The following is a 72,089-nucleotide window of genomic DNA, read 5'->3' as shown; positions in this document are numbered from 1 at the left end:
ATCAGAGTATCACTGATCCAATATATGTAATACTAGTGAATTAGTGCTTTATACTGTTCCCTGCAAACATTGTGGCATAATTTAAAAATGACTCTTGAGGACTTTATGCAACTTTGGAACTCGTGCAGTGTTCTCAGGCACAACACAGAAATGCAGGAGGAGGCTTATTTGAGCTAATGGATTTGCACTATATGTCTTGATAGATCATTGCTGGATGGAGGGGAATCATAGAATCTCAGAACTGGAAGGGACCTCAGGAGGTCATCTAGTCCAACCCCCTGCTCAAAGCAGGACCAATCCTCAGACAGATTTTTACCCCAGTTCCCTAAATGGCCCCATCAAGGATTGAATTTGCAACCCCGGGTTTAGCAGGCCAATGCTCAAGCCACTGAGGCCAGGTCTACACTACGCGTGAAAATCGATTTTAGATATGCAATTTCAGCTACGAGAATAGCGTAGCTGAAATCGAATATCTAAAATTGATTTACTCACCCGTCTTCACCGCGCGGGAACGATGTCCGCGGCTCGCCATGTCGATTCCGGAATTCCGTTGGTTTTGGTGGAGTTCCGGAATCGATATAAGCGCGCTCAGGGATAGATATATCCAGTCTAGATCAGACGCGATATATCGATCCCCAAGCGATCAATTTCAATGCGCCGATACAGCGCGTAGTCTAGACGTGGCCTGAGCTATCCCTCCCCCCTGCAGTGCAGTGTAATTCTGGAAGGTCTGTTAGCTGTGGAAGAGAATGTCGTGCTCTGTGAAATGGATAAAAGTTTACTTCTATAGTGGGACAGCTGGTGTGAGTCAGCATAGCTCCATTGAAATCAATTTCAGGTGGCTTTCATGTTGATGTACACCAGCTGAGGAACTGGCCAGTGTAGATATTTACAAGAAAATGATACAAAACTTGTGATTAGGAAATTAGAGATTGGAGCACAAGTGTATTTTTGTATATCTTGGGCCTGTAGGTGTTCACCACTGATAAATGTTCAGGTTTGTGTTAGCCATCCTTTTGCGCTGTAGCTAGCTTTTCCTTCATTATAACTGGCTACATAACTAACAAGCACCTCATTAAAAATGAATACACCTGTTTGTTTTCTTAAACTGTGATTGACTGGGTGGCTATGCAGGAGATAATGATTTTACATTGAAAGACTAATCTACAACAAAGATCAGCTGTCCAGATTTGAATACTTCTAGCTACTCAGGCATCCATACATACAGTGAGTAGAAACAGGTTTTCTAGACATTGCTAGAACTTTTGAGAATATCTAAGCAAATGTGTCCTTTTCACTAAGGCTTAACTTTGATTACTGTGCATCAAAGCAAGTGTCACCCATTTTTAACATGTTAGATGTAATTAGTGTGGCTTCATTTTGACTAATAATTTCACTAGGCTGTGTGGGTTTCAAACAGACTAGGACAAGTTCAGACCTGGTGTAAGAAGGTGCGACTCCAGTGAAGTCAGTCGAATTACACCCGTTTACACAGACCTGCATTTGGCTCACTGCTCTTATATTTTTCAGACTTTTTTTTAGAGCTAACAGTAGCAAATGGGATTAATTTGTATAATAGATCAAACCTTAGCACCCTTCTTCTTTTATTTAGCGTCTCTCACGTAAGTATTTTACAGTAGGTAATAGTAAATATTTGTAATTTTTCTTTACTTTCATTCATTGCACTTTTATCACAGGACATCACAAAGCAGATAGAACTTTATAAGCATGAATTAATTAAGCCTCAGAGCCTCCCTCTCTTAAGACCAGACAGAAGAGTTATTAGTTTACTAAGAGAAAGAATCGTAGCCTCTTGAATAAAGAATGGTAAGTTTGTTTTATAGTTGTGTGGGTGTAACTGGGCTGTGAAACCCATAAGCATATTATTGCCTGGCTATGCAAAAGCTGCAGATGTAAGGTGGTGTGGAAGTTTTTTTAAGACTGTTTTCTCACTGGTGGTTAAAAGAAACTAGTATGCTAGTTAACCTCTAATGCTTACAGTCTGACTTTGACCACGTATGTTACTTTCTTCTCCAGCCATCTTGCTTCTGATTCAGGAGTCTGTTGGTCTGCTGCCTCTGAATTGTGGAAGTGGTTTCTGCCTGCAGTTTGTCTGAATGAATGCCTCCCCCTCCCTCAGTCACTCTGCATTCCTTCCTACTTCTCTCCCCGCACATTTCCAGTATGATCCTTGGCAAGGACAGCTCATCTTTCTTGCCCATTGATACTTTGCAATGTCATGTTGAATATTTTATTTTCTCACAGCTTTTTTTTTTTTTTTTTTAATATAAGCAGCAAAGAAGAAAGAGTATTTAAATACATTTTTTTAATACAGACTTAAAGAAATTTTAGAACAATTCACCATCCTAGCACAATTATATTGTGGTAATAGTGAGCAGAAAGCAACTATATTAGTTTAAATGATCCTTGTGAAAACTGCTGGTAAATGGTTCAACAAGTAGGACACTGAAATGAATGAACTATGTGGGGCCAGGTCCCCAGCTGTTATAAATCCATGTAGCATCACTGAAATCCACAGAGCTAGTTAGACATTGTTGATCATTTCACAAATGCACACAAGTAAATGAATCAAACCATCCTAATCCAGGAGAAAATATATATATGTGTAATATTTAAACTAAATGGAAAATGGACTTAATTGATGGATCCAAAACCTCACTTTCCAGCAGTTATGTTTTCCTCAAAATAATCATAAGTTTTTATAAAACTTTGTGTAGGTAACATAGCATAACTCTTTAACACAAACTTCCAGATTGCACTTTGTCATTACACTTTTGTGCTCGCTAGTTCTGATTCAGGGGGTTGCATGGCTTTATTGGGCAGGACAGATTTAAGACACACAGACAGGGAAGTGGCAAAATGACACACAACTAGGCGAGTCTGAAATCTTTTCTAGAGAAAAGATGTGGACAGATTCTCAGTAGAGCGAGGCACTGCTTTAGTTTTACACCAGCCAGCTATTTGGGAATTCTAGTTTCCCTTTGTTTGTTTCAAGCCCGACCGTGACAGAAGGAATGCATATGTTCATTGAAACAATTCTCTGCTAATGTAATCCTTGGGTTATTGTAATTACTTCTGACCGCCAGTGTCGGTCAGGGAGGCTGGGGTGTACTGCGTCTTGAAATCATCTGTATTCATCTTCAAACTGTGATTCTTATTTAATTTTTGCTGGATTCTCTTGGCTTTTCATAACAATAACTTGAATTTTAAGGGGGAGATGCTTGGGACCATTCATAATTGTAAATTAATAGCTGCTCTCTGGTTGCATATTACAATAGGAGTGCTGCTTCATGAACAGGGCTGGAGTAAGACATAGGAAGTGTTTGCCTGTGCCAAGGGCCCCAGCCCTTGGAGTCACGTGATTATATCAGAATCTCAGCTTTCATTTTAATAAAAGTAAGTAGCCGATGCAGTGATGCCTGCAGAGCGCCTGAGGCAATAGCACTGACAAGTGTGAGCTGCCGCAGGCAACTCGAAGACCCATTGCTCTGGGGGACCTGCGGACACCATCCCAGTAAAGAACTGTGTGGCAGGAGCAGTGTAGGCCTGGCCCACTCACCTAAGCAGCCTCAGCTTGGTTACTGAGGTAAGTGATGCCCCCCTTGTTTCATGGGCTGAGAGGGAAAGAGAACTGGAGGTCCTTGCTGGTCCCGCACAGGATGGGGGAGGGCCTGCTGTCACTCCTGGGGCACAGAAGGAAGCCCCATGCTTCTGCTCTGCCCCTAACGCCCCCAAGAAAGGAGTCAGATGTGGGGCAGGGCTGTAGGCTTGGGAAGCACTGTGTTGCAGTGTGTCTAGGGCACTGATAGATTCCATGCAGCTTGTGAAAGCAAAGGTGGGCAGTTCTGAGGGTCACACTCCAGTTCTGAATCCTAGAATTTAGCTGCAGCCATATCTCGTTGCCTTGGCTGGGCACCAGTATCCAGGCACCTATCTGGGCTTGCTAGCACGGTGTTCGTCGGAGGCGTCTAGGGATGCTCCTGGAGAAGTCAACAGCAGGGCAATACTGCTGGTGAACAAGCCATCGCTCCTGGAAAATCAGTGAGCAAATAAGCTCTAAGGTGTGTACAGCACAACTTGTACAAAGCCATGGGAGAACTTGACCTAGGCTTGAAAAGCATGGGAGCCTATGAAAGCTTATGCCAAATAAATGTTAGTCTCTGAGGTACCACAAGGACTCCTCATTTTTGCTGATACAGACTGACTAGCTTCTTGTGTCATTAGTGTTTAAACTGGATTCTGGTGTGGATAGGGCTTTAAAACATGACACCTTATTGACCTGTATTAGTGACAGCTCAGTCACTGTTAGTATTACCTGTCTAATAGACGTGTTAAGACAAGAATAACCTTGGGGAAGCTGATATAAGGGAGTTTCCCCAAAAGTCCCAAACTAAACTTTAAACTTTATTAGCCGGTACGAGACTTCACCACCCTACCACCCAGCACTCTGCAAGCTGTGTAAGGGGTCTGAGTATTTCAGGGGGAGCAGGTAATGTTTTATAGTAGGCACATTTCCCACAATTCTGGGATTGTGCAATTAGTTGCAGAATCTATTCCCACTGAAGAATATAAGCTTTAATTCAACTTCCCCCACCTTGCTTCTCCTCTCTGCCCCACCTCCACCCACATTTCTAGACCACATGGTTGCAAAGACAACCCTCAACACCAACTGATGCAATACTGTCAGCCTACGTTTGCAGGTCACCTAAACCAAGGGTTGGATCCACAAAGGAGACACTAAAGGGCCAATTTTAGGCCCCCTTTCACCTACTAGAATCCTCAGCCACAAGTGAGGCCCTCAGGCTCCCTCAGCTGTGAGGAGAGCCAGCTGCCTAAGGAGGGGATTCACAGAAGCCAGCATGCTGAGCAGGGAGCTGCCTAACTTTGGTCTTTCTATAGGCTAAGAGAGGGGCAGGAGCTGTGCCCCACGCTCAAAGGTGCCTAATTCTGGGCTGCGGAGGAGGCCTGTATTTCTGCTTGGGAGTCACAGGTGTGACCCTTTTCCTGGAGTTGAGCACCTAAGCCAGATCCTTCCTTTCTTCCAAAGAATGGAGGAAGAGGTGATACAGCTGGCATCCCCCTCCTATGAAAGACCCGATTTCAAACTTGTATATTCCACTTTGTAGGAAATATTTATTGGAGCAGGGAGTGGGACCTGACCCTTTCAACAGCAGAGAGAGAGAGAAACCCACCCCAGAATACCCTATAGTACAGTGATTAGGGCACTTCCCCAGGAGAGGGTGATACCTCTCTTCAGGTCCCTGCTCTACGTCAGGTAGACAAAGACTTTGAACCTGGTTCTCCCACATCCTAGGGGAGCGGTATAGGTGTAAGATGGCCCTGTCATAGCTTTTCTACTCAGATCTGAACCTTAGAGTTCAGAAAATGAGAAGCTAGCATGAAACCTCCAAGCTTAATTACCAGTTTAGATCTGATAGCGCTGCCACCAGCCAGGAATTCCAGTGCCTGGCTCACTCTGGTCTCCCCAAAGCCTTCCCTGGGGGACCCCAAGACTCAGATGCCCTGAATCTCACAACAAAGGGAAATAACCCCCGCCCCTTGTCTCCTCGTTACTTCCTCCCTGGATGACCCTGGAAGATCACCCTGTTTCAATTCCTCCCACCAATTCCCTGGTGAGCTGCAGACTCAATCTCCTTGAGCCCCAACTAGAAAAAAAATCAACAAGTTTTAAAAAGAAAGCTTTATATTAAAAGAAAGAAAAAGATATATAAAAGTGGTCTCTGTTCAGGTGAACTTACAGGTTTATTGGATTAAAGAAAAAAGGAGATACCAGCCTTATCCAAAGAAATACATATTTAAATACATTCCAGGTCAAACTACACCACTGTAAATACAAAAAAAAAATCCAATATAAGCCTATTGCTCCTTTCTACCTTTACTCAACAACTTGGAAACAGAAATTACAAAGCCTGAGTTAGACGTGCTCCCCTCAGAGGACTAGAGATCAACCAGAACGAGACAAAGAAACCACACACCAAAACTTCCCTCCTTGAGATTTTGAAAAATTTGTTTCCTGATTGTCCCCTGGTCAGGTGTTTGGTTCCCTTTGTTAACCCTTTACAGGTAAAAAAGAAACATTAACCTTAAACTATCTGTTTATGCCCAGGCCCTACCACACTTTTTCTACTAGGCAACCATGCGCAATACCTATCTGGACTGCGTCCTGCAGTCGAGCAGGCAGAGGGGTGAGGTTCACTCATAGACTCATAAGTCAGAAGCGGACCAATATTGTCATCTAGTCTGACCTTCTCTTTGCACATAGGCAGGGCCACAAAACCCTGCCATACACATTTTACAACCCCGAACCGATGAAGCTGAGCTTATTGAAAATTCGTCAAATTGAGATTTGAAGACCTCAAGCTGCAGAAATCCCCAGAAGCGACCAGCCCCCGCTGCGAGGAAGGTGGAAAAACCTCCAGTGGCCCTGCCAATCGCCCTGTGAGGAAAATTCCTTCCCGACCCAATTTATGCGACTATAGCTAAACCTGGAGCATGTGGGCAAATCCCAGCCAGCACCCAGAAGATTCTCTTGCAGTAATCATTCCATTCGCATCCACCATCCCTTACAGACCATGAGCTAGACTTATTGGCGATATCCAATCATTGCCCAAATTTAATACTATCCCATCATAAATTCCTCATTACTATCAAGCTAGTCTTAAAGCCGCGTACAGAGTCTTTTGCCCCCATATTGTCCCTCGGAGGCGCTTCCAAACTCTTCATCCCTAATGGTTAGACCTTCGTCTATTTCAAGTCTAACTTCCTTATATTCCAGTTTGTACCATTCGGGCCTCGTGCCTTACATTTAGGTACTACTAAAATCACATTTCCTCTCCCCTATATCAGTTAATCCCTGATAGTTTTTATTATAGCAGCAAGCTCATCCCCCCGGTGCCTCTTTTTGGCGCGCTTGAACAAGCCAAGCTTTTTGAGTCTCCTTTTCATAAGGCAGATTTTCCATTCTCGGTCATCCTAGTAGCCGTCTCTGAACCTGTTCCAGTTGAAATTCATCCTTCTTAAACATGGACACCAGAACTGCACACAATATTCCAGGTGGGGTCTCACCAGCGCCGTATATAACGGCACTAACACCTCCTTCTCCTTGCTGGAAATACCTCGCCTGATGCATCCTAACATCCTGCTGGAGCTTATGTGTGAATGAGGTGCCCAGCTTCTCAGGACGGGAGCAGTTTTGTAAGTGCATATCAGCAGAAATGGAGACACCTAGAGGACTTTACGGATGGAAACTCGGGTGCCTAGGGAGTTTAGGCACCTACAGGGTTGGGCAGCAGCTGAGCACAGCTATGAGCATCTAAATTTCGGGTTAGGGGCCTAAATCCCACTGTGGAAGTAGCCCTGGTGCTGAATTCTATCGGCTGACACATTGGAAATTGTGTGCACATTGGCTAAGGGCAACAGTGGATCTCAGAATGTTAACCTTGAAATCTGACAATTTACATGTCAAAATTTGAACACGTTGCTGAGGGGTGTGCAGAAAGCTCTAGAGGAGGTGCGTGTCTGTCACTGTGCACAGCAATGATAGATCTATAGCAGCAGATATTGCTGAGTGGCAGGTGTGTGGGGCGAGGAGAGGGAGAAGTGAAATGTTCAACCCCCCCCACACCATTTCAGATCATCTCCATTCCTGCCCACAAGGGAGAGGGAAGGATGCATCATCTCCCTGTTGCCACAAAAACTCAGTCCCCTGCTTTTTTCTAAGTGCCTACAGCCCCCCACTTTTTCCTTGACAGCTTCTCTAAAGCAGCTGTGCCTCATTGTCATCATGCACTGAAATCTGAACAGGTTGGCAGCAGGAGAAATGATGGAGAAACATTCTGAAATTAAAATTTCATTGAATTAAATATCCACATCAATAGCCCAAGAAACACTGAATTGATTGTACTATTCAGGGCACACCGAATGCAATGCAAGCCTCTCTTCTTGAATCGATCTGAAGCAGAACTATCAGTGAGTCAGGGTGTCTGCCATAACAGGCTGCCAGAATCAGGGCTGCTGGAGAAGGACCGAGAGGCAGGCATGCCAATGTGTGCTGCTGCATTTCGGCTCGACGTGCCAGGGAGGGCAAGGCGGCCTTTATCACAGGCACACACGGAAAATTAATAATCTGATCACTGCTAAATATAGGGTTGAACGGGTGTTTCCTTGTAAAATATTTTACAATCTGATTTGCTGTTCCCCCTTTGCTCGGGGGGCGGTGGGGGGGACATAATCTGCTCCAGCTCTATGCCTAGCACAGCTTGCTTCCTGGAGCGTGTTGATATAACTGCACTGGCCAGTGGCCACCATAGTGTCTGTGGTTGTGCAGGGGGAGGCTGGAACAGGGGCTTCACACACAATGCAGGTGTCAAGTATAGGAGAGTTTGGGGGCAGGACTTACATCCCCCTCGCCCTCCCCTGTATGGACCATAACCTGTTCCTAGTGCAGCAACTGTTGTTTCAAAGTCCTTACAACCGCTGTTCAAGTAATTGATCACCAGGTGTCTAGAGAAAGAGTTGCCCATAAAGCTCAGTAACCGCCACTCTGTGGGGGAGGCGTGATGCCTGGCTCTCTTCAGGTCCCAAAGCCTCTTTCATGTGTTCGGCGTAAAACAAAAAACTAGGCCCCTCGCTCATCCCCTTTATGTCGAGGAGCCATTCGGCTTGTTACAATGTGCACCGGAAACAGCAATTTCACAATTAGGAGAGGCTTTCCGTGTCTTTGAACCTGCGCCATTGGCTGGTTATCTGATCAGTGGCAACACGGCAGAGCCTTATAAATGATGTAATTACATTTCGGTGGTTTAAGCTCGGGCTTGTCATTCATAAATTGCTAACTATTAAGGAGGTCAGACCATTGTCTAGCTTCATTACGTTTGTCACCAAGTTTTTATTGCAGTAAGTGTTTTTCCTGGTGCCTGCCTTTGACAGGAACACCTGTCAGTAACAGGCCCTTCTCGCACGGCCAGGTGCAGAGCAGGAATGGTGTTCGTTTGACTGAAAAATCAAATTGGAGTTGTGGGACTGACATTGGCGCTTTCAGCTTCTCTGTAAAAGGAAATAGATGTTTCATTTCTGAATGGCAAGGTTTATTGCTGTCTGAAGATTCAGCACAGGGAAAGGATGTAATTGGTGGTTGCTCACCCGAAGACTTTTTTTTAATTGTAGGTACACACACTGCTGAAAGAATGGCTGGGTGGGTTTTGCAAGTCTGTATCCACAGTGATGTTAGATAAGTGCAGTCAGCCGCCCCATCACAGCATTTCTGTCCATTTCAAGATTTTTTTTTTTTTAATGGTTCGCTAGTTCAATTTTATGGGTCAGTAATTTCAGGTCACTCCATGTTGGTAAAACTAATATTATCCCTTCTGAAAGCGCATGTTTGATGCAAATTTTATTTAACATCTTTCAGTACTTGTGCTGCATCTTTGAAGTGGAAAGGCCCAGTTTTGGGAGAACATCACTTGCTTGCTCCATCCCCATTCCCAATCTAGAAGCATCTTAGGAAGCTATCTGTGTTTATAGCCTTGACCTAGCTAGATGCCAAGATAATGCATGTGCATTTGAAATCTGTAACAGGCGTTTGCCCGTGTTCAAGGTGGAAAAGCAGGATGACAGCTGAACTCAGATCTCTTCACTGCTGAGGGATGATAATAGTGAAACCCAAGTCAGAGATCCCAGCTAAGCGGAGCATGAACAGTTAATTTAGCTCAGGCAAGGGAGAAACTTGTCAAGTTGGGCATCAGTACCACCTTCTGGCCAACCAAGTCCTAACACAGGCAAAGTTGCCAAAGCAGTACATTTACCCTTGTCCGGGTCATCCCCCAGCTTCAAGGTGGCATTAAGTTTAAGATGGGGCAAAATGTGGGGCTTAGAGGGAGGACGTGGGGATTGCTACAAGCTCAGTACCTAAGAAGGAACTCAGCATTTGTTGGGCCACTCCATAAGATAGGAGGCAATTAATTTGCTTTAATTAGGCCACAACTTTAGTCACCTAAAATATCTGACGGTACCCAGCAATAAATTGTACAGTGCACCTCATCTTCATTCCTTAAGCAGTGCCACATAATCCCCAACCTTGTCCCAGCCAGTCCCTTGCTGGGCCCCTATCACCCTCCCCTCATATAAAGGGATATAAAAGGAATATGTTTTCCCTCACCACCAGCTTGGCCAAGGCCGGGGGGGGAGGGGAAGGGGAGGGGTTGGTTGGGGTTTTTTGGCCTTCCCCACCACAAGTCTGGGACCCAATGGACTGGGACAGGCATTTAGGTTATAACATATAATGTTGCGAATTAGTACTTAAAACTGGTGGTGGATGTCCAGTGCAGTCAACTCCCCCATACCAGACATCGGCACCTCAAACAGCCCTTCCTCAGCTCCCTTAAGGAATGCTAGCTTTCAAATCTTTTTCCAAGCCATTTTTATCCATTATCTGGATCCCTGCCACAACAAGTACCTGCACTGGCCAGTCACCACTAGTTTTAACATACTAAGTTGGAAAATTATAACCTCAATCACTACCCTAGCTCAGAAAACTGAAAAGGTTACATACCGGTATTTCAAAGAAGGTTTCACTGAAAAGGGTTACGATAAATTTTTCTTTAAAACTTTTCACTTATTTTAAGATAAAGGTTTTCAGTGTCCTCAGTTCATATTACAGACCATTTTTTCAGCTCTCTGAATTGATCTGTTTTTGTGTGGATCAAATAACTTCAGATATTTAGGAGTAATTAATGGTACCCAGTTACTCTACTTAGTGTCAAGTGATTTTATTTCTATCAATAAAATACGTGAAATGCATTGCTTTCAGTCCAATTGTAGAGGATACACAAGTTCTTGGTTTTCTTTAAAGAATAGGCTGCACGTAAATTCAAACATACATCCCTCTGAATATTTTATAATACAATAATAAAAAGTATATCGATACATAGCCATGAGTGGGAATGGGAATAGCATAGCTGAAATTGACGCATCTTATTTCAACTTACCTCCCATCCTCATGGCGTGAGATCAATGGCTGCGGCTCCCCCATCAACTCCGCTACCGCCACTCGCCCTGGTGGAGTTCCGGAGTCGATGGGAGTGTGTTTTGGTATCAATGTATTGTGTCTAGATGAGACGCGATATATAGATCCCCACTAGATCGATAGCTACCCGCCGATCCAGTGAGTAGTCTGGATGTACCCTTGGAAATGTCGCTTTTTTCCAAGATTTGCATTTATCCTGCAATTTTTTTTATAATTAAGATGTTTTTAGCAGTAGCTCCAGTTAACCGTATTTACATTTGATAGTACTTCTGTCTTGCTAGCTTTTTCAGCTGCATTCATCCAGGGTGGACTGATTTCTATCGATGCAATTTAAATCACCCCTTTTAATCATGATAGATATCAGGAAGCATTGAAATCAGTGGTTTTGTACTTTTCAGTTATTTTGATAAAGAAAGATTGATTCTGATTGCTTGGTAAACAAAACATGTTGATTAGCAAGTAAATACAGACTTCACACTAAAAATAGTGCTTTACTGCCTCCAGAGTTTGCTGAAGTGCTAAACCAGCTTTTGACAACAGTAGCCTCTTTTGCAGGTGCAGAGAGAATATTTTCTTCATATCAGTTTATTCAGCTAATTCAGTTCAGTCACTATTACAGAGGTCCCTGATCTATGGGATGCACCCCTCTGGGGGTGGGCATGAAGGAATGTTCGGGGGAGCACAGCTGTGGCCCAGGCCAGCCCCCACAGAGGGCAGGGAGTGAGAGACACCTGGGTCCCAGCCGCCAGCCCCCCACTGGGGGCTCTACTCCCAGCTGCAGCTGCTGGCCCCACATCCGGGGCCCCAGCTGCTGGCCTTGGCTCCCGGCCGAGGCTCTGCTCCAGCCCCTGCCTTCAGCTGTGGCCCCAGTCTTGGCCCCCTTACTCGTGTGTGTCCCCCCATCCTGAAGCCATGGCCCCACTCCTGGGGCGGGAAACAGAGGCAATGGGGAGCACAAGATAAAAAGTTTGGGAACCAGTGCACTACTATTAGTTGAATAAACTGAAATGAAGAAAATATTTTTTCTGTACCTGCAACAGAGGCTACTGCTGTCAAAAGCTGGTTTCGCACTTCAGCAAACTCTGGACCCAGATGCTTGGCCAATGACTTTCGCCAGTTCAGTGGTTTGACTTTCTTTACGATCTGACAGCAAATATGTATTTAATTTAAGCAATTTTAATAATTATACGTTTACAAGTTAATACAGATTGTCCTAAACTCAAATTGTAAATAGATTTAAAAAAAACCAGTGAATTTAATTAAAAGAAATCCAATTACAATTTTTAAAAATCCATTTTTAAAATTATTTTTTAAATCATTAATTTTTACACATACTGCATGACGCATGGTGGTATATAAAAGACTTTCTATAGAAATACTCAAGGGAAACCCTTTTGTAAAGTATATAACATTTCAAAGAAGTTAAATGTATTCAAGCCACAGATGACTATACCAGGAAGGTTAACTGGAGAACACACCAGTAAGCCCTTCAGAAAATAAGGAACAATTACCTACCTTTTGTAACTGTTGTTTTTCGAGATGTGTTGCTCATATCCATTCTGTTGTACAGCGTGTGCCCACATGCATGGTCATCGGAGACTGTTAGTTAGTGGTACTCGTAGGGCCACTTGTGGCGCCCTCTGGAGTGCCGTGTTCATGCCATGGTATATCAGACGCCACCAGCCCTATGCTCTCTCAGTTCCGTCTTGCCTACAACTCCGACGGGCAGGAGGGTGGGTAATGGAATGGCCATGAGCAACACATCTTGAAGAACAAGAGTTACAAAAAGGTGGGTAACCGTTTTTCTTCTTCGAGTGCTTGCTCATGTCGATTCCATTCTAGGTGACTCACAAGCAGTGCCCTCAGAGTTCAGAGTCTTGCAGACAGGAGCACAGCTCTGCTGAAACCAGTGTCATTTTGGGCTTACTGGATCAGCGCATAGTGTGAAGCGAATATGTAGACGGACAACCAGGTTGCAGCCCGACAAATTCTTGGATCAGCACCTGAGTGAGGAAGGATGCCAGGGATGCCTGCACCCTAGTTGAATGAGCCGTCACGACTGCTGGCGGGGGCACCTTCGCCAGCCCAGAACAGAAGCGGATGCAGGCAGTGATCCACAATGATATTCTCTGGGTAGACACTGGGCAACCCTTCAGTCTGTCTGTGATAGCAACAAACAACTGCACTGACTTACGGAACAGCTTCGTTCTATCTGTGTAGAAGGCCAATACCCACCTGACATCCAGGGTATGCAGCCTGCGTTCCTCATCTGATGCATGAGTCTTAGGGCAAAGGACCGGTAAATATATGTCTCAACCAGTATGGAACTGGGAGACGACCTTCGGCAGAAAGGCCGGGTGTGGCTGCAGCTGGACCTTGTCCTTATAGAAGATTGTATAAGGCGGTTCCGATGTGAACACCCTGAACACCTCCGGGCCGAAGTTATAGCGACTAGGAAGGAGACCTTCCAGGAGAGAAGCAGAAGGGAGCAGGAAGCCAAAGGCTCGAAGGGGAGACCCATGAGCCTTGTCAGCACCAGTTCAGGTCCCCAGAGGGAACCAGCTCCTTGGACATCAGGTAAAGGCGCTCCAGGCCTTTCAGGAACCATGCTGTCATGGGATGGGTGAAGACTGACCTGCCTTGAAACAGAGGGTGGAACACTGAAATGGCTGCCAGGTGTGCCTTGACTGAAGAAAGCGACAAGCCCTGGAGGTTAAGGTGCAGCAAAATAGTCCAGGATGTCCTACAGCAGGGCTTCCGTTGCACAAGTGTGATGATCTGTGGCCCAACACGTGAACTGCTTCCACTTTGCCACATAGGTAGCCCTGGTGGAGGATTTCCTGCTACTAGCAGGAGTTGCTGCACACCAGTGGAACACCACCGCTCATCCCCACTCAGTCACGCAGCAGCCAGGCTGTCAAGTGCAGCACTGCCAGGTTTGGATGCAACAGATTGCCGTGGTTCTGGGACAGGAGATCCGGCAGAAGCGGTAGCTGCAGCGGGGTGGCTGCCGACAGACTCTGCAGCATGCCGAACCAGTGTTGCCGAGGTCACGCAGGGGCTATGAGGATGACGGCCGCTTTGTCTTGCTTCACCTTGAGCAAGACCTTGTGGATCAATGGCACTGGTGGGAAGGCGTACATCAGCGCTCCCGACCACGGAATGAGGAAGGTGTGTGACGGGGAGCTCTTGTCCCTGTCCTGCAGAGAACAGAACACTTAACAGGCACTTTAACTAACTAACTAACAAACAATTAACTATTTACAGCTAGAAGCACCAGGCTAAGGTAGAAGGGAAACCGCTGGCCACTTGCAAGAAAGGGACAGACGCACTCCGACTGACCACCACAGGCAGTAAGAAGGAACTAAGAGGGCGCAGGGATGGGGGCACCTGATATATCGCAGCATGAGGGCGGCACTCCAGAAGGCACCACAGCCAACCCTATGGATACCTCTAAGGCAAAAGTCTCCGACGACTGTGCATGTCAGCGCATGCACACCTATAATGGAATGGACATGAGCGAGCACTCGAAGAACATTTAAGTTTTTATGCTCACTAGTTTTAAAAGATACACATACACGTGAACACAAAACAGTTATTTACCAATTTCAGAAAGTAAATTCCTCTTCACATTCAATATGATACAGTCACTACTACTATATCAATACATCACAGCTAGCGATAACTCATGCAGTGACTTCTGCTCCGTTTCATTATTCCCATTTAAGTATCCTTCCGGCAACGTTTAAAAAAATTACACTTAGCACAACTAAAGACCACAACGTATAAGGAATAATCCTAGTTCTTTCCTGTAGCATTTTGTGTTCGTATGTCCTACTGTCATCAATCCTTGGTTTTGTTTTCATAGTCTACTGTTTAAAACACGTTAACTAGTTATGGTAAACCCTGGTCAGGAGGCTAAGGTTCAGCTTAACCAGCTAACACACGTTAAGGCTACACTTTGCCTTGTCTACATTAGTATTTTAGCGCATATTAACTAACATGTTAAAACCACATTTTTTTTCCTAGGTTGAAATTACACTGGGGGAACAAAGTAGAAATTGGCTTGGCTGACCATTCAAAGTCATTTTTTTCTAAGCACCAGTGTTTGCGAAAGAGGCTCAACCAACAAAAAACAGCCGTGTGAGCATCCTTGCTTCAACCCTGGCATGCAGAGACCACCTCTAAGAAAAGTCAAGTCTCTGTCCATGCAACTCTTGGCTTCTCTGCTGAGTATAATATAAAGAAATCAAATCAAGATGAGGTTAGTCCTAAAAATAATTAGCATACGATGCTTTGGCAATTCAAAAATGTTTTGATTTCAGATTTTTTTCTGGGCCTGATCCAATCTCAGTGGAGCCAAATGAAGTCTACTGATTTCAAAAGAGATTTGGACCAGGAATTTTGGCAGGCATTTTTCTCACCATTGTTCAAAGATTTCCCCCATCACTGTGCATTCTAGTAATGCAATCCCATGGCAACAGATAGGAGGCTTTCATTGCTAGTCTTAACGCACATTTTTTGAAAAGTGTCTAACACATTTTTTGAGCAACAGAGTGGAGCAGCTCGCAGCATCTATTCAGTACATTTTAAAAAATTGTTCTTTATATCAGAATTACTCCATTTCGCTGTTGGCCGATTCCCCTCCCACAATCCACCCCCAGCCCAAGGGTGTTCCTTATACCCCACATTGCAGGAAGTGGTTTGTGATGCTCAGATGTAACAGCGCTATAGAAGAGCAAAATGTTAACCTGAGGTCAGAATGAATGTGAATGCACATTTGTAACTGACTTGGAAGAATACATTTTTGAGATATACAGGAAATGATAACAAAGGCATAAAACAACTCTATTTAAACAGTATTACTGTTGTAGAAGAGCCCAAGGAGAAACAATGTTCCTTATCTATGGGTTTTTAACGTTCACATCACCCTAGCAGTTAGGAACATATTATTCAAAGCTGTTCATATGTAGAAATAACTTACAGTAGGGAAAAGGTTTTTTTTATTTAAGAGATGGGGTCCCCTAAATCAGGGGTTCTCAAACTTTTTCTCTCTGAGGCCCCCCCCAACAGGCTATAAAAACTCCAGGGCCCTGCAGGGATGGCGGGGAGGAGTCTTGGGGCAGGGGCCTTGGGAATAGGTGTAGTCTGATGTCTATTTGGGGGGGGCAGAGGTCATCGGGGCTCAAGCCACCTCCACATGGTGGGGTCCAGGGAGGGAGGGAGTTTATATATTTAAATTATAACTCAAAGGTGGGGGGCTTAGCTCAAAAAGTTTGAAAACAGCTTAGGGTGCAGGGAGGGGGTAGCTAGGGGCTGTGTGCAGGCAGGGAGAGGGGCACTAGGGGCTCAGGGTGTAGGGAGTATTAAGGGCTGTGTGCTGGGAGGACTCCCCTGCTGTCCCTGTTGCCGGAAGGATCTGCCAACCATGGAGCCGGGTCTCCCCACCCAGGGGGCTCTTACCAGCTGCTCTGCAGGAGCAAAGAAGGGTGGGAGCTGATGAGCAGCTTCAACCTGGGACATGAGCAGGAGAGGAAGGAACGCTGCAGCTGCCTGCTCCATAGCACCAGCCAGAGCAGCAGCTGCCCCACAGTGCCTGGCTCTGGCTTCCCACCTCCAACCTGGCCAGGGGATGGGGAAAGGAGATGGTGAGGGGACTCAGGGGAGGTGTGGAGGTGCCCCTGGGACTGCCTTGATCTTGCACTGCAGTTTGGGTGAGAGGGGGCAATGCCCTCCATGTCTCCAACTCTGCCCACCATGGGCTCAGGGTTTCTGCTCCACAGGGAGCACTGGGGCTCTGGGGCTCAGACCCATACCTTCCAGCTTCAGCCTCACGCGGTGGGGGGGCACTGCAGACCCCTGGCTGAGAACCACTGCCCTAGATCCTCTTGGAGGAGACTCTTCACTTGGATCTCATTCCATCTTACAGAGGAAGGTTCATTAATGGGACCCTTTGAAGAGCTTCAGTAGGATTTGGTTCCACATTTGTGGAGGGGACTGATCAAGCAGGGGGAGGCCTGCTGGGCTTGGAATGGGGCAGGATGCACATTAGTCCTCCTGCAGCAAAGCACTTAAGCAGATGTCACACTTAAAGAATGTATTCAGTCAATGGGACTGCGAACACTTGCTGAACCAGGGCCACTGTCTCTACATCAACCCCTGGGATTACCAGGAGAAGGGAACAGCCTGAGGTTTATGTGCTGTTCATTTCCCACCTGTCTTCTATACTTTGGGTTAGCCTCTCTTTCTAGGGAATTGATATTAAACTAATCAAGAAAAGTAATATCCTCTGAACACATTCTACCCACTTTGGTTTCAGAATAATTCTAAGGACACACACACAGTCCTAAAGTTCTGCTCAGTATACAAAATGTTTAAACCCCACACTCACTAACTTCTACAATCTCATCTTGGGTAGCACAGGTCAATTAAGTTGTCATTTATGAAAGACGGATCTAAGTTAACTGGACACCGCCAACAAATAGTTCTCTAACCAACTTGGATTTTAAGGTTTAAATATCCAAGTAAAAGGGGGCACATAATTGTTACAGTCTCATCTCGCTGAAGACAGAGCTGTTAGGCAAAGAGAAAACTTCAGAAGAGTACCCAGAACATTCAGCAAAATGGAAGGACACAAACAAATTGAAGCATTCACGCTTTCAGTTCATCAGAGGCAACATACAAAGCTATTCTACGAGGATTGCATCAACATTTTCTGGAGCAAGATCAGACTCCACTGCACATGATGAATCTAGGTGATCTTGAGAGAGCCTGGAACTTTTTACTGTACAGTCAGACCAACTGTCACAATAAGGATGAAACCTGTGGGGTACTGGGTTACCAAACCTTTGGCATCGGTTGTATTTGAATTGTTTCCCTTTGTGTGTGTACATGTGTTCCAGCAACTGGCTCTTTCGGAGAAATTTGTGGCCACAGACTGTGCAACTGATTTTTCTCTTTCTTGAAAAAGAGAAGTTGCAGTTTAACTCCACAGGCTCAGTGTCTTTGGAGATTAGTGACAACTGTCCATACTGTAATGGCTCAGTGTTACTATGGCTTGGATGTTCTGATGGATGCTCATTCTCTTTCATTAAGAAGGCACCGAGCCGGTGACTTTCAATAGCTTCCCGCTTTTCAGTAATAGGCTGCACTTCACCAAGGTCATTGCTCTCCAGGATGGAGGCTGGGACGCCAAAGGGAAGTGAGCCAGAGACATGAGTGTGCAGGTGTTCCCGCAAATTGCCATGGGAATCAAAACACTCCCCACAGTAATGACATAAATGCACGTTGAGATTAGTTTTAGAAACATCTGGAGAGGGCGACGTGTGACTTTGGGACACCACTGGCTCGCGGTCACATTTCTCCTGCTTTATAGACACACATGATTTCTGAAGCTCCTCCACTGGTTTGACAGCCCCAGCTGCTTGGGTGGAAGGATGGGTGATCTGTTGTTCAAGGGTACCGTCATCTAGTCCAATGGCAAGTGAGAGCTGTAACTGTGGGTGATCGCCCTGGTTAGCAGACCTGTTGCTGGCATTTGTCAGATTTTCGTTTGCTCCAAGACTTTCCTTTGTTGCTTTGTGTGCAGTTGAGATCTGAATTCCATATAAGTTTGAAGACTGCATAGTCTCTGGGGAAACTATCTGGTTCATTTTAATTGCAAGATGGGAAAGGTAGTCTGCATGGAGAAATCGAATGCCCTCCTCCAGCCGGCTGGGATTGACTGTCTGCTTTGGACCTTTTCCAGTGTACATGATGTGCAACAGGTAGCTGAATACGTCTGGCTGGATATCTGTAGGCTGAATCTTTATGCATTCACTGTTTAAAACAAAACACATGATTAAATATACCTGTTTCTCCAAATGATAATCCTGGCCATTATTTAAGCATTCATGTGGCCCATCATTTACTTTGAGAGAACGCACATTAGCTACCTTTCCCAGATTCAGAATAAATCTGACACACACACCAAGAGAAGGACATGGGTATAATTTACATGTGCAATTATAGTGACTGCGTGCATCACTGCATTAACTGGGCACGAATGTGACCAGTGAGCCATGCACTCACTCATTTGTATATGCAGTGTAACTTTGCATGCCACTGCAGTAATTGTTTGCAAATTATGAATTCACATATTATGTGTGATTCTGAAAATCTGGACCGAAGTCTATTGCTATATATTTAAATAATAATCCATTATTAAATTCAATGATTAAATAATGAATTCAACGAGGTGGACTGATTTAAATCAAAGTGATTTAAACCACCAATCTTAATCATGATTTAAATTAACAAGGAGGAAACTTTGATGTAAATCATCAATTTTAAACATGTTTTGCATTTGTACTTTTTAGCTATTTTCCTAAAGAAAGGTTGATTCTCATTGCTTGGCAACCATTAAAACACGTTGATTTGCAACTAAATATAGCCTTTTCACTAAGTGTCATTATTCTTTTTGATAACCAGGAGGATACACTATATCTATCTATACACATTTATTTAAGCAATTAGATAGATGAACTTGCATTTATTCAGATTTTTGATTATTACATTTATTATGTTAGAAAATGGTGAACGACGCATTTCTTATTTACTAGATGATTACTTGTGATTTGTGTCAAGCTCTATGTGGATGATATTCAAATTCAATTAAAAATGCACATAAACAGCTTTTTAAACATTTAATTAAATAAAACTACTTTAAGTGTGCTGGATTCATAAGAAGAAAGTGCATTAAAATTAGCAAAACATATATTTTATTTTAAAAACTAGGTAATATATTAAAGGAAGAAATTTGGGTAGTTAGTGACTTGAACTGATTGTTTCTGGTCACCATGTCCTTCAAATTTTAGAACAAGTAGATCTCATCCTTAAACACCTAGTTTTTATTCATAGTTTAGAAAATGAAGATGGTTTTCCTGTTTTTCTTAACTTTGAATGAACTAGTCATTGAACTGACTGAGTTGAATAAACTGAAATTAAAAAAATATTCTCTCTGCACCTGCAGAAGAGGCTTCTGCTGTCAAAAGCTAGTTTAGCACTTCAGCAAACTCTGGATCCAGATGCTTAGAGCTGGTCTACACGGGGGGGTGGGGGTTGATCTAAAATACACAACTTCAGCTACGCTATTCGAGTAGCTGAAGTCGAAGTATCTTAGTTCGACTTTCCGGGCTGTCCTCACGGCAGCAAGTCGACTGCCGCGGCTCCCCCGTCAACGCTGCTTACTCCGCCTACTGAGGTGAAGTATGGGCGTCAATTCGCGAATCGATTTATCATGTCTAAATGAGATGTGATAAATCGATCCTCAATAGATCGATTACTGCCTGCCGATCTGGTGGGTAGTATAGACATACCCTTAGAGTGTGACTTCTACCAGTTCAGTGGTTTGACTTTAAAACATGGCAGCAAATATGTACTGCTTAGTATTTTTTACTGCATTTAATTGGCTTTAATAGAATACAGTAAGTTAAGCATTAAAATAGGTTGCCATAATTTCCAAACTAATGTTACATAAGTTTCTTTTAAAATAAACTTGTATTTAGTTTATACATATGATTAAAAGTCATTGAGTTTTATCCACTCTGCATTACAATAGGTATATATTTTATCAGCTTTATGTCCCAATGTCATTAAATGGTATAGATTATAATGAACACTCAGCACTAATCTCTCACTCTCAGCTATCAAAGTACTTTCCAAATTTTAAGCAAAGAGACTTCAACATCGCTGAAGGAGTAACTGCAGATAGGAAAGTGAGCACACAGACAGAGACCAAATCTGTAGACAGCATCTCCATGTCAGAGGCAGGATTAGAACTCGGGAGCTATCCCATGTAATTACAAAATCTGACACCTTCAAAACCACTTTGTACCCAACTGTGGTGCAGCATCTGAATGTCACCATGAGGTGACTGATATACAAGGCTCTATGACACTTGAAATGAATTGATGATCTCAGTGAAGTCTGTTAACTCTAAGGCTACGTCTTCACTACCCACCATATCGGCGGGTAGCAATCGATTGCTCGGGGATCTATATATCGTGTCTCATCTAGAGGCGATATATTGATCCCCGAATGCGCTTTATCGATTCCGGAACTCCACCAACCCGGAGTTGCGGAGTCGATATGGGGAGCCGCGGACATCGATCCCGCGCCGTGAGGACGGTGAGTAATTCGATCTTAGATACTTCGACTTCAGATACGTTATTCACGTAGTTGCGTATCTGAGATCGATTTTCCCCCGTAGTGTAGACCAGCCCTTAGTGTCTGCAGCACAATATTGCATTGTCACCCTTACTAATAATTGCAACAGCAAGGACATGAACTGAGTGAGTTTGGAAACTGAACTACATCAGTCTCCCCAGAGCCATTCTGTCATAGTTTCCTACTCAGATTTGAACCTTAGCGTTCATAAACTGAGAAGCTAGCATGAACCCTCTAAGCTTAATTACCAGCTTAGATCTGATATCGCTGCCACCAGCCAGGAATTTCCAGGGCCTGACTCCCTCTCTGGTCTCCCAAAACCTTCTCTGGGGGACCCCAAGACTCAGAAGCCTTGAGTCTCACACCAAAACGGGAAAAGCAACCTCCTCCCTTGTCTCCTCATTTATCTCATCCCCTAGCTCCCCCTCCCTGGGTATCCTGGTGATACGTACTATAAACTCCTTGAATGGCAAAACAGAGAGGGCAATTTCTTCCCCCCTCTCTTCTTCCCCTTGCACGCTCATGCAGATCTCAACCTAGTTCAAGCTAACCCAAAAGATTTCCCCTCCCTTCGCTCGCTTAGCCTCCTTAACCAGAGAAAAACTTAAACAGGTTTTAAAAAAGGAAGCTTTAGTATAAATAAGAGAGAAAAAAAGAAGCATAAAAAATATTCTCTGTTCCAGGGTTGAGCAATAATACAGGTGATCAATTGCTTAAAAGAAAAAATGGAATAACAGCTTATTCAAAAGAATCAATTTTAAACATTCCAGCAAACATACACACATGTAAATACAAAAAAAACAATAACAGACTATTGTTTTTCTACCTTGTACTTACAACTTTGAAACTGAAGATTAGAAGCTTGAAGATAGAAAGACCCTCTCATAGCTGAGAGCCAGACAAAGACACAGACCCAAACATTCCGTCCCTGAGCTTTTTAAAAATCCGGTTTCCTGATTGGTCCTCTGGTCAGGTGTTTGGTTCCCTTTGTTAACCCTTTACAGGTGAAAGAAACATTAACCCTTAGCTATCTATTTATGACAAGAGTGTTGGGGGAAGCTTGTTCTGCCACCAGGCATGCTCTGTGTACTCTGTAGATAAATACAAAGTTAGTTCCCAGGCCTTACAGGTCAACAGTAAACACGAACTCTAAACTCAATTTTTTTTTTAAACTTCAATGTTGGTCCAAATGTAAACCAAAGTATTGTATTTATTTCTATATACACACAACTTCAGTGAAAAATTCTAGGCATTTGCTGCTTAAGAAAGCTGTGATACTTCTTCAACTTCTGTTTCTGTGTTCATCCCTCTTTAAATGTGCAGCAATGTGGACCTGAACTTTGGCTTATGCTGATTAAACAAGTAAGATCAAAAGGGCTTTCTGATACTACATTGTAGGCTGGAAATGAACTGGTTTTAGAGGGTTACAACTCCATAATTGTTTTATGTAACCAACCCCAAGTCATCAAATCCCTTGCTAATGTTCCTTCAGAATTTAACTCCTTTTGAAGAATAAATTTTAAAAGTTGCCTTAAATGCAGAAAAAGATGTATGTTCTTACCTTGTCTGGTGAATAAATATCATCTTAAAGTAGTTTGAAAAAGCAGCTAGCACTGCTCTGTGGGCCTTGAAGTAAACATCTCCTATTGCAACTGTACAGTCACAGAGAAAACCAAACTCACGCTGCATGTTCAACTGCTGCAGGAGGACTAGACTGTGACTAGCTGTATCCATGGCGTTTCTAAAGACAAAAGAGAACAACATTCGAGTTCTTGGTGACATGAAGATAATTGTAGTAATATCAAAAGAGCAGTTTATTTCACTAAGGAAGTTATAAAGGCGCATAGTGTGGAAGTCATACAAAAGCTGATGAGGTTCTCTGACAGTGCAGTATATTAACATCTGCCAAGTGGTATGTACACCACAATTTAGTAACTTCTCCCACTGATATCATTAGAATGCCCCAAACAGTCTACTGAAATTTGGGCTGGGTAGAAACTCCCGATTTTTGTAGTTAAAAAGAACATGCTTCATCTAAACAGTCTGAAGTTAGCAAACCTTAATGTCATATGGATTCTGCTTGAGTTCCTCCAGAACTGAAACTACTACAGAATAAGAAAACATTTATCCAAGTCAGTGACCTCTAGTCACTGAAGGTCTAACGCTGCATACTCTGTGGAACCAAAACGTCCACTAAGAGTATGTCCACATTACAATGTAAGCCTGGGCTCAGACTCAGGTTTAAGCACAAACCCCCTTCTGTCCACACACAAATCTGGCTGACTCCAGGCCAGTGAGCCCTCAGTACCCAAGCCCTAGGACCTGGCTTGGGGTCAGGGTCCCACTGCGAGTCAGGTCCAAACTTTATCATTTTTCAGTGTGGACGCAGCTCCGGGCCAGGTCTCCAGACTTGTGCTCTGAGAGTCCGACAAACTACCCCACAATCCTGTGGGCCAGTGTTTCTTGCCTTTCTATTCCAAGATTAGCCAATCAACTCCCAGGAAACAAACGCAACCCTCCCTCCCCACCTTCACCTACAGCTACTCAGTGTTTAACCCTTCCATTTCATTCTGAACTGAACAAAGTTAACTGTCCCCTCCCTGCATTAGTTATGACCAGTGAGAAGAAGTCATCCTTTGCTAAGCACAATGGTCATGGGACCATAGTCAGATTCGGGTAAATCTCTCGTTTGAGACAAACAAGACATTTGACTTCTGTAAGAGTACCAGAAATTACCATGTGTACCAGAAATATTGGATAAGTCAGCTGTGTTGGGGATTCAATGGATCGATGCAGAGGGGCGGATCTCAGGCTCAAGATGGACGGAATGAGAACTGCACTTCTAGGAACTTCCTGTCATCCTGCCTCTTTTACAAGGAATTTGACCAGATGCTGGGAACTGCATTGAGCCCACAGTGGTTCACAATAGCCTGATGAATGGGGATGGCGACCTTCTAACCCCCCAAATCTAAGGGCTTGTCTACATTTTAAATATTGCAGTGGTACGGCTGCAGTTGTGCCACTTCAGTGAAGATGCTGTCTACGCTCTCAAGGGGGGTTCTCCTATTGGAATAGGTAATCCACCTCCCTGAGAGGCGGTAGCTAGGTCGACGGGAGAATTCTCCTGTTAGCCCCTGTTGTAGACAGCGCAAGGTTAAGTTAGTTTAACTGCCTCACTCTGGAGTGTGGATTTTTCACACCCCTGAGCGAGGTAGTTATACCAACCTAATTTCCTAGTGTAGGCCAGGTCTAAAATAGTATGGGAAGGGAGCTAGCAGCTGCTGGATCAAGCTCATGAAGTGACTCTGATGCTCACGCCAGTCCCCAAGGAAGCTTTCCTGCCAGAGCAGCCACAACATGGCCAGGGTCCATACTCTGAGGAACTGTTTGATGTCTCCTGGTGGAAGCAGCCTGCAGGAGAAATAGAAGTAGTGAGGAAGCTTGGTAAGTTGCGGCCTCCATGTTTGTTATTAACCTACCAATTGGAGAGATGTCCAGTTTATGACCCAAGGACATGTGGGGATTGGGCCTCCTTTGAGCAGGGGGTTGGACTAGATGACCTCCTGAAGTCCCTTCCAACCCTGATATTCTATAATTCTATGAAATTATCGTTAAAGGTGCAGATAGCAGCGTGTATCAACTAATGGTGGAATGCACGCCAGCACTGTGGTGAGTCCCACCCCTGACCACCACGTGGAATTCAGAACAGATACCAGGAAGTGAAACCAACAGCAAAACAAGCAGCTGTGAAAACATTTTTACTAGATATTCACAAGTTGTTAGAAAGACCCTTACCTTGCCTTTTCTGCCAGTACACCACACCATACAAATCAGCCATGCCAGAGCAGACCAAGCTGCCTGTAAATTGTACCAAGGTGCCAGGGGAAATGTAGTCCGGGGGGACAAATTAACTCTCTGAAATACACCAGGGGGTTGTATGTAGTCCAGAAATGTGCCACTGATGCGGGGGGGAGGGGTGCTTTATAATTCTTTTCTTACAGAAATATGCTTAAGGGGAGGGGGGCGGAATTTAGGCAATGCATTCCCTATTATGAGTCTAGGGAGTCCCAGTTGTGTGTAGACACCTATGGAAATCTGTTTGTAAACCCACTGGAGGTAGCAGGGATAGGAGTAACTATCCAAGTCACTGTGATCACAGCCATAGGAAAGCGCTGGGGGAGGAGAGAACAAACAGGACCTGGCCCTCACTACTTTAACTATCCTGCTGAGTCTGAAGTTCCCTTTGACATAACCAGAGATGCTATTATGTGTCTACACTACAGTGAGCGCCTAGCACAATGGGGCCCTCCCTGGTCCATGCCTCGGGATTTTGCACGTTACACCAATACAAATTATTAATAAAGAAGAATAATTAATAATAATAATACTGCACTGCCAGAACTAGTTCCTCCTGGCCTCGTTTTTCACGTGTCTGCACATCTCGGCAGCTGGCACGATCTCACACGCACTCAGCCAGTCGCGGTTTAATTTCAGACCACAGCAGCAATCCCGCTACTGTATTACGCTGCTGCTGCTCACAAGCTGCCATGGCCATGGAGTGTGAGCCTGCAGTATAGCACATGGGTCATAGCATGTCTCCCCCCGTTACCGACTCACGCACGACCCATTGTATTGCAAAGCCCCAGTGTTAAGCTCGGCGGCCTCTTGCAGGCATGCAAGTAGCCCCCTGGATGCACCAGGCAGGCGGGAGCCAGCCCCTGGGGATGCTGTTGCAGTTGCGCAGCAGAGGCCAGGAGGAGCTGCACCCCGACCCATCCAGGCGCACCAGGCGGGAGGCTCCTGCGGGGCCGCTGCGGGGCAGCCCCCATGTCCGGGAAATGCAGCCCGAGCTGCAAGGCTGAGCCAGGCGGCGGGCAACCGCAGCTCCGGGATTGCTGCTGAGCGAGGCCGGGCCCCGGGGAGGCGTTGCAGGGAAGGAGGGTGGCAACGGGCAGCCCCTGCGGCGCGGGCGGGGCTCGCGGCTTACCGGTGGGAGGCTCCAGCCTGCGCAGCTGTTGGCCCGGGGAGGCGGGCGCGGCTCGCGCATGCACCGGGCCCTGGCGCGGCTCTCATCTCGGCCACGCAGGGTGAATCCCCCCCACCCCCCGGGAGCGGAGGCTGCTGCAGCTGCAGCGTCCCCGTGCGGCTGGAAGGGCCCCTCTGCACCCCCGCCCCCCCGGAGCATGGCGGCTCAGGCTGGGCTGTGGGCCTTGCCCCTGTGCACTCTTCCTGCACTGACCCCCTGGCACATCGCGAACAGGGGCTGGCTCAGCGAGGGGCTCCCCTTGCCCCAAGCCTTCGTGAGGGGAAGGGGGCAATGGGCAGCTGGCCCCCTATACTGCGGGGAGGGGACAGTGCAGTGGCTGGGCATGAGCAGCACCAACAGGGAGCCAAATCTGCCGAGCCCTATGGGGCAGGCAGGCCCGGCCTCCGCTGCTGGTGCCCCGGAGCAGCAAGCGCTGAGGTGCCCCCTGGGGTGGGTCTAGGCCTTTGCGGGGGGTGCTGCTCCCTGCTGCACAGACACCCCACGTTAGTTCACTGCTTAGGCGTTTCCTTGCTCTGCTGGTCTTTGTAAGGAGTAAAAAAACTGTTAAAGGGACATTTAGAGTGTGAGAGCATCACGTGCCTAGGCTTTGGTCTGACGCTACCCAGCCCAGGGGTGTATGAAGCCCTCCGAGGGGAGCCAGACAGAGCCCAGCACTGCAAACATATGTAGAGCGTAGGCACAATGTAGTGTGAGCAAGCAGGGGCTGATTATCCTATGCAGAGACTAGGCTGTTTGACCTTAGCCTGTCAGGATCGTAGAACTATGTTCTCCCTCATTCCCCCTTCCTTCACCATGGCAAAAGCTCCATCCCCGTCATTAATCCCCAAAGCCACATGCCCTGGGCTTTGTGTCCTCGTGTCCCCCTTCCATACCATTATTTTCTATTCTTCCCACCTCCATTCCCCCCATGCCAGGAACTATTGTGTGCCCCTTTTTCCCTATCATGCAGGGGCTCGTTGTATCCCCTATGCCCTCTTTGATGTATAGACAATTACATAGGTTGTTGAAGCTGTTGGGTGTGTTTGACATTCCCCTGGTGTTATCTGGACCTGCTAGGTCACTCCAATCCTCGACTCTGGAAGCCAGCTTTGCTCTGCTGTGAGAACCCCCACTCCGGGGCTGTTCACACACAGCATCTAGCATGTAAGGTGCTCCTTGGATTGTACAACCAAATGACACTAGCCAATATCTCTGGTCCCAGACACAACCCTGGGTACCCCCATCTTACAGTGTCTAGTTATGCCCGCTGGATGCTGCAAACTTATATGTGTTAGTCAATTTAACAAATAAATTGATATGTACCAGACTTGTTATCCCAAGGGAAGACTCTGACATGCTTTAAAACAAATGCACTGCTTCCAGTAGAATAAACAAATTTATTAACAATGAAAGATAGATTTTAAGTGATTATAACTCAAAGCATAACACGTAGGATTTGGTCAAATGAAATAAAAGCAAAACACATTCTAAGTTGATCTTAACACTTTCAGTGCCCTTACAAACTTAGATGTGTCTCACCACAGGCTGGCTGGTTGCCCTTCAGCCAGGCTCTCCTCTTTGATCAGCACTTCAGTTGCCTGGTGGTGATGCCTGTAAATGAAGGTGAAAGAGAGAGGAAGAGCCTGGCAAACATCTCTCCCTTTTATCATGTTCTTTCTTCCCTCTTGGCTTTGTCACCCCCCTTCCCCCCATTCAGGGTCAGGAGAGCATTACCTCATCGTAGTCCCAAACTGACCAAGAGAAGGGGGTGACTCACTTGAGAGTCCAACAGATCCTTTGTTGCTGCCTAGGCCTGTGTCCTTTGTTCCTGTGAGGCTGGGCTGGGTTTGTTCCATACATGCCCTGATGAGATGTGAACTGTCCCTCTGCTCTTGGAGAGTTTTTGCCTGGTTTTGTTTTAAGCCACAAGGACACATTTTCAGACTCATTAATATACATCTGACGAAGTGGGTATTCACCCACGAAAGCTTATGCTCCAATACATTTGTTAATCTATAAGGTGCCACAGGACTCTTTGTTGCTAACTATATCCATAAATTACAATCTATAACATTACCGTAACAACAATGCTCAGTGCACCATGAGCCTTCCGAAGACACCTGACATGACAAACTTTGCATTGGATACCACACAATCATTTTATAAGGATGAACATGCGGGTGCTGGGTGTTCCTTCAAGGTACAGAATGCCACACCTCCCCCCTTAGTTTACTGCAAGAGGATTAGTCACTGACTATCTCAAAGGCAGTTTGTGTTTAGGTTCTCTTGGCATCCAGCCATTAAAGCCATGAGGCGGTGTGCCTCAGTTCCCCCATTCAGACACAGCAAACCAGGCTTTTTATAAAAGCAGCAAAGAATCCTGTGGCACCTTATAGACTAACAGACGTTTTGGAGCATGAGCTTTCGTGGGTGAATACCCACTTCATAAGATGCATGCTCCAAAAGTCTGTTAGTCTATAAGGTGCCACAGGATTCTTTGCTGCTTTTACAGATCCAGACTAACACGGCTACCCCTCTGATACTTGACAGGCTTTTTATGGTTTCTCTGTTGTGATAAGCTTTAAACCTGTTTACAGGTATTAATTGAAAAGCAGCATTATCGTAAGGTTTAACATCCTCCATGTCAAAATTCTTATCCCCAAAACTTAACATTAATACCAACAGTTTCATCTCAGATGTGTGTTTACAAGTATCTTTCTGATACCACACCATCTGTTCAGATATTCTAGTTTGAGGTTAGTTTGTTCATTACCCATGGTGTCCTTTGACTCTTTCCCATGTAATCAGGCACTGTCTTTTCTTTCCTTCCAGTGTTCCCCGCTGTGTGGGCTCTTAATTTAATCATGTTTCTAGCATTTTCGTGGCTCAGGGTCTAGCAAGGTAGGTGTTCAGGGGGATCCTGCACATTGGCTGACCCTTTGGGGAGCGGTCTCCCAACCCCAGGACTGTACATACGCAGAAAATCCAGCTCCCCTTTTGGGGTTACCCTGTGTTTTCCCCTCCCAGCACTGAGTCCTTCCCTGACCCTTACAGGGCTGTGATTTATGCTTTCTGGGTTAGGTGTGTTTACCCTTTGATCAGATGCACCTTTTCCCAGCAGCTTTCTGGGTCTCACCAGCCTTGGGGAAGACACTCCCTTCTCTGTCAGTTGGGTCATTTGTATTCTGGCAAACTACCACCTGGCAATTTCCTGGTCCCAACTCATCTGTTATTGGAGCTGCATCTCGATTTAAAGAGAGACAGTTACTCATCAAAAATTTATCAGAAATAGCATCCTGACAAACTGGGACCTGGATTGGGGGACCCTTCGCCACCCCTTTCTCTGCCCCTGAGAAGTCAGCTGTTACCCAGTTCCTTCTCAAAACCTGGGTCACAGGCTGAGTGCCTGGGCGCACAGAGGCTGACCCAGCCATCCTAGTGTCCTGGGCATCCTGCCCCAAGTGACTAGTGAGGAGACATTCCTGTACCCCCACTATTCCTTCTCCAATTTCCTCCTCTGGTGCCAACTTCCCCGCTTTCCTCTTGGTGCTCGACCCCCACTTCACCCCTTCCATGCGGCCCCACCCCTGTCCCACCCCCATTCCAACCCCTTCCCCAAAGTCCCCACCTCAACCCCACCCCTATTCCAACTCCTTCCCCAAATCCCTGCCCCTTCCCCTGCCACATTCCCACTCTTCCCCATCCCTCCCTCCCAACACTCCACCAAACTGGGGGAGGCGCTGGGAGGTAGGCGGAGGAGCAGGGATGTGGCGCGCTCAGGGAGGGGGGAGGAATAGCAGGTGGGGCGGGGGGTGAGGGGAGCTTGGCTGCCAGTGGGTGCACAGCACTCACTAATTTTTCCCATGGGTCCTCCAGCTCCAGAGCACCCACAAAGTTGGCGCCTATGCTCCTGCTGCGGGCAAATGCTGTAACCTGAGCTACATGGAAAAAAATGATTACCAAGGAGCAGGTCGACTAGGAGGTGTTCCATTATCCCCACAGTCAAAACACTTTCCAAACCTTCCCACACCACATGGATTTTAGCTAGTGGTACGAGGAATCTACTTTTGCCCACCCCCACAGGCTCAGCCATTTGGTCAGGTAGCATACTGGCCTTTGGGACCGCACTCTGCTTAACCAGAGAGATCTGGGCCTTTGTATCCCTCTGCCCCAAGTACTTCCTGCCATTAATTTGGACAGCCTTAACATGCTCCATATCTGGTTCTGCAGAGGCTAACCTCACAAAACCAATATGATAGGTTTCAATTGAATGGGGGCGTTTCTGTGTTGAGGACAGCAGAACTAACATGAGCTATTGGTTGCTGGCTTCCTCCTAGCACAGGGCATGTATTCCTCAGGTGATCAGTGGAATCACACTGATAGCACCTTTAGGGCTCTTCTGCTTTTTACTGGTGATCTGGGATGAGGTTTAGAGGAATGGATTTGGGTAAGTGAATGTTTAGGCTCCCAACCCCCTTCACTCTTCACAGGGGCAAAATGGGATTCTCCCTTCCCACCAGTTTTAAACCCCTCTTTCTGTGGCCTGCCCTCAATAGACGTCTGAATCTGTTCAAAGGGTATCAGCTAAAGAAGTCATCTCATACACAGTCTTTACATCTTTTTCCCATAGACACTGTTTTACATCAGCCTTACATATGCTCAGGAAATGCCCTTGAGCAACAAGATCAAGCAGTCCTTCAAAATTGCCACCTCTTTACCCTTCACGCATTTTCCCAACAAATCTTTCATTTTGTTTACATATTCCCCATTACTCACACCAATATCCCTCTTAAGATTCATAAATTTAACTCTATATGTTTCAGGGGTAATTTGAAAACTTCACAAAACAGTATCTTTAAATTTACAATAGTCTAAAGCAGGGGTAGGCAAGCTATGGCACGCATGCGCCTTCGGCACGCGAGATGATTTTCAGTGGCACTCACATTGCCCAGGTCCTGGCCACCGGTCCGGGGAGCTCTGAATTTTAATTTAATTTTAAATAAAGCTTCTTAAACATTTTAAAGACCTTATTTACTTTACATACAACAATAGTTTAGTTCTATATTATAGACTTATAGAAAGAGACCTTCTAAAAACTTTAAAATTATTGCTGGCAAACAAAACCTTAGAGTGAATAAATGAAGATTCGGCACACCACTTCTGAAAGGTTGCCGACCCCTGGTCTAAAGCATCTTCAATAGGCATTCCATTGAATATATTTTGAGCTTTACCAGTTAATTTTGCAATCAGGGTAGGAACTCTCTTTTCATTAGGGATTTCATGTATTACACACAGCCTTTCAAAGATAGTCAGATATTCAGGAATATCGTCATCCTCACTGTATGCAGGACATAAATGTTCCCATTTGTGGATTTTTGGAGTGATGGGAATTGTTGGGGTTGGAGGAGTTCTGGTTCTGCTTCTTTAGTCTGTCCAGTTGGTGTTTTCCCTCTCTCTCTCTCTCTCTCTCTCTTTCCACTCTCCTTCTCCCCTCTCTCTTCTATCTCCAATTCTTTCAGTTGCAATAATCTCTGGTGCTCCCTTTCCTTTTCTGCAACCTGCAGCCTAAAAAGCTCCAACTTCACAATTGCTTCACTGCTTTCACTCATTTTCCTGCTTCTCTTTCCTGAAATAAGCAAACAGAAAATAACAAAATTGTGACCTCATGACTGTTCTTAGCCTCTACACTTGACTCACTTAAAATCACAAATATCAGTACTTAAAATGTGAACTCCACTTGGAGTAACAAGCCGCACATACACCATACTCGCTGCGCCACTGTGATGTCCCCCTGGTGTTATCTGGACCGATGATCTGCTAGGTCACTCCAATCCTCGACTCTGGGAGCCAGCCTTACCCTGCTCTGCTGTGAGAACCCCCACTTCTGGGCTGTTCATGCACAGCCTCTGGCATGTAAGCTGCTGTTTGGATTGTGCAATCGAATGATACCAGCCAATATCTCCAGTCCCAGACACAACCCTAGGAACTTTCATCTTGCGGTGTCCAGTTATGCCCGCTGGACACTGCAAGCTTACAGAGTTTGTCAATTTAATAAAGAAATTGATATGTACCAGGCTTGTTATCCCAAGGGGAGTCTCTGACATGCTTCAAACCAAACACAGTGCTTCAGATAGAAAAACCAACCAAATGTATTAATTACAAAGATAGATTTTAAGTGATTATAAATCAAAGCATAACAAGACTCACTTGAGAGTCCAACAGATTCTTTGTTGCTGTCTAGATCAGTGTCCTTTTTTTCTGTGAGGCTGGGCTGGGTTTGTCCCATACATGACCTGGTGAGGTGTGAACTCCTCTGCTCTTGGAGAGTTTTTGCTTGGTTTTGTTTTAAGCCATGAGGACACATTTTCAGGCTCATAACTATATACATGAAATTACAACCTATAACATTACTATACTATTACTATAACAGTGCTCACTGCATTATGAGCCTGCTGAAGACACAGAACATGACAAACTTTGCACTGGATACCACACAATCATTTTATAAGAATGAACATGGGGGTGCTTGGCACCAGGGTTTTTGGCGCCCTAGGTGGGGGTCCTTCCGCGCTCCCGGTCTTCGAGGCACTTCAGTGGCGGGTCCCGGAGCGAGTGAAGGACGAGCCGCAGAATTGCTGCCAAAGACCCGGAGCGCAGAAGGACCCCCCCGCTGTTGAATTGCCGCCGAAGACATGGAGTGTGGAAGGACCCCCCGCCGCCGAATTGCCGCCGAGGGCTGCAAAATGCCGTCCTCCCAAATCCTGGTGCCCAGGCGACCGCCTAGGTCACCTAAATGGAAGCACCGGTCCTGGGTACAGAGCATCACAGTGTGCTAACCAGATGCATGGGGCTCTGTGTGTTTTCCATTTCCTCCCTTGATTTTCAGCAAAATCAATAGGATTCTGGCTATTGATGCCTAGCACATTCCTTGAAATTTTGGAATTGAATGGCCCAGCGTACAAAAGGTATCATCTTTCTGACAAACAGAGAAATGCTACAGTCTAGAGTTAAGTGTAAGACTTTGCTTCACTTCACCAATTATCATATCAGACAGATACACTGGTAAGGTTTACTAGTCTATAATTCCCCAGAATTATATTCCTAGAACCTTTTTAAAACATAGGTGCTACCCTCCAAACCTCTGAAACTGGCTGCTTTTAGTGAGACATTGCATATTTTTTTAGAAGTTCAGACACTTCATATTTTTGGGTACATGCCCTCTGGGCATAGTGAGTTACTGGAAAAGAGTGGGCACAAAGTATGCCTCTCCCCCAATTTTCCTCAGTAGTGAAAATTGATGCAAATAAATTATTTAGCTTCTCATCAACACCCTCATCTTCCTTAATTACTTCCTTTAACACTGGTAATCCAGCAGACCCACCAATTCTTTCACAGGCTTCCTGCAATCTCTTATTTTTACACCTTTAGACATTTGCTCTTTTAAATTAATTTTGCCCTTCTCATTTTTCCTCTCATTGCCTGCTGTTATTTATCCTCCGGTTTACTGGCTTCACTAGGGTCACATTTCCAACTTTTGAAGGAAAATCGTTTCACTAATCTCATTCTTTGAACATGTTAATAAAGTAGTGGATAAAGGAGAACAAATTGACATAATTTATTTAAACTTCCACAACACTTTTGATAATATCATACACAAGAAGCTAAGTAGTCATGGGGTGAAAGGCATTTTATTGTAATGGATTTAAAACTGGCTAGGAGTCAGAAATCAGAGTAGGATTAGAGTAGGCTGCTGGTTTATTGAGACCACTGCCTCTCATGCTAACCAATATTGTTTTGTTTCCCTGTACTCCCCCATCAACTGTATCTCTCTTGTCTTATACTTAGATTGTAAGTTCTCTGGGGTATGTTCTGTCTTTTTATTCTGCATTTGTACAGCACCTAACATCACATACCATGGGGTCCTGGTATATGACTAGGGCTTCTAGGCACTACAGTAATAAATAGCCAATGTTCCTGGTAAAAAGTGCCTCATGGTTCTGCACTACAGTCCATGTATTTAATATGTATCAGTGATTTGGAAGGTGCGGGGTGAGGTGGATAGTGGGGCAGCAACATTGACAGATGACAAAGTTATTTAGGTTAGTCAAGACCAGAGGAGGCTGAGGAACTTCAGAGACTTAAATATGCTAGGTAAATGGGCAACATGAAGGTAAATGAAATTCAATGTTTCGTAAGAATGGCCACACTGCATCAGACCAAAGGTCCACCTAGCCCAGTGTCTTGTCTTCTGACAGTGACCAATGCCAGGTGCCCCAGAGGGAATGAACAGAATGTAATAATCAGGTGATCCATCCCCCATTCCCAGCTTCTGGCAAACAGAGGCTAGGGACATCATCCTTGCCCATCCTGGCTAATAGCCAATGTTGATAAATGCAAAGCAGCACATATTAAAGGGTAAAATTTAAACTACTCATACACTTTACAGGATTCAAAATTCACTGTATTAACTCAAGAAAGGCATCATAGTAGACAGGTCAATGAACATCTCTTCTCAGCATGCAGCTGCAGTCAAAACAAACAAACAAACTGACTGTTAAGGTCCATAATGAATGGGATGGTGAACAATATGGAGAATATTACTACTTTGTATAAATCAGTGGTGCAGCCTCATCTGGAATATTGTGTGCAATACTCATCATCCCATCTGAAACACAAGAGTGCAGAACTAGAGGAAGTCAAAGAAGGACAGCAAGAATGATCAAGGGCCTGGAAAAACTGTTACATGAAGAAAGATTTAAAAGTTTGGGATTGTTCAGCTTAGAGATGAGTAAGAGGGAACATGATAAAAGTATCTAAAATAATGCTTGGCATAGATCAGGAACTTCTGTTCTCTCTTCTCATAACACAAGAACAAGGGGAAATTAAATTAAATTATGAGGTGGGAAATTCAAAACCAATAGAAGGAAATACTTTCTCACAGCATGCTTAATTCAACTGTAGAACTTTTTGCCAAAGGAGATCATTGAGGCCCAAACTTTAACATTCAAAAAGGGATTGGACATTTATATGGATAATAAGAGTAGAAGGGATATAAACCTCACATTTCAGGCTTTGAACCAATCTCTACCTATTAGAGATCAAACTGAGACTTAGTGTATGGGGCATGTTAACCCACATCTGCCCACTGTGGGGATCTTATCCCCAAAGGCCACTGTCAGAGACAGTGTACTGGGCTAGATGTTCCAGCATGGCAATTCTTGTGTTACTCCCTGGCTAATTTTGGCGTCTCAAGGGGTAGAGCTTGGGACAGTAACACTCCCCACCTCTCCCCGAGTCTAAGATGACAAATGTACATCTAGCACAAGGAGACAGGAAGGACAATGTTCCAGTACAGAATTAAGCCTTTAGCTCTGGGGAAGGGATGCAATATGGTAAGAGCCTCCAGCATAGCTGATAAAATGGGGAGTGGGATAGGAGGGAGGAGGCCTCCATCACAGGGGGTGAGGGGCAAGCTGGAAATGAGCCTCAAGTGTAGGAGGTGTGGGGAAAGAGTAAGGGGGGGTGGGGATGAGCTTCCAGAAAGGGATAGGGTGGAATGGGGAAATGAGACTCCTACACAGAGTAGATGAGAAAGTGAACCCCCTGCAAAGAGAAGACAGGGGGAAACTCTTGGGTGAGGGTGAGAAAAACCTCCAACACCACAACCTAGGATGAATGCAGATAAAACCATGGAAAGAGAGAGATTGATCATCCAGCATATGAGATTGTGGGTGGGGGATGAGCCTCTAGCAGAGGAGGAGAATGGCATTTGTGTGGGGAGGAGAGCATCCAGTGCAGGAGGGATGGAGTGAGATCTGGAAGTGGGGGTGAGCACACAGCACAGGAGGGTGGGGAGGAGCCTCCAGTGTAGGGGTGAGCAAGGTGGAGTTGGGAGGGAGGGAGCCTCAAGTGAAGGTAGGATAGGGTGGGATGTGGTAGGGGGATTGGGGTACACTTCCATGCAGGCAGGACAGGGTGGGGTCTGGGTGGGAGATGGGGGTGACCCTCCCATGTGGGCAGGACTAAGTGCATCTGGGAGGGGCTGGGGGTGACCCTCCCATGTGGGCAGAAGAGGGTGGATCTGGGAGGGGCGACCCTCCCATGCAGGCAGGACAGGGTGGGGTCTGGGTGGGAGATGGGGGTGACCCTCCCGTGCGGGCAGGACTAGGTGCATCTTGGAGGGGCGGGGGGGTGACGCTTCCATGTGGGCAGGAGAGGGTGGATCTGGGAGGGGGCGACCCTCCCATGCAGGCAGGACAGGGTGGGGTCTGGTCGGGATAAGGGTGACCCTCCCATGCAGGCAGGATAAGGTAGAAGAGGTGGGGGGATGGGGGTGACCCTCCCGTGCAGGCAGGACAGGGTAGAGGTGGGGTGATGGGGGTGACCCCCCTGTGCGGGCAGGACAGAGTGGATGTGGGGTGATGGGATGACCCCCCGTGTGGGCAGGACAGGGTGGATGTGCGGGGGATGGGGGTGACCCACGTGAGGACAGCACAGGGTGGATGTGAGGTGACCCCCCCCGTGCGGACAGCACAGGATGGATGTGGGGGTGACCCCCCCCCGTGCAGGCAGGACAGGGTGGATGTGAGGTGATGGGGGTGACCCCCCCGTGCAGGCAGGACAGGGTGGATGTGAGGTGACCCCCCCGTGCGGACGGCACAGGATGGATGTGGGGGTGACCCCCCCGTGCAGGCAGGACAGAGTGGATGTGGTGATGGGGGTGACCCCCCTGTGCGGGCAGGACAGAGTGGATGTGCAGGGGATGGGGGTGACCCACGTGAGGACAGCACTGGGTGGATGTGAGGTGACCCCGCCGTGCGGACAGCACAGCGTGGATGTGGGGGTGACCCCCCCATGCAGGCAGGACAGGGTGCATGTGAGGTGACCCCGCCCTGCGGACGGCATAGGATGGATGTGGGGGTGACCCCCCCGTGCAGGCAGGACAGAGTGGATGTGGTGATGGGGGTGACCCCCCCGTGCGGACGGCACAGGGTGGATGGGGGGGTGACTCTCCCCTGCGGGCAGCTCAGGATGGATGTGTGAGGAGGTTGGGGGTGACGCCCCCTCCCGTGCGGGCAGCACAGGGTGGATCTGGGAAGAGGCAGCATTTGGGAAGCCAGGGGCCGCCCGCCATGCACTGGCCGCGGCGGCAGCAGTAACAGCAGCAGCAGCAGGGCCGGGACCGCTGGCCGCCGCGGGGGGAGGGGTCCGGCTCCGTGCGGTCGCGGAGGAGCCGAGCGGCGGCAGCAGCAGGCGCGGCGGGGCGGAAGTCCTTTGTTGCAGCAGCAGAGGGAGCAGCGCGGGTGGTTTCGACCTCCTCGGCCTCCGCTTCGGTCCCGCGCGGAGCCCCCGGACCCCGCTGGCCGCGCGGCGGGTAAGTGGGGTGCGGGCCCCGCCAGGCGTGGCGGGAAAACTGCCCGGGGCCAGGGCCAGGCCGGGCAGCGCGGCGGGAGCGCCCCAGCCTGGGGGCCCGCTGCAGCCCGGGGCAGGGTGCGTGGGGCCAGCGGGCAGGGCAGCCGCGCTGGGCCGGGGGCAGCGCAGGGCCCGCTGCTCGGGGAAGGGGCTCCGGCAGGCGGTGGAGGATCCGGCGTGCGCCAAGCGGCTGGCGCCCGCTCGCAGCAAGCAGCTCCTCCATCGGCGGGAGGTTGGGGAAGTGACGGGGGCGCGGGCTGCGGCCCGCCTGTGCCGTGGCACATGAGTGTGGTGCCCCCGCATGTATGGGAGGGGGGGGCGGGGAACTAGCACTGCCAGGGGCACCTCTCGCCGCCATGGGGACCTTCCTGCCCGTAGCTGTGAGCGGCATGTGGCCTGCCCCCTGCCCAATTCAGCCAGCGGACACCAGCCGCTCTTGGGAAGAAAATAAACTAACAACAAGGCGCCACCCGCAGCAAACGCCCCTCGGCCTAAAGGCTTCCGCGAGGGCCGCCTGAGCGCACAGGGAGATCCGTACCCGGGCCACTTTTAGATCAGTAGCAGTCACTGTTTTAGACTCCTTGTGCCCGGTGCTGCCGTGCCCTGACCCGTGCGGGGAGGCCTTTCGCACACTGCCATGCCTGTATAGGTGGGCCGGCCGGCCGGCCCATAAAGAGTTTGAAGCCTGCCCTGCTAAGAGGTGTCTTGCTACCTTCCTCCCTCTGTGAAACAACTGGATCATAAGTGCCCTCAGTCCCAGACAGATCTGGCCAGGTCCTTTGGGGTTTAATGATGTGTCTGAGCTATTTTCTTGGGTGAAGGTGAAAAAAAAATTCTCTGGTAGATAGAAGTGACTTTTGAGGCAGGGACAAGTGTCGGTTTACAGTCCCTTGTCTGCTACCTTTGCTGTTGGTGATGGAATCCCAGCCTAGCCACCGTTACATGGTCATGGAAGTTAATGCTGCACCTGCAGTATTATCCAAAGAAATGGACAGTGCTGGTTGTCGTTAAAGGATACGTCCAGAGAAAGACAAAGCACAAGATGTATCATCTGGCTGTATCGTCCAGGTTTTTCCAGTTGAGTAGTTGTAGGTTTCCTGTAAAATGGAGTCAGTATTCTAAAAAGCAGAGTGGTTACAGTCCTTTCAAGCTAGTGGTTGATGTCCTTATTAAGAGAGAAATCAGATGCTGCCCCATCCCAGAGCTCCCTCCCGGAGCCCACATGCTCTCTCGCACCTCAACCCCCTGCTCCAGCCCTGAGCCCCCTTCTGCACCCAAACTCCCTCCCAGAGCCCACACCCCCTTTTGTATCCCAGACCCCTCATCCCCAGTCTCATACCAGAGCCTGCACCCCCAGCCAAGCTCTCACCCTCCCACACCCCAACCCCCTGCCCTAGCCGAGTGACAATGAGCGAGTGAGCAAGGGTGGGGGAGAGCGAGCGACAAAAGGGGGGCGATGAAGTGTGCAGGGACAGAGAAAGGGTATTTGGTTTTCTGCAATCATAAAGTTAGCAACCTTACCCAGAACAGGACTCCTGAACTGCCCCCCAAGAAGAATCCCAGGACTCTTTCTTTCTTAGCTGTTGAGATTGGACATCTCACCAGGGTTGCTGTAGACTTCTCTTGTTTATATTGGGAGAAAACAAGACACGTTTTTTGTACTGGCTAGTAGATTTATGGTGGAATCCTGGCCCCCTGGAAGTCAATGGCAAAATTCCTATTGACTTCAATAGTGTAAAGATTTCACCCTTAGTTTTCTGGCAAATGTTTCAAGTTCTTCCTTATCACAGTAGTTCACAAGGGAATTCTGCAAGTCCATTTTTAAAATGGTGTCCATGGCAGATGCTTGAGTGGGTACGCATGGCTGTGAGTGCAGATGCAGTATGAGGGCACAACGGCTGGTAAGTAACTTGCATGGAGATCATTTCTGTCCTCAGGATGAATGTCTCCCTGTGATTGTTCATGACCTCAGCTATGAAGAAAAAATATTACTGTATGAACATCTGTAACACCACCTAGCATTACCTATACACTTCAATATATACCATAACATACTTAATTCGGATTTTAGTTATTTCATTTACACCAGAAATGTACATGTATATTCATAGATCCATACAGTTTAAGCCCAGAAGACATCATTTGATCATCTAGTCCAGCAGTTCTCAAATTGTGGGTCCGGGACCCCAAAGTGGGTCGCGACCCAAATTTAATGGAGTTGCCAGGGCTGGCTTAGACTTCCTGGGGCCCAGGGCTGAAGCCTGAGCCTCACCACCTGGGGCCCAGGCCCAAGCCCAATGGCTTCAGCCGTGGGCGGCAGGGCTCAGGTTACAGGCCCCCTGCTTGAGGCTGAAGCAGGGCAACCAGACAGCAAATATGAAAAATCGGGATGGGGGTGGAGGGTAATAGGATCCTATATAAGAAAAAGACCTAAAAATTGGGACCGTCCCTATGACATCTGGTCACCCTAGGCTGAAGCCCTTGGGCTTTGGCCTTGACCTCCTGACCCAGGGCAGCGGGGCTCAGGTGGGCTCAGACTTCAGTGTAGTAATTTTTGTTGTCAGTAGGGGATTGTGGTGCAATGAAGTTTGAGAACCCCAGTTCTAGTCTGTCCTTCTGTATATCAGAGGCCATTACATTTTACCCATCTATCCCTGTGTTAAGTTTAATCATTTGTGTTTGACTGAAGCATAACTTCCAGAAAGGCAGCTAGGCTTGATTTGAAGACATTAGGAGAACACTGAAGTAGTTTACTGTACATGCAGCTTGAGGGCATAAGTCAGGGTACTAGAAGAACTCTGAATATAAAGGCTTATTTTAAAAATATTTTGTGCTAAATTTGGTGTCAGGCTTTTTTCCCACTGGTGTGTTTTCCTTAATATATATATATATAAAATTCATGGTTGTTAATACATTGCCTAATACAGAACATATTTGTGCAAGAGTAGAGTAAATTATATCAGTTAAATAACGGTAACTAGGAATTTCCACAAAAATCCATTGCGGCTGAGAAGTCAGTTTACCACTGTGTCAGCTCTCCGTTATGCATTTACTCTGTATGGACCTGATCCAAAGCCTTTTGAAGTCAATGGCAAGATTTCAGGGCTTTAGATCAAACCTTATGTCCTTAACTCTTTAATGTCTTTAAATGCACTGTGCTCATATTGTGAATATATAACATGCCTGTATCTTTGATGCTCTCAGCCATCAACTGAGAGTCAGATTTCAGCTGCTATTTCCCTTATATGTGGAAAGGGATGCTGAATCATCAGAAGAGATCTTAATACTGATGTGGGATTGAAGGCTTAAATGATTGGCAGTTTGGTGATTTTTAGAATCTTTTATCTCTTTCACTGGGTTCAGATCCAGTCTAGGTAGCAGTTGAAATCAGTTGTGGTCTAAAGGCTGTTCATAGCCTATTTTCAAAGAATTGATAGTCTTAGTACAGCTCTTATTGAACAGCTGTCCACATCACAGAAAACAATATCACAACTAGTACTCCTGTTGGCAGGCGTCCTCACGGATAGCCCAAGTAATTGAGCTTATTGTATAGATCTCTAGAGGGTACTTCACATCCTCTATTTGTTTTTTCTACTGTGTGGCCCAGCATGCAAGGGGGTGTGGTGACCACTTGCTCAGCTCTTGTGCCTGCTTACGCACACATAGGTAGATTCCCCGTATGTCTTTAATGCACTGGCCTTCCACACCAAAGTGAATTTCACCCTCAAGGGGCACAGCGTCTAAAACAGTGGTTCTCAAACTTTTGTACTGGTGACCCCTTTCACACAGCAAGCCTCTGAGCATGACCCCCCTTATAAATTAAAAAAAACATTTTTATATATTTAGCACCATTATAAATGCTGGATGCAAAGCAGGGTTTGGGGTGGAAGCTGGCTCGCAACTCCGCATGTAATAACCTCGCAAACCCCTGAGGGGTTCCTACCCCCAGTTTGAGAACCCTTGGTCTAAAATATCCTCTCTGTAGAAGTTATCCCTGCGGTCAGGGTTGAGATACGGTGGCGGAGTGGTGTGGGAAAATTTGCATTGTCACGGCCATTGGTATATTGATCTGTTTTGTGGATACATAGGAAACTTGATTCTTCTGGGTTTTCGGTATATCAGTTTCCATTAGTACCAAATTCAGGGTTTTCATTTATTTCATTTTGTCCCATCTGATCTTGGTTTCCACAGAAAAGCTGCCAGCAGCTAAGTCTGTGAGATTTCCATTTTTGCTTACTCAGCAGTGAAAATGCTGGGTTCTGAAAACCACCTACTAATTTTAGGGGCCCAAATGCTCCTAAATCCTGAAGTCTGTGGTACTTTTTTTTAGAAAATGTATACAAATTCCAACAGGAACTTTGCCAAGGTCTCTACATTTTAAATTTTAAAAAGTGTTAGGAACTTTTTATATCTTTAGTTTAAAAACTTTTTAAAATCTGTGCCATAGCAAAGCAAGCAGTTATACTCGATACTTACTCTTTTCAGTTAGAAGGCTTTTGACCTATGCAGATATTTGATATAGCTGTATAGCTTGTTTTGTTTTTATATATGCCACATTAACAGTAGATACTGACATAGCATCATAGCTGTAAATATCAATTCAAAATAAAAAGGAAAATTCTAATGAGAGAAAAATGGGAATTGACTAGTGCCTGGCAGTGTCAAAGTAAAAAGCAGAAAGGTAAAATGAGAGTACTGTGATGATTGTAAATTTAAAATTACAGTGAAATTACCTGATCAGAAATTACAGTAGAAATGTCTTTATATATATTTATATAGTCACTTTATCTTCAACTTGAAAATGCTATAGGAACTTGTGGCAGTGGTGGTGCTTTGTCCCCATGTGGGCACAAGTCCAAAGAATAACTTCTTAATGTGTCTTTTTTACTGAATATCAAATAGAAAATTATTTCTTGAAGACAATGTGCCTGACACTGCAAACAGAGATGATGACATTTTCTGTCCAAGTGATTTTGTAATCTGCAATAACTATGGTTGCCCATATTGGTTGGATGTATTCCTGGAGGTTTCATCACGACAGAATCTTTAATTAAAGAATTTAGTTTCTGGAGACTCCAGGACAATCCTGGAGGGATGGTAACCCTAACAATAACTCAGACAGTACAGTTGAATTACTATTACACACAGAAAACTAAGTTACAAAAACATTATTAAGACACAAAGTCAAGCACTCAAAGGTTAGGAAATGCCAGAATGAAGGTTGCCTTTGAATCTTAATCCATTCCTCCATGTGCATGTGCATTACGATACAGACTTTAAACATATGATCACATACTATTTTTTCCATGTACCCCTGCCTCATTCAGTGCACAGGATGGACAGTGCTCATTGAACCACGATTCAGTGTTTGTTTTCTCCTTGTTTTCAATGTGTGGCCCTAAGCCTTATTTCCTGTACATCATTCAAATCCCGCACTGAAGACAGAATTACTAATTTTCCTCACGTTATTTCTGTGGCACATCACTGTAGTATCTGGGTGCTTCATAAACATTAATTAATCTTCACAACAGCCCAGTAAGGTGAGGGGTGCTGAGGCACAAAGATTGAGTTAAAAATATTCACTAATTTGGAGAATCCTGTTTGTAAAGACTGAGTTCAGTGGCAGCTGTGAGGGCTCTGCACTTTCCCTAGAAATTATGTTGGGCACCCAGAAAAGGAGGAACGCACAATTAGTGACCACCTGTGATGTGACTTGCTTAGCATTGCATAGGAACTCTATGGCAGAGGCAGGATAGAATTCAGTTTCCAAGGGCAATCTTCAACTCCCTTAACCATGGGACTGTCCTTTTTCTTCCTGCAGTTCCCTGCCTCATTTAATTTACAACACACATTTTCCAACTAATGAAGCAACGATCCTACAGACAACATTTCCACGCGTGTGTGTGTGTGGCAAGGGGGAATAGCTCAGTGGTTTGAGCTCTGGCCTGCTAAACCCGGGGTTGTGAGCTTAATCCTTGAGGGGGCCACTTAGGGATCTGGGGCAAAAATCTGTCAGGGACCAGTACTTGGCCCTGCTGTGAAGGCAGGGGACCAGACTCAATGACCTTTCAAGGTCCCTTCCAGTTCTATGAGATAGGTATATCTCCTTTCAGTATACAACCCTGTTTGATTCCCAGAACAGATCCACATCTTGAGGCAGGGTCCCATGGAAAAAATAATTTGAGATTATATAATTAAAGACCGTATCACAGTGCACATGGACAAGAGGGCTGAAATAAGGTTGCACAAGCAGTCTTAATTCTGGGCTTTCCTGAATTTTGAGTTCTTGACTATGCAACTTTAATGTTCTTTTAACCTAGGGGTTGTTTTGTTTTTTGGCATGTGTAATTTCTTAGGTTTTTAAAAAAGCAAACTAAAAATAACAAATTCTATCATGTGGCATATGGGTCATCAGCAGGGTTGGAACCTTTCCACCACACAGACCTCTGCCACTTGAGCTAACTGAGTTACTGATAGCAGTAGTAGGTTGTAATCCTATACGTGGATCAGCACCACAGGGGGATGACACACTTTGCCCATGGCTTTCGGATAGCTGTTGACAGCAGGAAACTTGGGCTCCACTTCATACTGGACGGAATTGTGCTGATTGGGCACAGACTCTTCTGCCCATTCCCCACAAAGTTTGACACTCTCTCCCTGTCCCCTCCAACGTGTCCCAGCCTGCTTCTTCCCCACACCTTGCTGTTTCCCCATTTCAGTTCCTTTCTCCCTGCCCAACTAGTCCCCCTTCCACCTCAACTCCTTGCCCAGCCAGTCCTTGTTCTCCCCTCCTGGCACCTTGTCTGATCTATCTCTCCCTCCACCCCTGGGTGTCATCCTACTCCCAATTCTTGGGCTCCTCATCCAGTCTCAGTCTGCACCCACCCTGTCTGACAACTTGCCCCAGTCTTTTTGCCCAGCCAGTCCCAGTTCTTCCCCTGAACCACGGCTCCTTGTCAGATCTGTCTCCCCGTCGTCCTAATGGTTTCCAGTCTCAGTCTCCCGCCACCTCACAGTTCCCTGTCTAATCTTGGTGCCCACCCCCCACTTACTGGTTTCCTGTTGTCTTTCCCTCTTCTCCGTTTTCCTCATTGGCTCCAAGTCCCAACCCCCTTGCTCAGCCAGTCCCAGTTTCTGCTCCCAGTCTCATCATCCTCCTTATCCCAATCTCCTTTCCCTTCCCTGGTTCAGCTCTTGTCTCCTCTGGATTTGAATCAGACATTCTTTCCCCAGGCTGCCTGGGTGCCAGCAGGGAGGTCTCTGAGATCACTGGAGAGACAGGCTCCCTGAGCTTGGTTCCCGTGCTTAGCTTCACCCGGGCCTAGTGTAGCCATTACAGGAAGAGTTTAAGGTATGTCTACACCGCAGTTTAAAAACCCATGGCTGTGCCAGCTGACTTGGGCTTGCGGGACTCGGCTGCGGGGCTGCTTAACTGTGGAGTAGACATTTGAAGCCCAAGCTCTGGGACCCTCCCACTCCCAGGGTCCTAGAGCCTAGGCTCCAGCCCGAGTCCGAATGTCTACACTGCAGTTAAACAGCCCTTTAACCTGAGCCCCGCAAGCTTGAGTCACATGGTACAGGCCAGCCGCGGATTTTTAATTGCAGTATAGTCATACGGTTAATGGGCCCCTAGAGCATGCTCACTTTCTCTATGGGAATAGCACATGCATGGTCTGGTCAGCACTAGGATCTGTGAGAGGCTCGAGCATGCTCAGTGAGGACAAAATCTGGAGATTTTAGCTGGTGAAATCAAAAACGCCTCTAGTGAGCTTGTGTGAACTGTGATTTTTCCAAGGCTTATAGTTTGGTCAGATTTGCATAGATTTTCATGAGCTAGCCTTTGTGTCAGGGATGTACATTTTGCCATCTCCTTGCCAAATTTAAAGTCTCAACTCCAAAGAGTGTAGCTGGAGCTTTTCAAAGAAAAGATCAGCAGAATTTTTTAACATGGGCAAAATGGTGTATTTTTCCCTAGCCTCGTCAGAAATGATGGAACCATTTTGGCTGCTATTCTACTACTCCCCCTAAAATCAGCTTGAGGCAGACCCCTGGCATGGAAAATTTCAGCATAATAGTAAGTTTGTCCAAATTATAAGCAACAGAAAACAGGGTCTTATAATGGTAATGTCAGACAACTTTAAAATAGGTGGTGTCACTAGCTCTGCCTGTAATTATTTCTGCACTGAAGGTCCAATATTCAGGCACTGCCGACACATGAAATACATGTAACAGGTTACTGTCAAGCTTGGAAGAAAAAGAGTGATTTAAGAATGGATTTGAATTAGTAAGGTGCTATTAGCAACACTACAATGTTAATGTAAGCATTCCCTAAGTACTTGTCTGCCCCGTCATTATAGTATCTGAGCATTTTACCTGTTATCAGCATCAGCCCACTGTCAGGCTAATTCCTTTAGAGGCTTCAGGAGATATGCCTTACCAGTCTGTCCTCTTATGCATATCCCAGCTCAAGTGCTGAAGAATTTTAGGTTTTATTGACAGTTATCTCTCAGAGTTCCCCTTTCAAAAGAGGCAATATCCTTTATTCCTACTTCTCCCAAGGAAAAGAGAAACCTAAAGGAATCCATCTTTTCTACTTCACTCCAGTGCCTGTTGAAATCAATGTGAGTATTTTCAATGGGCACGCATCAGGCCCCCGATAATTCATAACTACGGTTTTTTTGCCATAGGGTTATCCTGTTACAGAGCGGGTTTCAACTAGTAAACTTTACAAAATGTCTTTTTAAACAGAAGACTAAGTGGGATTTTTTTAATTACAAATTTGAATTTGCCACTTTTCAAGTTGTAATAAGGCCAGCTGATAACGTATATCTGTTCTGAACAGACTTCTCTGGTACAGATGGTGGTTCATAGCTGTCCTCATGCCTTATCAGACCTGAAATGTTAGTATCTATTTTATGACCACATCTTCCTTTAAGTTATATTTTAAACACATACTATGTAGTTTGAACTGAAATTATTAGTAAACCTTCAGTTGCTGTTCTTAGGATTTAAATGGTAATTCAACATATTATCACATGAGACTGAATGTACAAAGTAACCTCAGGTCAAATGCACCTCATTTAGAGTCCTATGCATAGGTGCTGGAAGTAGGGATGCTGCCGCATCGCCTGGCTTGAAGTAGCAATAACAACCCAAATACATGGTTTCCGCGTTTAGCACCGTCACTAAAATAATTATTCCAGCATGACTGGGCATATGAAATGTATTTTGTGATTACTTTTTTAAATTCACGATCTTCAGGGGTTGTTGCTTTTTGCTTTGGTTTTGTTCACAAAAACATCCAAAGTTATCTAAATGCTTAGAAGTGTTGTTGCTTAGAATGTACCTCTTCATTTCAATGAAGTAAAAGATTCTGTTTGGGAAGTAAAATGACTGAATCTGTTGCCACCAGAGTGTCACAGTGTATTAACTAGTGCAGAACAACTTCTTTTCATTTCAGTGTAATGTAAAAACAAAAAAGAAGCTTCTACAATTGGTGTCACTTTGCTAATCAGATCTCGGAGTAGCATGTCTGGGAATTCACTTCATGCTCAGCTTTCAGTTTGGAGAGGGAAATCTTCCTTGTCTCTGACCCACTCATCAGGAGTCTCTCTCTGTTCCTACAGGGGCTATTCTGTATTTGTGCAGCGCCTAGCACAACGGGGTCTTGGTCCATGACTGGAGCCCCTGGGTGCCGTGATAATAATAATAAGCCTTCCTTCTGCAGCCATCCAACTTCCAGCCAAGGCGTGGGTGATGTTAATGATCCATAAATGCTGCTCTTTAAATGGCCATAGGGGATGTTTTGGGGCAGTGTGGAACATTTCCTCCTCTTTAAGGATTGCACATAGTGTTTCCATGGTGCTCCCAGCCTCCAGATAGCCTAGGAAGGAAAGAATAGTAATTAAACCTATGTTTCCTCAATGACAATGCAGCAGCATCATCAAACCAGCCTACGTCACAGTTGTCCAACTTGAGACACATTAAAGGACTCTGATTTTCACAGGATGAATGCTCAGCACTTTCTGAAAACGAGGCCCCTTTAAAGTATCTCAAGTTGGGCACCAAAAATCTTAGTCACGTTTGAAAATCTTGGCCATATTTCTTGGTTTATTTCCTGATTTGCGTACTAGCAGCAGTATTGTTGAAATCAGTACAGGTGTGGCAGTAAAGTTTATTAGTTAACTGGTACTGAAAATCCAGAAGAGGGAGAATGGAATAGTGGATATTTTTATTTTTCTTGGCACCAGTTTACTGGATTTTCTTTAGTAAATATTTGTCTCCAGGAAGACCTTTCCAGTCAGATTATAAAAATAGTAAGAATATAAAAATGTTGCACCCAAATTGCAGTTCTTAACAATTGTCCTCTGTATTAAAATGAGCTCCCTCCTACTTTCTGTGCTTATAACTAAATATTTATTTTATTTTTCTTTTTTTCCACAGGACTGTAATCAGAATACAAGATGGCAAGTACCAGCCACAGCACATATGTCCTTCAGCAGCTAAATAACCAAAGAGAGTGGGGGTTTCTCTGTGACTGCTGCATTGCTATTGATGATATTTATTTTCAAGCACACAAAGCGGTCTTAGCTGCCTGCAGCTCTTACTTTAGGATGTTTTTTATGAACCACCAACACACCACAGCGCAGTTGAATCTCAGCAACATGAAGATCAGTGCTGAATGCTTTGACCTCATATTACAGTTTATGTATTTAGGAAAAATTATGACTGCCCCTACCAACTTTGAGCAATTTAAAGTGGCGATGAACTATCTACAGTTATATAATGTGCCTGAATGTTTAGAAGATATACAAGATACAGACTCCTCTAATTTAAAGTGTTCATCATCTGCTTCTAGTACGCAGAATAGTAAAATGATATTTGGTGTGAGAATGTATGAAGACACACTTACTAGAAATGGCAGTGAAGTAAACAGGTGGTGTACGGAGCCACCAAGTTCAACTATAAACACGTCCCATAACAAAGAGCCGGATGAAGAAGCTTTGCATCTGGGCAGTTTCCCTGAACAACTGTTCGATGTTTGCAAAAAAAGCACCATGTCCAAATTCTCCAACACAAAAGATCGTGTGTCACATTCACGCCGCTTTGGAAGAAGCTTTACCTGTGACAGCTGTGGGTTTAGTTTTAGCTGTGAAAAGTTACTGGATGAGCATGTATTAACATGCACTAATAGGCATTCATACCAAAATACCAGGTTTTATGGTATTGAAAAAATTGACTTTAGTGAAAAAGACTCTACTTCTAAAATACTGTCTGCACAAACAGAGAACTATAAAGGGGATACCAGTCAAGCAGCTGATGACTCTTCATCTCCAGTGTCAAATATAACAAGCAGAAAAAGTAGTATAGTTGCATCTGAGACATCAGGTGAAGAAGGAAGTAGAGCCACTGAGAGGAAAAGGATTATCATCAAGATGGAACCAGAGGACAACCCGGAAGATGAACTGAAAGATTTTAACATTATTAAAGTGACAGATAAAGACTGTAATGAATCTACTGACAATGATGAATTAGATGATGAACAAGAAGAGCCACTTTACAGATATTATGTTGCAGAAAAGATCAATGAAAAGAGACGTTCTCGAAAAACTCTAAAACCCCGGTTGTCTATAGATGAGAATGCAAGAAAGTGTTTAAAAAACACAAGGCATCTTAACAGGAAAGTCCCCCCAGTGCAGGAAGATGCGGAGAATGCTCCCTGTGAACTGTGTGGGCTAACAATTACAGAGGAAGATCTATCCGCTCATTATTTATCTAAACACATAGAAAATATATGTGCTTGTGGCAAATGTGGCCAAATATTGGTCAAGGGTAGACAGTTACAGGATCATGCACAGACATGTGGAGAACCCCAGGATCTGACAATGAATGGTATAAGAAATGCTGAGGAAAAAATGGACTTAGAAGAGAATCACGAGGAACAGTCTGAAATAAGGGATATGATGTTTGCAGAGATATTGGAGGACTTCAGGGACAGTCACTTCCAAATGAACAGTCTTCCAAACAAACAGTTATATAAGCATTCTGCCTGTCCTTTCCGATGTCCTAATTGTGGTCAGCGTTTTGAAACTGAAACTCTAGTTGTTGAACATATGTCAAACTGCCTAGAGCAAGATCTGTTTAAGAATGCTATTATAGAAGAGAATGAAAGAGATCACAGACGCAAGCATTTCTGCAATCTTTGTGGGAAAGGATTTTATCAGCGTTGTCACTTACGGGAACATTACACTGTTCATACCAAGGAAAAACAATTTGTTTGTCAGACATGTGGAAAGCAGTTTTTAAGAGAACGTCAGCTGCGGCTCCACAATGATATGCACAAAGGCATGGCCAGGTATGTGTGTTCCATTTGTGATCAAGGAAACTTCAGAAAACATGACCATGTACGGCATATGATATCTCATTTATCAGCTGGAGAGACTATATGTCAGGTCTGTTTTCAGATATTCCCAAATAGCGAACAACTGGAGCAGCACATGGATGTTCATCTGTATACATGTGGAGTATGTGGAGCAAAATTTAATTTGAGAAAAGATATGAGATCTCACTATAATGCCAAGCATTTGAAAAGAACATAAGCATAAACATACTGTAAAACAAGCATTAAGTTGACAACAGTGGGAACACCAAAGCAAGGCATACAATATAGCAGACAAAAATTGAATGATTGCTGAAAACAAGTCTTTTGTTTAAAGACCCTCTTAATCATAGGTGTCTTTGTTATAGGGTCATTAAGTATATATCTTTTAAAAGCATCAAGTGTTTAATTATTACATTTTCACTGTTGCCTACTAGCAATTTCTGTTTTTAATTTTATTGTTTTACTAAGTAGATATGATACAAGTCATTATTTTTAAACTGTAGAGTAAAAGCACAAATGTTACCCCTTAACTGACTTCTATTAAACAGTTCTTAGTTTCATGTCTATCCAATGAGTGCTTCAGTATTTGCAAGTGTTATTTCTTCATGTGAAATTTTAGATCACGTAGCCATTAATATGCAGGAGCATAATCATTCCTAATATCAAAATCAATTTAAAAAATGAAAACTGATGCCATGAAATAATTCTTTGCTTTGTGACTCTCCAGTCAGCACAGTGCTAGCTGTCAGAGAATTCAGATTCTTAGCATCTTTATTGAGATTCATGTCCCCAGGCATGCTGGTCAGTTTGGATAGGCTAAGTAAAACTGCAATGATATGGACAAAGGAAGAAGTAGAGAATTAAGACTACAAGTAAAAGAATTCCCATCTGAACAGCCATTTTCCATGCTTGATACTCTAGCAGATTGAAACGGGCACTTCCGATGCAGTAATGCTTCCCTTTAGTTGCCTATCTGTATCTGCCTGAGTATTTATAATCTACTCATCACAACGGAAACTGACTATTGAGTGCGAAGAGACTGCTGAGCTTTCTTAATAAGTGCAGCAAAGATGTTTTATGCCCTTTCAGAATCTTCTCACATACAGACCTCTTTGAATCTAGTGAAACCCTAACATATAGAGCTTATCTGTTTTATTTTAATGCAGTAAAAAACCACTGCATGTCAGCTAAGGCAACTTGGTCTTTGAAAGAACAGCCATGGGTCTGGGCTGAAATCTTAGACACCAGCTGTATAAACAAATACTAACTGCGTGGTTGTTAATGATGAAATCTGTGATAAGCAGTGGTGAACAAAGAACATTTGAAAAAACAATAACACCACCTACTTCTTATATAGTACTTTTCATCAGGAGATTTCAAAGTGCTTCACAAAGAAAGTCAATGCCATTTCACCATTTTACATATGGGGAAACTGAGGCACAGAGCGGGGACATGACTTGCCAAGGGTCGCCTAGTAGGCCTGTGGCAGAGCTGGGAATAGAATCTAGGTCTCCTGAGTCTCAGTCCAGTGCTGTAGCTAGAGTATCATTGCCCGGGCTAAGTTTTGAAACTTCGCCATTTTTCAAAGACTGTGATTAATTTGTAGCTCATAAAACAGAATGTCAGAATATATAAATAAATGGATAAAGTTCACCTAAAAATTGCATATAGCTACTTAATCAAATGAGTATTTTCAGATGCTGTATCAAATTTCTGGTTTTATATATATATAAAATATATATATATAATATATATATTATAAGTGAGTTTTAGGTTTGTAAACAAACATAATGTGAATGTCTTTCAAGCTGGAGCCTGATACACTAAAGGAAAAGGAAAACTTGAGTCCTGGACCTGCTATCAGTCCTGAGCATATGGATCCAGGTATAGCACTGGGGCTTCAGTATTTCACATGCAAAAAGTACTGTAACAACTTAATGCTGCATTTCTTTTGTACCCCCAAATCCCACAGAAGTCAATGACAGTGGCACTGAACAGCACCCCTAACATTAATGCATCTAGTGTTTCCATTATTCCAAAGATTTGGGGGTTTTTTCCAGAGATTTATAATACTTCCATCCCAATCTACATTGATCTGAAACTTAACATATCAGTCCAGAGAACAACCAGGTTGGCTGGTTTAAATGTTGTTTTTTGCGTCAGTGATTGGTTGTCAGGGGGTGAGAGAACCAGCCAACTTGTACATTGGAAAACGAAATTTCAAAGTAGCTAGTAGAATGGTGTTTGAAAAATAATTACTGATCAGTGAGACACTGTAATGGCAATATTTTTATAAAATGTTTAGGTCACCTACAGATTCTCAGACATTGGAGTTACCTCTTGATACATGAACTCCAACAGAGCTGATAGGGCAGCCAAGGGCACTAACAGAGAACTTGTGTGTGCAGCCGAGTGAAAGAAGAGTATTGTGGGATGGGGTGCGCTGAGAGATTTGGAATGTTGTGGGGGATGCCAGGCAAAGATTAGAACAGCACAGGAGCGCAGACCAAATTAGAATAGCATAGTGGGAAGTGGAGGGCAAAAAATCCCAAAGGAGAGGGAGTGGATAAAATGTCCCATAGATGCTTGAAGGAACAGAGAGTAAGTGTGACTCAACTTGGCTGGGAGAGCTGTCAGCCTGGATTACTAACTTACTGTGGCACCAAACTCTTATTGCAGTTTGTGTACTAAGTATAAAACAAACATTTGTGCTGGGTGGGCTGTTGTGGCACAGCAAGGCTTAGATAAAAGATTGCACTGGGCCAGAGGTCTGAAAATGGACTGGAAAATTTAGAGGATGAAACACAATAGCTAACCAATTGCCCCAGAATACACTGAATAGCTAAAAGAGTGATTCAGAGACCCCTCTGCATTCGGTCAGCAGCCATGTTTGATATGTGTTAGCCTGAACCTGTTAAAACCATGTTTTATACAGTCAGCAAACACAGTTTGATACCTAGTGTGGATGGGCCACAATGGCAGAGGAGGTTTTAAGTTGTGAATTGAATTATCCTATTGTACATACTATGTTTTTTCAGCGATTCCCCAGAATACGTGTTTTCCCATTGTAGGCTGTGTTGTAGTGACCTTTCCCTTCTCAGTGAGGTCTGTCTTCAGTTCTCTCTAAAGCCGTCCAACAACTTTCTTTCAACCAGAGGAGTTTGCTGGAGGATGATTTGATGCACTCCCAGCTTTTACCAGCTTGGGCAGTGGAAGAACCAGAATTCCTGAGTTTACAAGTATGTGCACTGGAAATAATGCTCACTTTGTGATCCAGGAGAGTGAATTGGAGCATCATGGAGAAGTTCAGAGAGGATCAGGCAAAGAGGCACAGAATAGTTGGAAAGGTCCAAGAGGGAAAGAAAAGAATCGAGAGTTCCTGTGAACAAATCAAAGGCAGTAAGGACAAATCAAGGAGTACTAACTGGGTTGTGGGAGAGATGGGGAGAAACACTGTTGCAGTGATACATGAAAGCAGGTATAAGAACAGCATGAGAAAAGTTAAAAGAAAGGCCTGGAATGGCTGATAGGATTAGAATGGCAAGAGAAAAGAAAAAGATTGAAATCGTGCCAGTGAGACAACGGAGTGGGTGAAAGGCAACTAAACAAGAGTGTGCAGACCATTTAATAATGCTGTCTAAGGGCAGTGGAATGTTCTTCAGAGAACATGATGATATGGATGCAGTAAATACAAAATTACTGTGTTCCTGCTCCCCCACAGTGGTATGTAGTGTTTTAAAAGAGACCATTAAAGAGACATGCTCAAAAAGCAAATACAGTACTAAAGAATGTTTGAAACACTTTCAGTAAAATAAAAACACATCCCTGGAAATCTCATTGTTACTTGAAAGACAGTGAAGGAGGAGCAGAAATCCTTGATGTAGAGTTCTGTTTAGCACACTTGTCGTTTTATTCTCGCCATAATTTCTCTGTATCCACTTCCAATACTAATTGGAATCCTATGCACGTTTGGATTGTATATATGTAATCCTGTAAATTGCTTGGGATCTTTGCAGATAAAAGGCGCTGTATACACGTAGGACCATGTTTTAGAAAATACTAATAGTTAATTCTTTTTCCAGAGAGAAATGAGCCTCTTTTGATTCTTTGCCTCTCCCCACCCCTGTATCTTCGGGTGCTTTGTTGTTCCTATGTCCAGTGATTTCTCACTGTTCTGCTGCTGCTTTCCACATCCTGGCAGTGCTGTGGGCTGCAGCTTTGAAAAACATTTTACTGGCAACCACATCTCTGCTCTCAGGACTTGCTTAGAGCTAAACCGGGATCTGGAATGAGCTTTTAAATAGAACAAATGCTGTTAAGCCCGCTGTAGTTTTGGTACTGCACAGGCAGTTTCACATTTTTAAGAACTTGTTTTTAAAGGTTTCCTTGCAGCTAAGCTATTAATTTAAAGACCTGACAGAAATGGTTCTTACACATGGATCTGACTCATACTCATGATTAACAACTCTCTATCTCTGTACACATACCCACCCTTTCTTGATATAGGGAAAAGCCACCAGATCTGCTTAAAGTCAGAGAGATCTGTATATAATCCCTTTCTCTGTTCAACTTACCCTTCAGATATGGTCTGGGGAGCCTTTTTTGGTCTCGATATATGCTGGCTAGCATCCCCCCCACCAACACACACATTCACTCAGTGGGGAGGGGAGGTTTTCATCCCTATAGCTCTGATAGCATAACTGTTGAGGCTCAGAGGGGATAAATACCTTATGGACGTTAAGAAGATCCATGCAGTAGCGGCTTCATATCTGTTAGTTGCAAAATAGGGGCTCGCCTATCTAATAGGGGTTAAGAATCAAAACTTTTCTAATTTTCTTAATTCTAACCCAGTTGTTTTCAAGACATGTGGCCCCACAGGATGAAGCACGTGGCTATTTTGAATTTTTAAAATAAGCTGGCTTTAAGTTAAAAGCTATTTTTTGAAAGTTAGGAACACATTTTTAAAAGCTTTCTGTTCTTAGTGACTAAATTACTCTCCTGATTTTCTTCCAACTTCAAAAAAAGTAATCTTTCTGCTAACTATTCTTAAGAAATTTCAGTGCAAAAAGATTTTGAGGAGGAAGAGGTTAGAAAAATGTGAAAATAGACGTTATAAATGAAATATTTTCTCCAGTCTTATCTATAGAGTCACTACCATGACTCTGAAATGAATTGTGAACTTTTTTTCCAAAAAGAAAAAATCTTAATTTGTAACAGAGAAAGAGAAAGCATGATTCAGGAATGGATTCATCCTGACAAAAATATTCAGCACTGAAATGAATAGCCTTTGCTGCCTTTCATAGGCTTGAGTGAACTGGTGCCAGCATTCAGTGGAATTGTTGCTGGAATCTGCCTTTCTTCATGTCATTTTTGTCTACAAATAATTCATAATATTTTCTCAAGAACTAGTAATGAAACAATATTGTGCATTATATTTTCAGTAATACTTTTTTGTGTGCATTCTTTATGAGTATTGGGAACTGTAACTATATTAGGGAGTTTTACATGAATGTATTTAAGAAAAATGCCATACATCCATGAGATGAGAAATCACTAGTTGATCATCTAAGGCACAGGTTTTCAACTGTCCATTTATTTGGAATGTCCAACTTGTCCCCAAATGGGTCACAAGGGCCTGAATTTCAAAAGTGTTGAGCACCCTCAACTCTATCTCAAGTCAGTGGAGGCACTTCTGATAATCAGCACTGAAGTGCATCAAATTAAATACACACAATTAGTGGTCACTTTAAAAACATGGGCCTGTCTCAGTAGGATTGATTTCTTTACTCATTTTAATTCTTCTTCATTCTCATCTTTAAGGGGGAAACAAGAAACCTTCATCCTTTGTTAATTTCTTTTAAAATACTACACCAGAAGGTCTTTATGCAGATACAACCACAAAAACAATGCTGCTTTTAGCATTTCCTGTAGGAGAAAAGAGCTAGTTCTTGCAGTTCATGAAAGAACTTTGATAACTGTGTCCAGTCCTGGTGCCTTCACTCAGCTTTTATGCCAGCTAATTAGCCATTGACATCTATGAGCGTTTTGCCTGAGTAAGTGCTGAATAAGAATTTAGTTATAGATATTACGCAGCAGGAGGTGAATAAAGAAAATTCACGAGATTCTGTAATTGGCATAAGGCCCCTCAGATGAAATGAGAAGGTTCTGTCCTCAAATTCCCAACTCCATAGAGATCTGTTTGGACTGTAGGAATCCACTGGAAGCAAAGGGTGTCTGCATTTCTTTTGAGCTCCCTTACCTGTCTCCTCAGCTTCAGGGCAGAGTGCTTTCAATGGAGCCACATTGCTAGAGTTGTTGCAACATCAGTATTGCCAACCCCAAGTGTTCAAAAATCATGAATCAGGCTCAAAAAATAATGAGATTGGCTTAAAACTCATGAGGTTTTATATATGAAATTTTCACTTTCACATGAATCTGGGACCTAGTGGTTTAAGAAACAAATGATAAAATTACAAGAGTTGGCAACACTGCAACAAGCACTTTCCATTTCCTCCTCCTCCTTCCTACCACAAGTAGAGGTGGTTATCAGAGTTAAATCTACTTCAAAACTGACAGGCTGAACAAAATGATCCCGCCCTGCCCCCCTCCAAAAATAAAGCCCCCAAATCCGTGGAAGGGCCTGGAGTTGAATAATTCCAGAGAGGTGATACTCCCTCTTGTTTCCCTCAGACAGGGATTTGTACAGCTTTATTTTCCTATGTATTTGCTGCTAAAATTGTAGAAAACTTTGTATGAGACATTATGGGCTGGTCTGCACTGAAAATTACATTAGCATAGCTAATCTCAGGGGTATAAAAAAATCCATCCATCTAGTGCTTCCATTAACCTAACTACTTCTTCTCAGAGCGGTGGATTAACTACAACAATGGAAAAAACCCCTCTGTCGCTGTAGTGAGTGTCTACACTGTAGGGCAGGGGTAGGCAACCTATGGCACCAGTGCCGAAGGCGGCACGCGAGCTGATTTTCAGTGGCACTCACACTGCCCGGGTCCTGGCCACCAGTCCGGGGGGTGGGGGTGGGGCTCTGCATTTTCATTCATTTTTAAATGAAGCTTTTTAAATATTTTAAAAACCTTATTTACTTTACATACAACAATGGCTTAGTTATATATTATAAACTTATAGAAAGAGACCTACAAATGTTAAAATGTATTACCGGCACGCGAAACCTTAACTTAGAGTGAATAAATGAAGACTTGGCACACCACTTCTGGAAGGTTGCCGACCCCTGCTGTAGCGTTTTAAGTGTAGACATACTTAAAATAGCATGACTTAGTCCAGGACTGAACTGGAATGCATTTACACAAGTAGCCAGGTAAGGTTATGCTGGCAGCCTTAATTCTGACATAGCCCAACATTTGAGTGCACCTGTAATGTTCTGTTAACAAAACAAATTCACGTAGTGTAGCTCTGGCACTAGTCTGCAGCACAACAAGATCCACACTTCAAAGTTTTGTCAGAATTCCTATATGAAAAAATCCCCACCCCTCACTGACATAGCCATGCTGGCAAAAAAAAAAAAACCTATGTAGGTGCAGCTATAGCAGCCAATGAGTCCTTTTACTGATATAGTTTATGTCATTTGGGGAGGAGATTTATGTATACAGCCAAAAGATCTCCATTTCTCGGAATAAGGTGGAACTCCACCAGGGGGCTCTGCCAGTATAGCTATACAGTTATAGCTGTATCAGCAAAGCCTTCTAGAGTAGCCCCAAGTAACAGCATTGGGCCTGATCTATAATGGTTTGGGAAATAATAGTAGCACCTTTCTAACAAGGCTTGTGTTTAATTGCAGTTTATTAGCATGTGTTAATGTGCGTACTGCTGCCACAGGCCTATGTGTTTGGTATTAAAGCTCCAGGGTAACCAAAAATTAGCACAAACAGAAAAATCAGTCAATTAAAAATCAGTCACTTAAAATATCTGAAAATTCAGATATAATGCTTCAATTCCCCTTGCTTTATTTTGATCGTGAGAATAAATAACCTGTGCAGCAAAGTTTCCTTTTGGGAATGTATTTATCTGGTCAAAACAGTGTGGTCAGGACCCAGCATATAAACAAACTACTCAAAATTAGCTTGAAGCAGAGCAAATAACAGCAGAAATTGTCTGTGGCCTTCTGTACCTCGCTAACTATCTTGGTCTGCTACACAGAAACAAAACAAACCAGTCCCACAATGTGTGTTTAAATGAGCTGTGCACCTTCCATGCACCACAACTCCATACCTGTTCCTGCTTTTCTCCCTCACCAAGGGGACAGCAGCCTATGCATAAACCCAGGAGCGTGCAGAATAGCCTATGGGAGATTATATATATATATATAAACATGCTGTGTGTATGAATGGGAACCCCACCTTTCAAGAATCATTAAAGAATGGGCATTGGGAAGCTGCCTCCCCTATCAGTTAGCACAGTGGGTGCACTATCTCCCTTAGATGTTTTAACAGGACTTTTCCTCAATCTCTGATTTCCATTTGGCCTGTAGAAAGTGGTGTGGGGAAGGAAATTTTTGACCCATTGTGTCCTATTTTCCCTGGCTGAGTTCTGGAAGATGGCCCTTTAGAAATTTTCCTTGGCTGGCTAAATCACCAGGCTTGAGAAAATCTCTTAAGTAATAATGTTTATTATTTTTACATGTTTGTATAGGCCAAGTCTGTCCCCTCAGCCTGACATAATTGCAGTGTATACAAAAACAGTAAGTAGCTATACAGATATAACTTAAATAATATTTTCACCCCCTAACCATGAGGCCAAGAAGCGGCCTCATGGCTAGAGGGGTGAACTTGTTGGCTGTCCAACCCCTCATTTTGTTTACAAACAGCAAAATAGATCACAGATTTGCTCTGATTTTTAGGAAGCTACAGAAGCCTACACTGTTTATAGTTTTCTCTACCAATGTCAGTATAGTTCTGTTCCTTGGGGTTGTGAGGGCTCCATCTGGTGGTTAATTTAACACATGTACACTTTTATTTAAACAGTTTATTTAGACTAGTTTAGTTGAGCCGTGAATATTTGAAGATTGCAGAATCAGATTCTGCCGATTTCATTTAAAACATCTGCTGTAGGGAAACTGGATGACTTTACAGATTGGTAATAGGATACAGAACTTTCTACTGTGGCTGACAAGTTCAAATCTAATCTAGCTCATTAGAGAGCTTAAAGTCATTAGCAATGGCAACTGTTCACTGGTTTGCAAAGTGAGCTGGTGGGGACAGCCCAGTACATACACTACCACTATAGTTGGCACTAATCAATAGCCTTTTTGCAATCTCATCAGATCAAGCATTAATGTGCGTGATGACTAATGCTACTTTCCCACTCCTAAAGGTGGTCCCTGCAAAATGGCTTTGTGTACTTTAGAAGAGTGGTGGAAAGAGGTTTACAGTGCTTCTGCCTGAGCTGTATATGATCTGTGGATAAATAGAGATCTTTGATTTTACAAGGTTATCAGTCCAGCACCTTGTATAAACATTAATATCCATAGAGAAAATTAATAATTTGGTATGATTTTTCTCACTTTGAATGCAATCAATCCCTTTTTCTGAACAAAACAAGGGCATTTCTCTACCTCTAAATGGTCAAATCAAAGCCATGAGGCATCCATCAGTTCAATGAGACTTACTGGAAAGCATCACCTATCATCCAGTACAGAAAGTTATATAGACATACTGAGTCCAATAAAGCTGTGACTTAAAAGAGATGAAATGTACACATCAGGTGTAAGTTGATCAGAAAATGTATGTAAGTAAGTAACGGATGTAAGGAGTGTTCCTTATACCAATTTGACAATCAAGAAGGTGCAATTTATACACCCACAAGGCAAAAGGCAACATACCAGGAAAAGCAATGAATAGGATTATCTTTACAGTTTACATCCACTTCTGTTTTCTGGACAGTTCACGCCTGATGTGTAATTTATGCGGACACTTGTCAAAAACGCATTTGGCCTAGAGACTTTAAGGGGAGTTGCAAGTGCTTACCCCAGGATTGAATTTGACGGAGTAGGGCTGCCTGTTTGGGTTCAGCAGCATTATTACAACATAGCTCAACAACAAACTGAAGAGACAAAGACAAATATGGAGCATTCTTTCAGAATGGTGACTGCCCCAAGCTATGAGAAGACCAGCTGAAGGGAGGTAGCTCTCTCTCAACCATTAAGTCAAGCCATAAACCACAAGTCCTTACTAAAGTGTTGAGAACTGGATCAAAAAGAAGGAATGGCAACATATTTAACCAAAATGAAAAGTTCACTTTTGGAACAAACTTGGGACAATGTTTAAGATTAATTAGGAGTGAGGGAAAAGAAAAGTCTTTTTAAGGAACATGGTTCCCTAACTTGATGTCCATTGTGAGTGCAACTGAAAAAGTAACATCTAAAGCAAAAACGAAATGTAGAGGGTGGGAAGGATACTGGGGTGGCATCTGAGTGTGGGCTTCTGACACTTAATATTTTTCTTGCATTTCTTTTGTGTGGCAGTAGTGAAATAGAGACATCTAAGCTTCTGAAGAACTGAAAGATCCAAGTTTGAAGAGGACTTAGGGGAGAAGCAGTCTGCAAAAGACTTCTTTAAACTCAGAACCACAAATGCCAGACTTGAACTGGCACCATCTTTGCCTTCCTGACAGACTACACCAGTTGGTAATGGCACCAACAGCAGAGTCAATTAGAGTGCTCAGTAAAAGCCCTTTGGGACTTGTCTCCATATTATATTATAAAACTGACTTACTGGTGACTCTACTTGCATCTCTGGAAAACAAACTGAAATCTCATCTCTAAGGGCAGACAACCATAGGAGTCATACGCTAGGTGTTGAAGACTACACGGAAATGGGCTGGCAAGCCCTGCTAATCACTTGCTGCAGTCCTTTTCTAAAATAAAAATTGCTAAGGTTGCCATCAAAACCTTTAGACTTCTTAAAAAATTTCAAACTTCATCAATACAAATTACCAATATCTAATTTTAATATATTCAGGGCAACTACAACAATAAATTAAGAGTTAAAACAACATCTATGTTTGTTCTAGTCTGGAGAATAAGGTAAAACCCCAAAAACTACATGGGGCCATGTGGAAAGATACAACTGGCATTGAGGCTCCCAGTCAAGATAGGTTTCAGAGTCAAGAGAGGGACACTTTAATTTGCCTGTTGCCTCCCTACTGCCATCACCAATTTCTGATCTTGATACTGAAGACCTGTGAGGCACAGTACTTGTAAGTGGGGGTAAAGAGATAGTGCTGGAATCCTATTACAAGACTGGTGAATTAATGTGACAGACGGATTGGCCGTGGACATGAATGTGAAATAATCGTCAAAGGAAACAGTATGCACTTTGTTCTGTATGCAAGCCTTGCGAGGCGGGCCTAAAGGAGAGAAGGAGCCATTCATTTTCTGACTCAAGCATCTCAGCATTCCTAATATTTCCAGCTAAATTAATGAGAATAGAACACAGCAAGGCATTCAGTGTTTAGCATTCAGGGTTTGGACAGACTTAAAAAAAAAACATTAAGCCTCCCCCCTACAGATCAAAATGGATCAGATTCAGACATTTCAGTAGACTAAAAATATTCATTTAGCATTATGTACTGCTATAGCTTTGCATCTCACTGATTCTACTTGTGGCTGTAAAAAGATGTTATGCTTTTTTTTTTTTTAGCAATAATTGTTATATAGAGAAGTGTTTGTGCATATTTTTACTGATAACTTGCATTTGCTTACTTCTTTGACACGCTTAGCATACTGTCTGTATTGCTGCTTGTGCAGGCCATGTGCCTTGGTTTACCAGTTCTATAAAGTAGCTACAATATACAAATGCTTTACAGTTCTATAAAGTAGCTACAATATACAAATGCTAGAAAAAATATTAAAGTATCTGTGGGGTTGGAATGCCTTATTTCATTATATACTCCAAAACATTTTAGCAGATAGAAGTGTAAAGGGAGATCAAGAATACATTACAGCACCTTTAAAAGATCCAGTACTGCTGGGGATGTTCATGAGTCTGGCCCTGTGGCTATTTTAAAACAACAGAAAAAAAGATGATTCAAGTGTGAACGTGAAGAAGGGGGAGAGACAGAACCCACTGAAGGGTCCCTTAGGGAGAAGACACAACATAGCTAAGACATTGACAGGAAATGGAGCTAATCTTCCAGAGAATGGGAAACCTGTGGGACTGTCAGGACTTGCAACACCTACAAGGCAAGAAGAGAGAAATGTACACAGCATTAAGGGATAAGAGCCCTTGCTGTTTGGGCCTACCCAAATTACTTATACAAAGGGAGGCTGGAGCAGGCTGTAACAGCTGTAACATAGCAATTATTGGTAGTCTCTGTAAAACAGCATCAGGGGGCATCCCAGGTTTTAAAGGTATTACTTTAAATTCTTAATTCATGCGTTGATACAGCATCTTTAATAAAATTTTATTATTCAAAAGTCCGTTTATTAATCTCATTTCATATCATCTCTTCTATTGCCTGGGTAAAAGCCAGCACAGCAGCAGAATATAGCTCCAGCTAATACCTGCATCCTTTGCATTCCTGAAATTTTTCCATTTGCCTGATAAGATGGACAGTTTGGGAAACTGAGGCAATACACAGTGAAAATAGAGTAAAGAGAAAAATGAGAGAAATCTGCAGCTCTGATATAGTCCTATTCTCTCCAAAGTGCTTTACACTAAACATTAGCTAATTGAATCAAAATGAATAATAAAGATGTATTTCAGAGTAGCAGCCGTGTTAGTCTGTATCCGCAAAAAGAACAGGAGTACTTGTGGCACCTTAGAGACTAACAAATTTATTTGAGCATAATCATTTGTGGGCTACAGCCCACTTCATCAGACACGTGTACTGATTCATGAATATAAAGTAGATAGTTAAGCTATATTTGCACTAGATCTTTCTTTTTTTCCCGTTAAGATTTCCTGCTATTCCAGCTCTACAATGGCAGGAATAGTGGGAATACAAGTGTAGATGGCGGTCAGTGTTTTAATACTGCTCAGGTGAGATCTACACAACACTGAGGTTAAAACATGGTTACCAGCATCCTCTCTACACTAAAGCTCCCACCTTTGCTACTGTCAGTGGAGTGTGCACTGGTGGCAACAATGGAAAATTTAAAGAAAAGTCTAATGTGGTCAAGGATGGAAACCCCAAGTACACAGCACACAAGTATATCTAATTAATACAACCAGTAATCTTAACCTGAGAGTTTACCTATGACTTGGTAGATTATGGGAGATACATGCAAATAAGTACAATATTCAGTCTCCTAAATATGAAACTGTCATTCCCTGAAGTGACAAGAATGACCGGAAGAACTCTTAAGTTTGAAAGCTTTTCTCCCTCACTAACAGAAGTTGGTCCACTAAAAGATAGTGTCTCTAATATTCTGGGACTGACGCAGCTACAACACTGCATACAATAATTCACTTAGCCTGTTTTGCCAACTCTTGTGATTTTATTGCAAGTCCCATGAATTTGATATTTTTATTAAAGTAGCAGCTCGTAGACTTATGTGATTACATGAGTATCTCAGCTTTCATTAAAAAACAAAGTTTCTAGCCCTCATGGTGCCAGAAAAAAACCTTAAAATGTGACCCAAACATGTCCTAATGATTCAGAAGCATGACGCCAAATAATACAAACTCAATATGTATTATTTTAAATAAACTTTATGATTTTTAAACTAGTCTCATAATTTTGCAGGGCCTGATTCATGACAACTGAACATATGAGCTGGCAATACTGATCATATGAGCTGTATTTTGCTGTTCTGTGTAGTTGTGTGGTGCCTGTCACTCCTATGTATAGTTTGTAAGGGTGTGTTACACTGACTGAGCTATAGGGTTTTTATTTTATTTGGGTTTTTTACACATAGTGAGTATACTCTTTTAGATAGGAACATGCATTTTGCGTGCCTTTCCACATGCAGAATGATGTTTGTCGGTAAAAAATAGGAATGCATAACAACAAATAATACTTACAAAATAAACTATATTAATAAACAATCAAGCAAAATGTTATCTTCAACACAACAGCAAGATATCAAAGGAATCATCTGACATTTCCAACTCCGGTAATTTCCTTTAGCTTGACTACAAGAATCATACATATATTTACAAATTCACTCATATAATTCTAGTGATAAATGGGTATTCAAAAAGTGTATTATTTTCTTTTATTTACCCTATTGTTTTGGCATCCCAGCACTGTGATATAAGATATAGTACAGCAATAGAATGTTACTGCCAAATCTGTAAACTGCTTTATACCATTTTTCTGTATATTTTTGCCAGAAAAATAATTCGTAGTGTTTAAGGTCAAAACGGACCATTGGATCACCTAGTCTAACCTCTTGTATATCACAGGCCATTATATTTTACCCAGTTACCCTTGTATCGAGCTCAGTAACTTGTGTTTGACTAAAGCGTAACTTATATTCAGTTCCTACTTTTAAATTACTCTATTGTACAAATTATGTGGAAAAATCCTCCTTACTCTATCAAGCTAAAGATACGGGCTCAATTTCTAGTTCTATGGCACATATTTAACTCTTGCCTTACTGAAAAAACCCAAGCATTATCTCCAACCCATCTGGCTGTGTGGTGCAGTGAAGGAAGGTATGATAGATAATACTTTATGCTGCTATAAAAGAGACAAGGTCATTATTGATCTCAAATGCAGTAAAACCAACCAGAAGTGGGACTGCAGACTTCTAAGGGATGCCCACCTGCTGATTTGGAAGTTATTACCAAAATATACTTTAAAAAATTCAGGCTGGGGAAGATTTTTCCCCTTATCTCTTTTTTAAATGTTTATTTCAGGAAGGCCAGACTTGTGCCAAACTCTGCATTAATGCCATTCTTGTTGTAGGAACAGAACAATCCTATTAATCAAGAACCAGTCCATTTGGCTTATCTATGAGGTAACATTACTGCATATAAAGCAGCAAAAAAGAAAATGATATGCATCTTTGCATGTGAGAGGATGACTAACTTCATAGGTGAATAGTTGCACAAACTATAATGAAAGTGTCAGGGTTATCTTTATCCCAGACTTTTCAGGTTCGTTGTCTGACCGCAAGAGAGACAGGCAACCCAGCAAAGTCCGAAACCAAGTTCTTTATTGATGCATGCACACAAGCAACAAAGAAAAGACGGTTACTCACCTTTGTAACTGTTGTTCTTTGAGATGTGTTGCTCATATCCATTCCAGTTAGGTGTGTGCACGCTGCGTGCACGTTTGTCGGAAGATTTTTACCCTAGCAACACTCGGTGGGTCGGCTGGGCACCCCTTGGAATGGTGCCGCTATGGCGCCGGATATATACCCCTGCCGACCCAGCCACCCTTCAATTCCTTCTTGCCGGCTACTCCGACAGAGGAGAAGGAGGGTGGGTTTGGAATGGATATGAGCAACACATCTCGAAGAACAACAGTTACAAAGGTGAGTAACCTCTTTTCTTCTTCGAGTGCTTGCTCATATCCATTCCAGTTAGGTGATTCCCAAGCCTTATGTAGGCGGTGGGGTCGGAGTGAAATATGGCAGAATGTAAAACTGCTGAGCCAGAGGCTGCAGCATCTCTTGACTGTTGAACCAGAGCATAATGCGAAGCAAGGGTATGGACCGAGGACCATGGAGCTGCGCGATAGATCTCGTGGGTAGGTACACGAGCCAGCAAGGCGGCAGATGAAGCCTGAGCCCTGGTAGAATGCATGGTGATGTGGCTTGGGGAAATGTGAGCCAAATCATAACAAGTGCGGGTGCACGTCATCACCCAAGATGAGATCCTCTGAGAGGAAACAGGTAGGCCTTTCCTTCGGTCTGCTACTGCGACCGAGAGTTGGGGCGTGTTACGAAATGGTTTTGTCCGCTCAACATAAATGCGAGCGCTCTACAGACGTCCAGGGAGTGCAATTGTTGTCCCCATCGCGTTGAGTGTGGTTAACATGAAAGGCCGAAACCACCTTAGGGAGGAAAGCCGGGTGTGGTCGTAACTGCACCTTGTCTTTGTGAACATAGTGTATGGCGGAACCACCGTAAGAGCCCTGAGCTCGGAGACTTGTCTGGCCGATGTAATGGCTACGAGGAAAGCTGTCTTCCAAGACAGGTATAGCAGCGAGCAGGTCGCTAACGGCTCGAATGGGAGGAGACATAAGTCTGGTTAAAACCAGGTTGAGGTCCCAGGTTGGGGCTGGGCGGCGTACCTGAGGGTGTAAGCGCTCCAAGCCCTTGAGGAACCTCGAAACCATAGAGTGTGAGAACACAGAACGACCACCTTAGCCTGGGTGGAAGGTAGAGATGGCTGCCAAGTGTACCCTCAGCGATGACACCGCTAGGCCCTGCTTTTGTAGGCCAGAGGGTAGTCCAAAATAGAGGGGATCGAGACCTCAGCAGGAGTAAGATCAAGCGTTTCGCACCTGTAGGAGAAACGCTTCCACTGGCCAGGTACGTTGACCAGGTGGGAAGGCTTCCTGCTACCCCGATTTAGTCACGCAGCAGCCACACCGTGAGGTGAAGAGACTGCAGGTCCGGGGTGGCGAAGTCTGCCGTGGTCCTGAGGTATGAGGTCTGGGTGGAGTGGCAGGGTAATTGGGTTGGCTATTGACAGGTCCGAGCAACGTGGTGTATCAGTGCTGCCTGGACCACGCTGGAGTGATCATGATGATGCGCGCCCTGCCCCTGCGAAGTTTGAGCAGGACCCATGAGCCAGGGGGGAAACGGTGGGAAGGCATAAAGGAGTTGGCCCTTCCACGGCATGAGGAAAGCGTCTCCGAGATCGATCCCAGGGAGAGACCTTGGAAGGAGCAGAACCTCGGACATTTCCTGTTCTTGCGGTAAGCGAACAGGTCCATGTGGGAAAAATCCCCACTTCTGGCAACAGAATGCATCACATCGGGCAGAGCGACCACTCGTGAGACAGGAAAGACCTGCTGAGTCGAAGCGCCAAGGCGTTCCGAACGCCTGGGAGAAAAGGATGCTACCAGATTTATCGAGTGGGCTATGCAAAAGTCCAGAGATGGATGGCCTCCTGACAAAAGGAGGAGGACCATGTCCCTCCCAGGGTTGTTTATGTAGCACATGGCCGTTGTGTTGGCTGTAAACACTGAGACACCACGGCCTCGCAGCTGCTGCTGGAACCCCTGGCACGCCAGGCGGACTGCTCTCATTTTGGACATTGATGTGGAACGCCAGCTCCTGAGAAGACCAAGGCCTTAAGCTCGAAAGGTGACCTGAGGTGAGCACCTGAGCCGAGAGATGACGCATCCGTCGTCAGGGACAGTGAGGGCTGGGGCGGATGGAATGGCATCCCTGCCACACCAGGGAGGGAGTTAGCCACCATTCTAGGGAGCCTAGGGTGCTCGAGGGAATGGTGACTATCGTGACCATTGGGCCCCTGTCCGGGCGGTACGCCGATTTGAGCCAAACTTGGAGAGGACAGAGGCGGAGCTTGGCGTGTTTGGTTACAAAGTTGCAGGCAGCCATGGGACTCAGGAGACCGAGACAAGTGCAAGCCAAGGTCATTGGGAAAGTCTGCAGACCGCGGATGATTGATGCCATCGCCTGAAACCGCGGCTGTGGTAAGCTGGCTCCAGCTAGGTCGGAGTCCAGGATAGCTCCTAGGAAGTTTAACCTCTGCGTGGGAACCAGAGTGGATGTTTCCACAGTGATCATCAGGCCTAGACATGTGAATAGGTCCTTGACGATGCCCACAAGCTGAGTGACTTGTGTCTCGGAGTCTCCTCGAATAAGCCAATCGTCCAGATATGGAAAACGCATATCTGACGTCGGCGGAGGTGGGTGGCGACTACGGCCTACACTTGGTTAATGCCCGTGGGACTGTAGAAAGGCCAAACAGCATGACCGTAAACTGGAAGTACTGATGGTTGGCTAGAAAGTGGAAGTATCTCCTGTGCAGAAGGAAGATGGCAATGTGAAAGTATGCATCCTTCATATCAAGGGCGGCACACCAGTCTCCAGGATCCAAAGACGAGATAATGGTTCCCAGGGATACCATGCAGAACTTCAACCTTATCATAAACTGGTTGAGTCCTCGTAGGTCTAGGATAGGTCTGAGACCGCCGTACAAGTTGGAGATTACGGAATAACGAGAGTAAAGCCCCTTGCCCCTTTCGTCCATCGGCGTCTGCACCTCTTGTAAGAGGAATTGCTCTTGAGAGGAGTCCCTGAAGAGGGACAGGGTTGGAACAAATTGGAGGTGGTACCCATACTTCACCATGTGTAGGAGCCAGTGAACTGGAGTTAACTGGGACCACGCCAAGAGGAAGTAGGAGTGGGATCCCGCCTGTAACTGGTACGCCGCCCTCGGGCGCACCTTCGAAAGTTCGTCTTTGGTCCCGGTGGTGATTGCGAGGGACCTCGATCTTGGCCCTCTAGGGGTCCTGACGGTCATCTGCAACCACCTCGGCCGTGCCGTCTGCCAAAGTCCTATCTGTGGCTAGGCACAGAGTACGGCGGTGTGGCTGGGGACAGAAGGGCCTGCGTTAGGTCGTCGGTGTATGCACACCGAGAGAGCGCATTAGGATCCTGTTGCCCTTCAGGCTTTGCAGCCTGGGGTTGACTTCGCCGCAAAGAGGCCTTTACCATCAAATGGTAAGTCGTGAATGGTATACTGCCGCTCCGGCCGGAGGTTTGAAACCTGAAGCCATGAGATGCTCCTCATGGTAACGAGGCCTGGAGGGAAGCTCTGGCCACCTTTTTCCCTTCCTTCAAGAGGGCAGTGAATTCTTGGCAGGAGTCTTGATGGAAAAGCTCCATAAACATATCCACCGCCATCCAGGTGTTATAATTCTAGGGGCTAAGCAAGGCTTGTTGATTTGCCACGCAGAGCTATAAGGCCCCTGCAGAGTACACCTTGCGGCTGAGTAGGGTCATTCGCCTAGCCTCCTTCAATTTCGGGGCTGGCGCCTGCTGGTCATGCCATTCCCTTTCCTTAACGGACTCTGAATGACTAGGTGAACAGGAGAGGAGACAGACATACAAGTAGTCGTACCCTCCATAGAATATTGGCATTTCATTCTGGATAGTCCGAATATAAATCGGGTAGGTCCCCTCTAATGGGGGGCAACTGCCGATAGAATGTCTACTACCCGGGTCCCCTACCTCCGGGAACCTCCTGCACCTGGAGGTCCACATTGAGTGCTACCCTCCTTAGGAGGGTCCTGAAGGACTCTCAGATTGTTGTGGTGGGCACATCAGAATCGCGTCTCTGAGCAAAAGAGCTGTCCGTGTGGGAAGACACTGATGCGTGTCCGGATGGCATGGAGGTGCTGAAAAAATCATGGGCAGAGTCTTCTGACCTTACCATGACCTTTGCCCAACACTCGGCACCGGGACCTATAATGTACCGGAAGGCGTACCAGTACTGGAACGAGATCCGGACCTGCACTACCAGAGCGGGATGCGTCGGGGAGGTCGTACTTGAGCCAATCTCGAGGTCAAGGGAAGCGGCTACGAGAGTCACGGTTGCCTGTAGCTGGTGCCGGTGCAGCCGGGAACGGTGCCCCGAGATTTAGCGGGTCAGTGAAACGGGACACCCGACTGGGTGAGTGCCGAGGATGAGACAGCATCGGACTTGCAAGTGCGCGTCACCAGGGAGCAAGGGACTGCCCAACGGGGACCTGGAGCATCTGTAGGACCATTGATCATGAATGGTGCTGCTCTGCCTGTGCCGACAGAGAGAATGGTCCATATCAAGGGAGGCTTGCCAAGAGACTGTATACCCGCACCTCGGTGGTGCTGGGGGTTCAGACAGCATCTACTCTGTCATGGCAATGAAGATCCCTCGCGCGCCTTGGGAATGTCCCAGAGGGGAGGGAACAGTAAGCTCAACCACAGCGCATACCGGATGGAGCTGTCAGCGGACCGGATTCGACGACCCTCATGGGACGGATGGGTGGATCAACGTTTGCCGACGTCGGGTCAGTGCCTGGCAGGGTGTCGGTGCCGTGCGTGCGGGCGATCCGACTTAGACAGGCTTCCTGGCTGTCTGTGGTGCGCAGTTGCACGGAAGCAGCAGGAGCAGGAGCTCAGACGCGCAAGTCATGGCGTGACACGCGGGGAGCAGTCAAGGCCACTGGATTCGACGGCCCTTGTGGAACCGGGAATCGACGGTCCCGGTGCCCGAACAATTGTCGGTGTCCTCGGCAAGGTGATGGCGCCGGGCGATCTGATTAGACGAGCCTCTGGTTGCAGTGCCTGGTTGGCACGGAAGCAGCAGGAGCAGGAAGCTCAACCATGGCGCGTATGCCGGGAGCTGTCAGGCACTGGATTTGAATGCCCGCTGTGGGAACCGGAATCAACAGGTGCCTGACGTCAGCGTTGCCTCTGCAGGTTTATGACTGCAAGTCGTCTCGCGCGGCAATCCGACTTAGACGAGCTCTCTGGCTGCGGTTGCAGTTGCACGGAAGCAGCAGGCAGCAGGGAGCTCAACCCCATGGCGCGCGCCAGGGGAGCTGTCAGGCACTGTTTGCAGGAGGAGTCCGTGGGCTTTCTCTACCGACCTCGGAGAGAGGGAGCGTGTTTGCCGAGTCGACTTCAGTGCCAGCGACGGCCAGTGTTGAGGTAGGCCTTGCAGTGCCCGGCGGGGTCTTGGTGCCAGGGAGGCGCTTCTGCCCGCCAAGAGTGGGCCAGCATTCGTCGCTGCCGAAGGTGGAGGGTAAGTGAAAAGTCCCGCCTACTCCATTTTGTTCTCTCGGCTTAAAAGCCTGCAAATGGGCAGTCTAGCTGTGAAAGTGCGATTCCCTGAGGCACCTCAAACAGGAGTCGTGTGGAATCTGGCGGCATTGGCTTGTTGGCAGGACCGAGCGCACAGCGGTTTAAAAACCAGTGAGCAGGGCATGGGCTCCGGGCAGACCTTTGCGGGAAGGGGGCTACTCCCCGAAACCCCGCTAACTATTACTAAAACTAACTATGCTAGTAAAGAAAAAACATATAAGTATATAATAATATATATTAAAGGATTATAACTATATAACTATATACACTCGAGATACTACCCGAGTAGCTAGTTGGAAGTATGAGAGCAGCTAAGCCACGCTCCACTGTTCATCCAGAGCGACCAACACGGGCAGTAAGAAGGAACTGAAGGGTGGCTGGACGTCGGCAGGATATATATCTGGCCATAGCCGGCCACCACTCATTCAGGGGGCGCCCCAGTCGACCGGTTCACCGAGTGTTGCTAGGGAGTAAAAATCTTCTGACACGACGGTGCACGCAGCGCGCACACACGTAACAGAAGGATATGTGCATATGAGAGCAAGCATCTCGAAGAAGAAAAGCCCATTCTCCAACAGAGCAACCAGAGTATACCAGCCCCCCCACTTTCTCAATAGAAGCACATAATTTATATAAGCAAGTAGAGGTACATCACAAAGTTAAAGCATTTAATTGCCTGCGCTTAATTAACGGCACCTGGTGAAGCATTTGATTACAAAATTCATGGCCTTGAGCAGTTCCTGGGCGCTGCACAAGCAGCTTACCTTATCAGCACTGAGAATTTTTTTTATCAGCACTTCCCAAGCTTGGAGAGGCAAGGGGTGGGTGGGTTTTCTCCACCCAGCTCCTGCTTGCTGATTCATTCGTCCACCTTCTGAGCCCCGCCTTGTTCAATGCCATCAAGCGTATGCGATCACCTGCTCAGCCTATCTTGTGGGCCTTCGGGCTCACTTTTAAGCATCCTATCAATCTCCCCTGTTGTCCCCCTAGAGGCCACCCGAAGAGGGGACTCTTGGGACACATATCAATTTATATATATTGAGGATTTACTACCTGGTAGGTGCCTTTTAAACCCTGGGGGCTTCTTTACAATAGTTGAGCACCCACACAGCATCCACACCTTATGTATTACATAAAGCAATAAAAGCCAGCAAATAATAAGCAGCATTACTTTTAAGCCAGATTATGTAGCCCTCCACCTAATCAGGCAACCAGCTAAATAATATTCACTCCACCAGGAGTTCCA

The 72,089-nt window shown here is 45.0% G+C and overlaps 2 protein-coding genes across 3 annotated transcripts; one reads left to right on the top strand and one right to left on the bottom strand.

Moving 5' to 3' along the window:
• Nucleotides 1–12,284: 12,284 nt before the first annotated feature.
• On the bottom strand, nucleotides 12,285–26,354 carry ZBTB25 (zinc finger and BTB domain containing 25). Of its 2 annotated transcripts, XM_075065737.1 has the most exons (4): nucleotides 26,259–26,354; nucleotides 24,588–24,682; nucleotides 22,833–23,012; nucleotides 12,285–18,883 (listed from the first exon to the last, which is right to left on the bottom strand). In XM_075065737.1, the coding sequence occupies exons 1-4, from the start codon at nucleotides 26,316–26,318 to the stop codon at nucleotides 17,752–17,754; spliced, it is 1,467 nt and encodes a 488-aa protein (XP_074921838.1). In that variant the 5' UTR covers nucleotides 26,319–26,354; the 3' UTR covers nucleotides 12,285–17,751. The 2 variants fall into 2 exon arrangements, with proteins under 2 accessions (XP_074921838.1, XP_032630284.1); XM_032774393.2 differs by lacking the exon at nucleotides 24,588–24,682 and having other exon boundaries at nucleotides 26,259–26,350.
• An 11,238-nt stretch (nucleotides 26,355–37,592) lies between these two features.
• Nucleotides 37,593–50,402, top strand: ZBTB1 (zinc finger and BTB domain containing 1). The gene is made up of 2 exons (XM_032774377.2): nucleotides 37,593–37,671; nucleotides 48,153–50,402. Exon 2 carries the CDS (start codon nucleotides 48,173–48,175, stop codon nucleotides 50,306–50,308), a length of 2,136 nt encoding a protein of 711 aa, XP_032630268.1. The 5' UTR covers nucleotides 37,593–37,671; nucleotides 48,153–48,172; the 3' UTR covers nucleotides 50,309–50,402.
• Nucleotides 50,403–72,089: the final 21,687 nt, after the last annotated feature.

The sequence above is a fragment of the Chelonoidis abingdonii genome, chromosome 4 (genome assembly GCF_003597395.2).
Source record: "Chelonoidis abingdonii isolate Lonesome George chromosome 4, CheloAbing_2.0, whole genome shotgun sequence".
In the NCBI taxonomy this organism is placed as follows: Eukaryota; Metazoa; Chordata; order Testudines; family Testudinidae; genus Chelonoidis; species Chelonoidis abingdonii.
The sequence above is the reverse complement of the archived record's forward strand: the minus strand, read 5'-3'. Positions and strand labels throughout refer to the sequence as shown.

Coding starts and splice junctions, on each gene's coding strand:
- ZBTB25 (XM_075065737.1), bottom strand. CDS start 26,318: ATGCGCGAGCCGCGCCCGCCTCCCCGGGCCAACAGCTGCGCAGGCTGG. Junction 24,683..26,258: donor CAGGCTGGAGCCTCCCACCG/GTAAGCCGCGAG, acceptor TTTCTCCTGCAG/GCTGCTTCCACCAGGAGACA. Junction 18,884..22,832: donor ATATTTATTCACCAGACAAG/GTAAGAACATAC, acceptor TGTTTTAAACAG/TGAATGCATAAAGATTCAGC.
- ZBTB1 (XM_032774377.2), top strand. CDS start 48,173: ATGGCAAGTACCAGCCACAGCACATATGTCCTTCAGCAGCTAAATAAC.